Raw genomic sequence first — 72,089 nt, forward strand, 5'->3', positions numbered from 1 at the left:
TTGATTTCTTTTTTTCAGGGTTTAGGTAAATTAGATCTTTAAAGGGCTTCTGAAATTTTTTTCGTTCCGAACCTCTAAAAGTCTTAGCAAAGCCCTAAAATAAAGGAATGAAAATGGTCATTGCATGGTGTAGATACTTAAAGGACAGACCCAGGTCAGGTTTGCGTTTCTCAGACCTAGCAGAAATGTGCTAAAATTAATATTGTCAAGGTCTGTCTTATTTGGTTTAAAAATATCTTCAATTCACCTAATCTTAGCTTGCATCATCCCTGTTTCAAATAATTTATTTTTCTTGTACCCAGACCTACTAGAAGGAGGCTATAGTAAGTTAACCGGAACAGGGCATTCAAGTATCTTATTACTAGTTTAGCTAAAAAAAAAAGCAACCAAAAAGTCAGAGAATGCTTAGAGAGCTCAATCATAATGTAGTAGAACGGGATAAAATTTCTAGAGAAGAACTCGAATTAGTGAAATAAGAATCAAAATCATGCTTCTTTATCAAGTGTTTTCTAAAGTGTTAGGATTACTGAAAAAAAAATTTAGTCCCTATTTTTAAAGTATAATGCGCCGAATTTGATTATAATAACTACAATCATGTCAAGTTATGATTTGATATAATGAACGTGTAAAATATGTGATTGAAAAAAAATAGAATAGCCTTTGTCATCGATAACCAGCACAGATTTAGAGTGTATAGGTCTATCGCGGATTGAGTATTTGTTATAAAGACGTTGATTAAAAAGCTTCGGAATAAACGAAAAGGACTACATGATAGTCGATTTGGAGAAGGCGTAAGATACAGTGTAGGAAGTTCAAGGTGCTTGTTTGAGAAGAATGGTGATATGAACGAGCATTTGAAATTGTAAATGATGTGTATAATAGCAATTAATAAAAGTTAGGAGCAAATAGAGGTCATGAGAAGGTGTAGAGGTAAAAATAGGTTTAAATCAGGGGTTGGGGATGACTCCTTTTTGTTTTTGTAATTTACATAGATATAGCTTAGATGTTGGGGTAAGATATGCCATGGTAAATGATTATTTAGTTGATATAAGTTAAAGTCCGAAATATTGTTTAGTAATATCAATAGTGCATATGTATTTAAAGAGATCTGATAATTGTGGATATGAAATATGGAATTTCTTTAGAAATTGCAGGATTGTGCCTAGAAATAAATATTAAATTTCAGAAATAACTGCAGAATTAAAACAAGATGAAAGAAGCCGTTTAAAGAAAAAGTCACCTTTAGAAATGGCAGGATTTGATGCGCCTATATCTAAAAATAGAATTTTAGTAAGATAACAGAATTAAAATAAGATGATAGAAGCCGTTTATGGCGATCTTTAATTGAATAGTAGCGGAACAAAAATTATCACCAATCTGATCTTAAAGGAACGTTTTATCCCAGGTATAGCCTCTTTAAGTTATACATTCAAGCTTAGCTGAAATGCGTCCCACATAAAATATAGAACTAGACGGACGTTTAATATTCTTTAATAACTAATATATACTTGATTAGTGATTCATCTCGACTATTGGTTAAAATAATTGTATTTCAAGTTTACCCAAAAAACATAATTGAGTTAATATGGATTTTGCTTAATGCCTTATAATGGGCTAGTTGTTTTAAAAAGTTATAATATATAGTGATTGATCTTTGGATAAAATAATAATAATTTATGAATAATATAATCCATAGATTACATTTCATGCCACCTTGAGACCAAATCCATCCCTGTCTGCATTTAATTTTCTTTAAATCCCAACCATCAATTCTTATTATTATATAAAATATCCTGTTTAATTTTTAATTTGTTAATAGCCACTTTATTTAATTAATAATTCAGTTCGTTTACTTTAAAAAAACTGCTAAAATTTCAATTCAACTTTTTTTTAAATACATTTGTAAGTCACTAATAGATATATTTATTAATTAGTTATATCAATATGTTTGTTATCTGACCAAATTTCATTTCATTTCTTTTATATTATATTATATATATTTTTTTAAATAAAAAACTTTTAACTTTTAAATTATTCCTCGTAAATTAAAGGCACAAATTAATGATTTTTTGAAGTTTTATTTTTTTTTCTAAATGTGGATCTTTTTTGAAAATTTTATTAAAAGGAACTTTATTTAGAAAAAGAAAAAAAGATATTTTTTTTAGTTTTTTTTTTAAATTTTAAAAAGATTATACTTTTATATTAAAATAAATAACAATTTTTTTTAATAAAAGTAATTGAAGCGATTTTAACTAAATAATTGAAAACAAAAAATTTATCATTTAGTTACGGAGTTTTAATTTTGAGAAAATATTTAACATAAAAGCTGAGGAGATTTAAGTGTTTTATAATAAAGTTATTAGATCAATTACAAGAGATAGCACGGAACTATATTCCATAATTCAAGTCCTTATTTAATAATTAGTAACTATAATTAATTCCACTTTTTAAAAAGAGAATTAGTAATTATATATTATACTTTTCAAGCCTATAATTAGAAATTAATAGTTATAATTACAATTTCATATATAATTCCTTTTCTTAAATTTAATTAGTTTTTTATGGAAGAGGTTAAATTATTTTCAAAAAAATTTAAACTATTAATAAATGCAATCCATTTATATTTTTGTCGGAAATATAACGAATGATCCTGAATCTTGATATTTAACTGTGAATTCTACCGTTAACTCTGATAATTACTCTTCTAATACAAGTTGAAGATAGATCTAATTGCCAATATTTATTCCAAATTTTTCAAAACAGATAAAATAAGATAATTTCTGAATAGTCAGTCAAATAATCAATAATTAACTTTACCAGGTTTTTTTAAATCAAAGGCATCTAAAAATCGTCAACATGTGACAATGAGTTATTATAAATTTTATTAGTGTTGTTGAAGATGAGGCGTTCATAATGTTTTTAAAGTTATATACATATTTTATTCTTTCAAACCTAAACTTTTAAATTTAACTATATAAATAGGTATAATTTATGATTCTATTATATAAGTTAAAGAAATACTTGTAGGATGAGAGGCTTATATCTATTCACTTTCCGATAAAAATTATTATAATGTATTCTTATTTTGTATAATTACTAAATATGATCACTACAATTCACCATAACTTCTACTTTTATAAATTGATTGATGGAAATATTTATAAAACAAATTTACGACTAGGCCTAATCTCAATTATTAAAATTTAGCTATTCAAAAAAAATCAATATATTTCATGACGCCCCATTTTGATTTTATTTGAATAAAGAAAATTAAAAGTTAGATGATTATATAAATATTCAGGGATCTTCTGTTGGCCCAATTTTTGTATCCCTTTGCCTATTTAAAATTGCTATATCCTACTTATAGCTATTTTTATGGAGATGGTTGGATCATGCTAAAGCAAAGACGACAAAAACTTAATTTTATAGCAAGATTTTTTTTTACCTAAAATAGTAAATTGAATAGAAATATGCATTTATGTGGGGGTTATTTTTTGCGTGATCTGAACTCCCGCATCCTTTACGATGTTCTTGTCACACATTGAATTTAATTGTGGCTTAACTGATAATTATAGAAGTATATCAACAATTTATGAGACAAAAATAGCTCATAGACCAAAATGAGACTAAACAGTGAAAGATATTTTAGGATCTGTATCTATTACTTGTGTTACAATGTGTAATTCTATGTATGCCTTAACAGATACTATTAAGCATAAGTAAGTCCATTAAGCTTATATATTTGAAAAGTATTCTCAAAAAATATTAATCTTAAAATATAGGAAATTGAATTTTTATAATACTGTAAAATTTTATCCCCCATAAGTGCTTTAGATAAATTATAGGGAGAGAAAATTGTTATTATGGGGAGCTGGTTCCTATATTATGTAGATTATATTAGAGCTGCCAAATAATTCCCTACGTTTAATATACCTCTTTTAACCGCCATATACCGGATTTAATTTTTCTGTTTTTTATATTTGATTGCAAACAAAATCAGCTATTCTCGCATCCATGTTCTATGCTTAGATGGGTTGAATCATCATTTTAACAAAATCATTTTAAATCATTAATAATATCTAAAGCTGTTTCAATTAATACTTCTAAATGTAAGAGTCCCGAGATGTCAATAACAATGATAATTTTAACAAATTTGAGAAATTTAATTCTACCCCAAATTCAATCAATGATATTGAACTTGAGGTGTTTTCTTATCTAAAGATGTTAGAGATAGAATTAATATGGTAGGTAGTTTTTCAACAATTTAATTTTGAAATATAACACATTGTTGTTTTAATCAGTATCTGTAGTAAGATTATTTAGCTTTACAACTTTGATACATGAATAGAAAGAACACGTTTAAATAATGACCTGTCTGAAAATACTTTTAATAAATTAAGGTTTTTTTTAATATCAGTTAAAAATAAATTTATTAATATCATTTGTTTGATTTTGATTAGGGTAGGAAAATAACTTCAAATGTTAATCCCTAAAATATAATATTTTAGATACATGATATTCCATTTTTTAACCCAGAATTTGATTGCATTTGACAACATCAAATGTATAAATACAAATGTTTAAAACAGGGATGCGAACCCGGCAAAATTTTTCATCGGGTTCGGTTCAAGTTCAGTTTAAGGTAAAAAAATAAGTGGGTTTGGTTCCTTTTGAACCCGGGTTTGGTTCCGGGTTTAGCTCGGGTTTAAGAATTTTTGAAATGATAAAAAAAAATTATATATTTAAAAAACTAAACATAAATTTGGTATAATAAATTTTTTTATTTATAGGCAAAATATAGTTAAAAATGCAAAGCAGTAAGGTATCAATTTTTAAAATTTTATTTAGACGTATTTCTTTAAATTTACAATATCCAATATAATAATTTTTACTACTTGTTCACTTTTATTTTCCTCTAATTAATAATCTTAGAGAATTAGTTAATTTATTAGCATTCCAATAGGAATCCTTGAGAATAAATTATAAAATTTTAAAAATGGCGTAAATGTAATAAGTTGCTTAAAATTTATTAACACTTCATTAATTGGAAATTTGAAAATATTATAAAATCTCAATTAAATTATTAATATTTGTATTTACAATTATTATTTACAATTATACAAATATCTTAATATATGATTTTAAACAATACACTGAACCCGATTGAACCCGGGTTTAAAGAAAATTCCCGGATTCGGTTCGGGGTTTTGAAAATTTTATAAACGGGGTTTTCAGGTTCTGTTCAGGTTTAGATTTTTTTCTAAAAACCCGGGTTTTCTTGTCCGAATTCAGGTTCAATTTGAAACCCTGGTTTAAAATAATAAATTATGTTAATGTCTTCCGTGTAAATTTTATATTTTTAAACAGAAAAACAAATTGTAATGAAGAATTTTTATGATTTTTAATCATATCATATCCTATACTTTAATTTTTTATTTTACTAATTAAGATAATAAAGAAATTGTAAATATGTAATAATTATTAGTCTATAAAATCACGATTAAATGGATAAACCTATAATATCAAAATAAAAATTATATTTGTTTGCAAATATATTTTTTTTCTTTTCGGAGAAAAATAAAATTAATTTATTCAATAAAAATTATTTTTTTAAATAAATATGTTTTTTTTTAGTTTAGGATGGTCTTAAATATATTTTAAAAAATCTCAAAACTTTCATAAAATATAACATTATAAAACACGTCCAAAATCTTCTATCGTAATAATTTCACAAATTTATAAGCTTTTAGCCAAAATTTATTAAATTTTTATAATTTCTCGAACTTTAAAATATTAATAAACTTTCGTAAATTCTAAAAAAATTATTGGCTACTATCTTATTTTTCCATTAAAAATAGCTTATTTTCTCTTTTTCTCTAGTTTTGATAGTTTACGAATGTATGGAAGGAAACAGCCTTAAGAAAATGAAACAAAACTAAACAAAAAAGGAAAAGCAGGGCGTCACTAGCCTTTGCAATCTTAGGGGGGCTCAAAAAAAATTAAATTATTTTTGAAATTACCTTTCCTTTTGGTATAAAAAATAAATTTCAAAATTTTGATGAGGCTCTTCAAATTTTTCAGGGGACTCGAGCTTCTGCACCTCCTCCTCCCAGTGATGCTACTGAAGAATTTACATATCCGATTAATAAGCTAAATTAGGGCATTCCAGTTGAAGCGTACAAATGATCAAATCAAAATTGAACAGCGCCCATTAGGATGTAAAACTTTAGCAACTATTTAATTTCATAACAAAATAATATTTTAGGCAAAAATATTATTATAATATAAATATAAGAAATCGACGTCAAACTCAAACCCCTCCCCCTTTTTTTCCTGAAAATTTTCATAAATTTTTAAGAATTTTACGTAATATAAAAAAACGTGTGTTTTGTTTTACCTGGAAATAACTTTTCTTTTTTAAATACAGGTATTATAAATGGGTATATTTTTGCCTTGGTAGATTATTTATAAAATTATATAAAATTTTGAGAAAAACTAAGATTATTATACTATTATATTTAAAAAAAATTTTAATAAGTAGTAAATATCTCAACTCTTGCAAATGGGAAAATAATTTTGAAGCTTTCAAATTTTGTGTTTCACTTGTAACTCATCCTCTAAGACGCATACATTACATTTCTTTTGAGAACATTATAAATAAACCTCTTAATATAAACGTTATTGCTTACCAAATGGAAAGTTAAAAAAATCAGATTTGGAAATAGGGTAAAAAAATTAAAAGAAAATGATTTACTTATTAATTTTAAATACATATAATGTTTGTTTTTTAATAAGATTTCAAGTGTCAATTTTGATAAAAATATAAATTTGTATATAAAAAAAGCTAAATATAAAATAAAAAGACAATATAATAAAAAAAATTAATGCAAATAAGTTTAAAATACTTTGACAAAACAAATATATGAATTAATAAGAATCCTTCGGTAGGAGACTTCCATTTATTAAAGCAGATGTAATTAACTTTTAATATTGCTATGGCAAGCCTTTATCGGAGGAAAAAACCTTCACGAGATTCATCTGTGAGTTTACTTATTCGGAAACCTAGAGTTTTGAAGAATGCCGAGTTTAAATGATAAGTGGATCGATGATAGGTATAAAAATATGATCATTAGAAATTTCTGAATGTTTCGCGATTTTATATTCTCTATTTTCTAAGGTAATTGGAGCTTGGTTGGAGGAGGCCTGAGGGTTAATACAAGTTAGCCGCTCCTTCATCGAGTTTGAATAATCTCATCAGGGCCCTTACCGTCTGATCTGAAGACAAGAAGGTTCTGATTTGGAAAGTTTGAGCTAATTTCAGGGCTCGTTGGTTGATTAAGTTACATTGAGTATGCCTGATAAATTGGCCATTGCCTGGATGACAATGTATGCTATGTTCTTTCATGTCTAGGGATGAATTACAACCTGAACGATTATGGGGATAGGTGGTGATGGAAGAAGCTATATAAAAGAATTTTAACGCAGAGTGCTACTTATGGCATATTACAATCCTTCTGTGTATGGGTTCTGGGAAGATGAGAATAAGCGCTGATCCGAGTTTTCAACAAATTTATCGCCTCAATAAAGGATAAATATAAAATAAAATTTTTTAAATTTAATTAAAAATTACAATTTTATTTTAAAATACGATTATGAGGTTTGAATTCTAAAAAAAAATATTTTAAAAAATAAAAAATATATAAATATCAACTCAAATGCTGTAAATTAGCGTGGTTATAACGCCGTTTTTTTGGGGGGGGGGGGAAATAATGATATTTAATAGTCTTAGGAAAGTAACAAATAAAATAAGAAAGTACTTCTTTCTTTAAAAATTTGTAGAAGATCTTCCAAGAATTTTTCACAAAATTTGGGTTAAAATTTTTTTTTCAAACTCTTGTTTAGATTAAATCGGCAGTGAGTAAAATTATAAGAATATGAAAAAATAAAGATAATGCTTATTTTTGGTTTGCTTGTTTCCAACCAAGAGCTTCGGATAAGAATAGGCCTTGTAGGTCGTTACATCCTCATCTTGCAAACTCTACCAGCTCCTTGTCGAATGTCTAGGCCATCATCCTCTTCATTGCCGCTTCTCAAAAGGCTGCCATCCGCGCCAAAAAGTAGTAAATTTAATTATTGCTAGAACTCCCCGACAGTCAATATTCCATCAACTTTAGGAATCCGTAGGACTTAATTTCGGGGACAATATTAGGACTGACAGAATAGCACTCATACCATGTAGCAACGGAATCTGATCGGTTTGTACCGTCCTTTCTCCACTTGGTTAGAGCGGTATTTAGAAAAATTAATAAATATAATAACATTCCTAATATCACTTTCTGACAAAATCGGTGCCTTTGGATCCAGAGTCTGGGATTTCTTGACTAGGCCAAAAAATGCGCTTAATTTCGGGTGATTCATAGAACGTATTATCTACATCAACGAATTATAGTATAAAAATCCACTGTGGCATTACCTAGGCTTCTTCTCTTTTTTAAAACATATTTTTTCTTTAAAATTTTTTTTAAAATATATTCTTTTTATTTTTTTATATATTTTTAAATTTTTTACTTATATGGTATCATATATTATAAATTGTAATCGTTTTATATTTAGAAAGTCATAAATAAATAAAAATATTTACAGAATAATGTTGATACTAGAAAGTCGAAAAAAGAAGGTCTTTTTTTAAACAATAAAGAGGAAACTCGTCAACATTCAATGTTAAGAAAAACTTTAAAAAAATGTTCTTTTTGAAGATCTTGAGAATGATCAAGAAAATAAAAATAATTCTTTAAGTATTTTTATTGACTTATAAATTAAATTCTCGATTTATTCAATATAACACCACCCATCATCATCTGCACCAGTTGAATGTATGAATAGCATAGAAAATGGTGTATTATGTCCTAACCGTTCCTGTTAATTTGATCAAATATATTATTGCATTTTTGGTAGACATTTTAAATAAAATATCTGAAAAATATAAGTAGCGATATCTGCTATAGCATTTTATTTTGAAAGCATCGAATAATTTTACTTTTTTGAAAAATTAACACTCTCTTTTAAGGTAAAGTAACATGTAAGATTTATAAATATGTAATTATAATTTTATTCAGTGGTGTCACTAGGGGTGGGGCGTATTTTACTTTTCATCGAAGATTATATGCACAAGGTATCACCATACCCGGTCTCCCCTATATATGTAGTTTTAAATATTTTAATTAGATACCTTTTTAAACAATAGGTGTATATTGAATTAATTTTAAAAACAAATTAATATAAACTATAAACTTCAATGAGGCCTTTTCGGATGTGACCTCGTTCAGTCTCATCATTGCATGAACTGCAATCTCCTATTAAATGCCAAGGGATGGCCTTAATTTCAATAAAGATCAAGGTCGACATCAACCACACTCTTCTTTCACCTTTAATTTTTTTAAAAATTTAGTTCACAAATTTAAATTTTAAACACTTGAACCTAGGGAATTCTTATTCCTTAGGTAATAAAATAAATATTTTAAAATTTTTTAAAATGGTTCAAAATATTTTCTATTTTTTTTATATATTAGCTTCATGTAATTCTTTTTAGTTTTATAAAAAACGTCAACATATGTATTTAAAAATAATATATCATAATTCTTAAGCTGAACCTGTAGCCATGCCATTTCTATGATTTTAAAAACCCAAGCTTGGCCGGATTCAAATAACCTATCTAAAAAAAAATTACTGAGCGCCCATTTAAAAAAAATTTTAAATTGTATAGCCAATTGAATAATAACGCTTTCTATTAACCTTTGAAATGATTAAATAGCCAAAATAATTTCAAATAGCCATTTAAAAATCAGATCCAAATTTTTTTTACATTTTTTTAAAACTCAGAGGCCAATAATTTTTTTAGATATTTCCAAACGAGAGAATCTTATTTTTTAATTAGTTATTGATAAAATTTAAAATTCTATTTAAAAAAAAACTCGTCCCAACTCGATTTTGCATTTATTTTTTATATTTTAAGTTTAGCGTAAAATGATAGCATGTTATTTTGCGGACCTATCAGCCAAATCGAATTCCAGAGCGACAGGTCTCTGACATACACTCATAGCAAAAGCAGTTGACGTTTATTTTATTATTAATTTTATTGCACATACAAATAAATAGAATTTAAAAAATACAAATAAACAGTATTCATATATATATAATTATTTTTTTAATTATTATTGGGCTGAACCCCGTAGTCTTGGGCCATGGAGGAGCGGGTTACCCCAAAAATAATCTTTGGCCCTTAAACCTGACCTCATAATTTTTTTTGGCTTTATAAATATTTCCGGCCTTAAATTCTTAAAAAAAATATTAGTAACAGAATTTTCATTTGCTCATTAACCATTAAATGAAAAAACAAAAAATAATATCGGTATTTTTTTTATTACTAGTCAAAAAGACACGTAGGCGAATTCGTCAGTTCCCGTGATAATTCTTTTCAACCTCCTCTATAATATGGTAAGTTGATGATTTTGATTGATGATTAATAATTCTAATTCTAAAATTGTCTTTATTTACTAACATATTTTATTATTCGATATGTATTCTGTGGAAAAATTCAAGAGAATTTAATAGGCATAATTGATTTTAAAAGTTTTCTGCTGAAAGCATTGCAAGTTATATTTTAAAACGACCTAATGATTTAAAAATTCATACAATATGATACGTCAGTTATATGATGGTACAAATGTCATATCTGGTCAAAATGGAGGAGTACCTTGCTCCAAAATAAATAAATAAATTGAAACAATATATATCTTGTTATTAATAATTGGAATAAAAATATTCATTGTAATTTTATATTTTCAATTTAGCAAACGCATATTTTTTAGCCGTTTTAACACATCCATACATATATTCTTTTTTGCCCATTCATTTATTTTTAAATGTATAAGATCAAAAGAATCAAACACAGGTTCATCGACCTTTTTAAAGATTCAGGTTTGAAGAACTAGGATTCACTAATAAATACAAATAACGTTTAAAGATTTAGTTCAGGTTCAGCTAGGATCTCTGGGCATACACGTAAAAGTATATTTTATAAATTAGAAAAACAATACTGTTCAAGTTAAAATGTTGGTATTATAATTAAATCATTTTATTTAAAAAAATATAAAATATTTTTTGAAAAGTAAAAAAGTTTATACTTTATTATTTTGAATATTCGAACTTTCTTACAAGATAAATAAAAACTATTTCCCTAAAAAAGTTAAATAGCAAACTTAAAAATTATTAAATTTTGATAAAAAAAAATCTCTTCTCCTTGTGGTTTTATAAAACTGATGTCATAATATTATCTCATTTTTTTCAATATCGTCTTTTTCCCAGAAATATAAAATTATTAATTTTTTGTAAATTATCAAAAACCAAATTATGAAATCAAAAACTAGAACAAAATTTTTTACTTTAAAAGAACAAATTTATATTTAAAAAAGTTTATATTTAAAAGAACAAATTTATAATTAAAAAGTTTAAAAAAAAAAAATTTATAATCATTTTTACCTTTTCAATTTGGATACATTTTTTCTTTTTCTTTCAGGTCATTATCATCATAATTATGAATTTGGAAAGATTATTTCTGAAGAGTTTTTTTAAATTAAATTATTAGACAAAATTTAAAATTTTTTAAATAAAAACTAATTCGATATGAAAGCAAATATACAAGAAAAGTTTTTAAATAAAAGTAATTTTAATATTTATATAGCAAGTAAAATATTTTTTTATTAAAAAAAGAAGAAAATAATAAATGATATAAATATTAAAAGATAAAAATAAGCATTTTTTTTGATAATATGTAAATAGGGGGCAACGGGCACACCAGGAAATTTCACACTTTTGTTTTAATTTTTGGTTTAGAAAGTTTGTTTTGCTTTTTAATATTATTTTTTGCATTTGGGTAATCAATAGATATCATATGTACAAGAGTGTAGTTGGGGGGGGGGGGGCACGCATGCCCCGCCAATCAGAAATTTTTCAAAAAAAGTAGGGGGATTTTTTCCATAATAGTATTTTAGCATATTAGGAATAGTTTTTACCATGATCATATAATATTTTATAAAAAAATGGTTTATTAATGTAATTGTACATTTTTATTTCAAAAACTTACCCTTCTATTTTAATTGGTTCTTAGAATAGAATATTCAGCACTATATCCAACAATCATACCCTGTCAATATTTATCTCAGGGTTTAAAATTAGCGGTGTCCAATACAATAAAAAGTGTTACCGTTAATCACTTTAAAGCCTTTATTGGCACAATATATAGTTTATATAGCCATTCTAAAGAAAATCGAAAGGTGTATATCATATAGCTTTTGAACTGGGCATTCAGTTGCTGAAGATTGAAAGGTACCACATGTAAAATGGGCGTCTAGCAGTCTTCGTGTTAAGTCAGTTTGGAATAACTATGAAGCCCTTTATATGAATTTAATAAATTCAACAAATTCTATCAACAGTGAAAAATTTAACGGGCTGTTTATCCAATTAGGAAGTGGTTAATTCTTATCAGATCTCGCCTTGATGTATAATGTTCTATTTAAATTATCCAATCTGCCTTTAAGGCTTCAGGCAAAAAAATCAGCGAACGATTCGTATTCTAAAATCGTTAAAGGATATGCCTGGTATATTATAAATCTTTTATATTTCTAAATGAATCTTTATTTAATATTTCTAAATGAGAATATATGAAAATAGCTCAAGAATGTAGGGAAGTATATAATTTTAAATTAGTAATATTGAAGGAAAACAGGACACTCTGGGATCAACTGAAATTAATCGTTACTGCTTTAATAGACAATATGCAAAATAGGTAATGGTAATTCTGATAATTCTACTAATTAAAAATACTATATTAAATTATACAGTTTTATCTTCTTTGCTAACTTACTCATATTCATTATGGGAAAGAGAGCAAATTAAACGACTTTGTTTCCGACTGAAGCTCGGTGTGGATCTGGCAGTAAATGAGATGAGGGAACATATTGATAATAATATAATAAAAGTAATGAATGCCCCCGTTATTTGAAAAAATTGTATTAACAATTCCGTGCTGAATGTGTTGGTAAAACATGTTTATTGATGATAAACCTTAACGGTCCTCTTCTCAAGAAGTATAATTCTTCTCCATAATCTATTAACTAAATCTCGAGGCTTAGACAATATTTTCCCAAACGATAACCAATCAAGGAATCGTGCGGTTAATATCATTTAAAAAATGAAATAGATTACCTAAGGAATATTGTATTTTTTTCCACTTTTTTTTTGATCCATTCTGATTTATCCATTATATTATAATAATATAATTATTTTATTCCTATTTTTTATTTAATATATTTCGAACTTTTATATTACTTTTTAAATAGCTTATATGATAACATAATGTATTTTATATAAAATGCTTTGATATAAACTATTTAAACAAAAATTAGCCTCAAATTTTTGGAAAAACAAAATTTCACTCCGAATTTTAGACTACCGCACTGCATATATAGGTTATTATTCGATATCTGCTTTGTTATTCGATTCGAAATTTACAATATAAAATTTAAATTCGTTAATTTTGGAAAATCTTTAAATTATTCGTTAATTTTAGAATTATTATGCTAATATTCATAATTTAAATTTTTTAATTTAAATCACTGCAATCAAATATCTTATTTTTTCTGCTATTTTAGTGTAATAATTTTTTTGAGTATGAATGTGATAGTGATTTTTTGTTTAAAATATCCTTTAAAAACAAAATCAAATAAGTATTTATAAATGGTAAGAATATACGATTAGAAGGAGAGAAAATAACAGGGCCCGTCTACCTCTTGTGTGTATGAGTGTCTATTTTAGACACATATTATTACCAAAAACGGAATACTAAATTTCAAAATTAAAATTTTTTCGTTCATTCTTTTTTAAATTTCTTCTTTAAAAAATTGATTATATTTTTAAGCCAATAATTAAGGTTTTTATGGGGGGGGGGGGTGTTTTTGTGGCACAAGAGGCAATTATAGAATATGGAATTAAAAAGAAATAAGTTAGTTGATCTAATCCCACCACTTTCACAGCAGAATTTTTTAGCATTACTTTTCATAAGCAATAATGTGAAAAAGATACTTGCATATTAATGATTATTATAATCAAAAGTAATAGAAAATAGTATTCTTAGTCGGGAGGATTCTTTTTCTTGACATTGTCATTCTTGAAGAATAATGGCTGAGCACGTTATATTATTGTGATATAGGATCCATGAGCACTCTAAATCACTCGATTTTAAATTATTTATCGAAAACGATTTTAACTTTGAAACATCTGATTTAATAGGGAAATTATTCCAGAATTTGTTTAGTATGTACCATATAAATTTCAGATAATTCCAACATTGATTTTTTGAATTTTAAATTTATATGAATCCATAAAAATTATTATATATTAAGAGTAGTTTTAATAGGGTAAAACTTTCTAAAAACTTTGTAAGTACTCTATCCATGTTGGAAATTTCAGTTTAAATCGGATTTTTCTATTTAATAATCGTCCTCAGTAAATGATGAATCAAAACATTTCCTCAGATTCTTTATACTAATATGATATTATATATAGTCAATATTTAAAATATTATATATCTTTTTATATTATCTAATTTTTGTAATATCTTCCTTTTTTTTTAATAAATAGTAAAAAATATTTTTACTTTATAAATTCTTAAATGTCTGCTTGCATACATCATCAACATTAAAACTTTATAAATGTTTTCCCCCCTCGTATTTTATATATTTTTTTTATTGTGCAAGTTGTTAACTTTTTAAAAAATTAAATGGTGTATTATTAACTTGCTTAATTTGGTCACACAAAAAGGGACCCGAAAATTAGGGTTAAACAAGTTTGTTTTTCACTTTATTATAAAAAACGTTACTTAATATTAGAATAATAATTGGCTTGATAGAACTGGGCAATCAATTCCAAAATTGGTAAAGACCTTAAATGTTCAAGGGTTCGGATCGAAAGACTGGGCTGGGCCGCTTCGATTTTTCTTCTCTGCTTAATAATAATTTTGAAAAATTCTGCATTTTGCAGCGTGATTATAATTTTTTTTATTATAACCTTAGTTAGGCAATGGATAAATGTCGGCTAATTCAGCTCAATCTTCATGCGATACCGGAGAAAATCCGTTAACATAAAGGCGTTTTAATTTATATTAATTTCTTCCAAATTTGAGCAGATATCTTTTTAAAATAAATCCTGAAGCCAAAGTGATATTTTTCGACTAAAAACTTGGTAAATTCGATTTTTTACCCGGCTATAATTGTCTATAATGGCTAAAAATATAGTAATTACCCCAAATTAATTTATATTAATCTCTTGGTTATTTTATTATTATGACAAAATGTAATAATATAATAAATATTGTCGTATAATTTAGCTTCACCGGCTGGTAAATCTTTTTAGTCTTGGTCCAAGACCGAGTTAGCCAGATCATTGACCCTCGTAGCTATTTTAGGTGAGCGGATAGAGTTGTAAAATTAAACAGTTGTTATTAAACAGGTTTGTTTGTTTATTTTTAAATGAAAAGGGGGGGGGGGGAATAATTCTATAACAAATAAAAACATATAAAAAGTTTTTTTTAAAATAATCATTTTACCTTGCAGGGGATAAAAAAAATAGATAAGAAATCAGAACTTTTATTTTTTCGTTGTTTAAAAAAAGGGAAGACTTTTTAAATATAAATTATAATGAAAAGTCAAATAAAAATCAAAATATTTTGTTTTATTTATTGGGTATATTATACGACGACTAAACAAAGCAAAAAAAGGTATATTTTTTATACCAAGTTTTGATTTATATAATCACATTTTGAAAAATTATTTTTATTGTTAGAGCTCTCAACCCCCCTTAAACCTAGACACCCTCGCCAACCTTGATAAATATAAGAGGATTTATCTATAAATGGATGCTGATTATGTATGATTACCCTGAAGTTACCTCCCTGAGTTACGTTTCTGAAAATAAATAACGCAATTGTGCCGTACCACCTACTCCCTGTTAGAGTGCCCAGAAACATGATACAACATTTGAGAAGATTTGATGATGGAAAATGATATACTAAAATTATTGATGTGAAGGAGATAATTTGTGATATGATTATGTGGAGCATAATATTGTTTTAAAGTGCTTATTTGGTGGGTATAATAAATAATGAAGTTAGAGGGAATTCAAAAATAAAATCTCATATCATATAAAAATTTTGATTATGCATTATAATTAGAAGAGAATATTATTCGTTTCTTTTTCGTTTTTATCTAATACATTAACTTTACTTTCACTCTTAATTATTTTTCTTGATTAAAATTTTATATTTGTTTTGTCATTCAAAACGCCTCCAGGTGATCCAAGCGCTTAAAGAAATTTTAAACCCAAATTTATAATTCTTTCTTCCTAGGACGAAAAAACTGGTCAGTTACTTTTATAACTTTGGAAAGCAATAATGTATTAAGATGCAACTGGACAGCTACATCTTAATAAAGTATTGCTTAAGGAAAAAAAAGTAATAAAGATTTGCTTTTGATGTCGGGTTATAAATTAAATAGCTCTCAAAATTGACAATATGGATAAATACAATTTAAAAACGTACATATTATAGCCTTTCCTCCGTCTTTTAGAATTATTAATTACGATTATGTGTCCCGAAAATCTTATAATTTATATTATAATACATTTATCCCTCGAGAAGTGTCATTTTAATATGCATTTTTTTTGGTCAAAAATCACCTTTTAATTATTAGCAATATATTCGTTTCACAAATAAAATTTGTATAAGTTATTATTAAATTTTAGCATATATATTTTGTAATCATTTTTTTTAATAAAATACATTTAAAACTTAATTGTAAATTGTAAAAAAACAAAGGCTCATCCCTTATTTAGAGAAAGATAAACAAGTTATAAAAAAAACAAATCAAGGTTAATAAACAGGGATTTGACGGAATCCGAACTCGAACCCGGAGTTACGAGCGCGGTTTAAGTTGCCATGATATTTTAGAAAAGCTTATATTACATAGCATAAGTATGAATATTCTTACATTTTTTTTTGAAAATTAAATATAACAATTAGGTGTTAAAGGTAAAAAGTGATATCTATTTATTCAAAAAAAAAATCAAAAAAAATTTATCTCTTTCCCCAAAAAATTTTAAAATTTAAAAAAAAAAAAGAAATTTAAATTTTTTAATGACATTTCTGAAATAAAAAAAAACAATGGCGAATGACGAAAATTGAAGATAAAATTAAAGTTACTCACCTATAAAATAAAATGAAATCAAAATTTATATAAAATTAATACAAAAAATAAACTATAATATAGATAATAAAACAAGGACTTATAAATATGATCTCTTTTACATAGTTATTACTTCTTTATTTTGACCCCTTTAGGTTTCTTTATGTCAGAATGCTATTATAAATGCTTTTCATTTTATATATATTGGGGCATTGAAAACCAAATCCAGATTTTGGCTAGTATATTCGGCCCTATTTAAAAAAAATTCAGGCCCAGCTTGGGTATATTCAAAAAATTAAAATACGGTCCGGCCCGTATATCTAGGCCGGGCTTGCAGATTTCTGTTAATAATTTTCGGTTTATGAGCAAAGATTGCAATTAGAAAATTGAGCATCTTTAATTAATTAATAAATGTATATATTTACATATAAATTTAATGATATATATATATACCGTATATACTATTTATTTTTAAAAAAATTTTTATAATTAAAATATATTGGTTAAATTTTTAAATATATTAATATATATTCAGATCACCGTCAAATTTGTAGTATATAATATTTAGTTTTTTAAAAAAAAATTTGATTAAAAAAATTTTTTATAAAATTTTAAGAATATAGAAATTTATATATATAATCTACGTTAAATTTGCAATCTAATAATGTACATTTTAATATATAATATTTAGTTTTAAAAAAAATTAAAATATATATTTGTTTAATAAAATTTGCAGTTTGATAATTAATATATATCTATGTTTTTTTATTTAGGTTTTCACATAATTATTTCAAAAATAAATTTTCTTTATAAATATTTCAGTTATTTATAAATAGAGGAAATAACTCACTCTAAGCTTAGATAAAATGTTACGTATTAAAACGAAGGAAATTTAAGATCGGTGTTCGTTAAATTAAGTAATCTAATGTTTAAAAACCGACTATAACATCAATGGATTTTCTTTAAAATTTGTACACAAAATTAATAGAATATTATATTATTAAAATCTATTATTACATAATATTCTTATTTATATTTAAAGATAATTAAGGCGTCTATCTTTGCTAAATATACTGAGTGAGATATAATTTTTTATATTTTAAACAACGTCTATAAAAATTAAATATTATATCGTTCATCATATTCTTATATGGTGATGATTAATTAACAATATAGGAATATTTAACTGATTTATTGTAATAAAAACACAATTGTAAATCATATAGGGTAAATATCATGTTTATTTATTAATGTCCAAATTTTATTGACATATATATTATATATAATACACCAACGAATTTCGATAAAAAGATAAAAAATATAATATTACAACTGAAATCAAAACAATAAGTCATTTGTAGTTACATATAGTAAGTGTATGAATATACAGTTATATGCTATGGATTAATGAATATACATTTAAATAGTATAGATTATTAAGCGAATTATGATTATGATGTATAAATATTATATAAAATAATTCTGGAATGTGCGATTCGGTTAATTAATATGTAATGAATTCGTTTATAATTTCTATTTTGAAAATATATTTTGGAAAAGTTATCGCCATCGCCGTAGTTCATGTTTTAACCTACCGACTCCATCGCCGATCTCTTTATCCACCTGTCATTTAGCCTGTATATTTTCGTTAACATAGACCTATTTCCATGATAAATATATCCTGGATAGTTAATTTTGATATATAGAAAAAAATATAACAACTCATTCAATAATTTCACCATACGTTAATTCCCAATCCTTAAAAAAACAAATATATAACTTAAACAATGTATCTTTGTCAGGTCCAAAAATCTTATTAATTATTTGGGGAAGTGAGAATATCCGAAACAATATTTGTGCTATAATATATAGTTTATTTCGGTATCTTTGAAATTTCTAAACTTATAAAAAAGAAAAGAAGATGCTGTAATTTTATATTTCATATTTATTTTTATTTTATTTTATTAATCCAAAAAATATTAATAATAAAATAGCTTATTGTTTTAACGGATTTCAGTTGTAATAAAATATTTTTTATCCTTTTGTCGAAATTCGTTGGTGTATTCGATATATGTCAATATAATATGGACATTAATAAATAAACATGAACACTATATGATTTACACTTGCGTTTGTATTACAGTAATCCTGTTTAATCAGTTTAATATTCTTGTATTGTTATTTAATCATCACCATTCACCATATAAGAATATGATAGGGCGATATAATATTTATTTTTAAAGAATCCGTTGTCTAAAATAAATAAATATATCTCAGTATTAGCAAAGATAGACGCCTTAATTATCTTTAAATATAATAAGAATACTATGTAATATAGATTTTAGTAATATATTTTATTAATTTTGTATATGATTCTTAAAGAAAAATCCATAGATATTATAATAGGTTTTTAAACATTAAATTACTTAATTTAACGAAATAGCTCTCAGCGGGATGAATTTAAATAAAAATAACGTATGAATTTACATTTTTTTAGTAATTATATTTGTGATTTTGATATGCATATTTATTAAAACTCTTTTAGCTAACGTATCAAAAAATTCTTTCATTCATTCTATCGGGGCCATTCAGTACACCAAAAAATTGTAATTATAATGTTATAATTATCAACTGCAAAATGAAAATATATTAAAAATACCGATCTTAAATTTCCCCCTTTATAATTAGCATAACATTTTATCTAAAAAGGGAGTTATTTCCTCTAGTGCCAAAATATCTGAAATATTTATAAAGAAAATTTTTTTAAATACTTATGTGAAAACCCAAATAAAAATATAGATATATATTAATTATCAAACTGCAACATTGTAATTTTTAAATTAATTTTTTTTTTAAACTAAATATAAATATCGATATGTATATCATTAGATTGCAAATTTTACGAAGATTCTAAATATATATAAATTTCTTAATTTTTTTTTTTAAAATGTAACTCTCATAAAACTGCAAATTTGATGGTGATTCTGAATATATATAAATTTGATATATTTTTGAAAAAAAAATTATAAAAATATTTTTTTTAAACTAAATATTATATATCGGTATAATATATAATTAAATTGCAAATATAATGAAGATTCTAAGTAAATATATATTTAATAACTAATTAAAGATGCCTAAATATCTAATTACAATCTTTCCTTAGAAACTGGAAGTTTTTATCAACCTTTTTTTTCATTTTCGTTTTTGGCTCTTTTCCTGAGTTGTTAAACGCTATTTTTAAAAGTAGCGCACTACCGCTATCGCTATTTGTCAAAAAAAGTAGCTCGCTATTAGCTAATATTTTTTAAAAGTAGCTTTAGCTACTTTTTAAGATACTTTTTATATAAAAAATTTACAAACAAATTTTTTATTTTTGCTTATAATATTATTGTATAGTTAATATATAAAAATCAACATTTATAAATATTAAAATATAGTTAGTTTTTATTGTAAAAAAATTTATGTAATAAAAATAAATATTTATGGTTTGTACCATTTTAATAATGAAATCTTTTCAATATTATCATCCCCAAGTCTAGATCGACGATTAGAAAGTATAAGTTTTGCCTTACTAAATAATCTCTCGACACTAGTACTTGAGGGTAAGGACGTATTTAATCTTATATTAATATTTTTAATATAAGATAGATTATCAATAATTTTATTTGCAAGTACATCGTATGTCTGGCATCCTATTATCATTTAGATGTCTAATACCACAGATCTTCTTTTTAAAGTCTTAGAGTCTAGCCAATGGCCTGTGATTCCCAAATAAGCTCAAAAATATTTAATCAGCTCAATTTATAAATATAAATATGTTCTTACCTTCTGTTATGTGTCTACTATCTGCCGTGGTACATATATATGATATATCTGATAACTCTACTATTAGAGCATCTTTTTTAAAGTTATCTGCTATTTTATTCATTAGTGTCTGGCGTCATAAAATTGTTGTACTAGGAAATAGAGTTTTAATCATCATGGTAAATGATGGATTATCAACCAAGGACATTGGCTGAACTGTATAAATTATAAATCAACAATAACTTTATCAACCAATTTCTGAGAAATATTGTCATTTGCATTATTAATTAATTTGGTTTGAATTGAATTAGTCTTTTTGGATGTAGAGTCGCCTATACCAAAATTATTTAGATGTTTCTCCATTTCTTTAAAACTCATGATCAGTCTTATAAAATAAATATTATAAGAATGTAAAAATGACAATTTACCTTTAGGTGTTTCTTGAAGTTATAGCTACAGGATTGATTTGAGGAAATATTTTTTTTACATTTTAAACAAATAAATTTGAACCCAGTTTTGGATTATATATTTATTTTAAAAAATTTCAAATCTAGGGAATGGGAAATTTGTATTATAGCTATTAAGAACATTTTCTTCATTGGTATCTTCCATCTCATTAATATCATTGTCTGAATCACTTTCAACGATTTGGATATCCATAGGCGATAATATTTTAAAATTATTAACACGTGATTTAGGTTTATAATACAAATGAAAATATAAAAATTACAAATTGAAAATACATTTCTTTCAAAATTAAATAATAAATCATAAAAATTATAATTAATTATGATATTATATTTAAATTTTCATGTTTATACTTACCTTCTTTCAAAAAAAGTAGCGCGCTTAAAAATTAAATAATTACAAAAAAAGTAGCCGCTATTAGCTGTAGCTACCAAAAGAGTTAGCGCGCTAAGTAGCGCGCTACTATAACAACTCTGCTCTTTTCCATATTTTTTTCCCCATTTTCATGAGTTTGACCAAATATATAAAACGTTTTCTATATTTCTTGATTTTGAAGTATAACCCCTGGCGTATATATATAAAGATAATTAATATTTTTACATAATAATAGTCAAGTAAATGTCGATTTTTTTTCTTATTTCCCTTCTTTCCACCTCGAAGACTTAAATAAAAATAAAACGTATCGTACTTACAAAGTGTAGCTATTTCTTTTTTTCAGGATTCAAGTCATTTCAAATGTTGTCGTCCATATTGATAAACGTTTTATTTTACTTTAAAAAACACGCAAAATTACTTTATTATTATAATTACCGCATAAATTTAAACGATGAAGCGTTTTATAGAAAAACTCAACGTTAAAAACTTCTGATCAATTTGCCAGGGCTATTATCACTTAAAGAATAGTGATAAAAAAGCATACTCCCATAAACCCCTTGGTATAGGATTAATCGTTAAATTTCTTTAAAAACTCTTTGTGTGTAATGGTTCTGTTTTATTACTAAAAGCATTCGAAATCTTCAAAAGTTTCAAAAAAGTGTTTAAAATCAAAAGGTATTTTAACTAAAATTTTAATATAAAATTTTTATAGCTTTTCTTTCCTTTTATATTTTTGATAATTTTAATTTATCGATAAACAAACTTTAAAATTTATTATCATTTTTTAAAAAAAACTATAACTATCTAAATTAATAAAACATTCGGCAAAGACTTATTACAAAAGAAACAAAAAATTATATTTTAAAATAATGTTATTTTTCAAAAAAGAAGAAATTAAGAAATCTTTTATACCTAACATTTTAATAAATATTTTTTTCCACCTTTATAAATATAATAATGGAAAACTTGAAAAATGATAACATTTACACTTTATATTCGATGCAATATCCTGGATAGTTCAAAATTTTACTGTTAAACATATAAAAATATTAAAATTTAAGGATTAGATTGATTAAATTTTTTAGGGTTTGGGGTAGAATCCTTCCATCACAGTCAGGTCATTTTTACTTGTGATGGACCGTTTTTGGAACTGATTTCATGAGGGAGGGGATGTAGGACCGGTTGCGTCCAAGCGTAATTTTGTTTTCTTCAAATAATATAGGGAAGAGAGGGGATCATGCGAGCTCTAAAAACAACTGTCATAAAATCAAAAGGCTTTATAATCTATATTAATTGATATCCAATTTGGTTCCTCTTACTTACTTTTACATCATATAAAAATTTATTATACTTTTACCCCAATATTATTTTTTCTAAAAAATTCGGGGGAAAGGCTGAGCCATACTCAGAATAGGTTGTTATTCTTGGGACCTTTAAAATTTATAATACTCGCAATATATTATTTATATAATAGTTTATGTAAAAATAATATTCAAAATATTCAATCAAAATTACTAGTCATATTATATATAATAAAAGCAGAATTATGGAACAGAACGTTCCGGGCAAGTTCTGGAAAGGGATATTGGTAAAAATAATAGAATGAAGATGGAAGGAGAAAGATGATTACGATAATATTCTCGGAACAGTTCTTGGATGTTCCGAAAAAATTATTTAATTTATTACATATTGTAAATATAATATTTTTAATATCTCATTCATACATATTTGTTTTTTCTTTAATAGTTTTCGTGTAAATATATTCGAATAAAGGACCCCAAAACATTTTTTTTCCCGCTCTAAACAAAAAAATATATATTTCGTTCTAACGCGATCTCTTCCACGTTTCAGAACGTTCCAGAACGCTTATTCCATTTATACAATTTTGCATATAACAGTCATTAAATCTAAGTATTAATTAAGACATTTTTTAAAAGATTATTATTCATAATTGGTCAGTTGTATTAATATAAATTTGAATGGCATAAATAATTAAATTAAAATTTTATATCATTTTCGAACGTTCCGGGTTCTTGAAATCTCGTTCCGGTTTGGACAGCTTTCCATAATTTTAAATTCCCTTTCTATAGAATTCTGTTCCATATCTTTGATTTTAAATCGGCGCCCGGTATGAGTTTTAAAAATCTAATCGGCGGCCAGCGGCGCGCCGATTTTTAGTCGCCGTCAACCTAGGCAGCGTAAATGGGTGCACCTTTTATAAATTATTTAACATTTTTTTTAAATTGCTAATTAATTTTTTTAAGAAAAATTAAATTAAAAATATCTCGGCATATTTTAAATTTTTTTTATTTTTTTAATTTTTTGTATTTCTTTAATTATTATGTATAAAAATAATTTTATTTAAATCCGAACATAATGATGATCTGCCTGAATTTAACATCAACCTAGCAATTGAGAAAACTCTTTCACTAAGTGTTCTAGTTGTCCGAACACAAAGAAATTTTTTTTGCTAGTGTGAAAAAAATTAAGAAGTTCTCCTTTTCCCTCCAAAAATTGAAAACATCCATAACTTGTGAATGACATTTTCCGAGAAGAATATTAAATTCTAATTCTAAATCACTTGGAATCATAATTTTTACTTGTTGAATGTTTAGTTGCAAATTTTGTCAAATAATTGAATTTAATATCAGCTTTATATTCTCAATCACTATATTTACTACCCAAATATCATCCAAATCCCTCTGCTTAGTAATTGTGTTTTATTATATACTTTGGCACAATTTTTAATTTTTAAAATCTTAGATTTAAAAGTGAAGCCATGATATAGATTATTTTTGAAATAAAAAATTAATTAAATAAACTTGTATATCATAAACCGAAAATCGTAACGCAATTTTTCTACCATATTTTTCTTTAGAGAAATGTTTTCTAAACTATCGATTTACTATTAAATTTGTTTCAATTTTACTTTTAAAAAGTGATGTCAAATATAAGATGGGTCTTTTTGTGTAGAAATTCAACTGTTTCTTTAAATTTGAAAGAAAAGCTCTTAGTTCTTCGATTAGATCTGATTTATAGTTAGAGATAGTGGTTCCCAATTCTTTTCAAAACGTTATTAATTAAATTTTTATTTGCTCCAGATATTCATGCCTAATTATTATGTTGGGCTTAACATTTTTACATGTGTGGCCTTATCAGTGACTTTAACCTATTATTAGAATATGTATAGAATATTGAATAATTTTTAAAATAATTTTGCGCCGGCTATGCACTCCGATATGAAAATGGCGTTATTTTTATAAACAACGGTGTTTTCGGGCGTGGCCAGAAATATCGGCTGCTGGCCAACGGCTTTCGACACAAGTTATATTATTATATATAACCCATTTAGTATTCAAGATAATTTTAATCAAATTTAAAATAATTTAATATAAAATTAATACAATGCGATAAAGATTATAAATTTAAATTATAATCTTGTTTTAAATTTATTAACACCACCGCTTATTTACAAGTAATTATTTTCATGAATATTGTTAATATAAATGAATATAGTTTGTAGGTAAAAATGAAATTAGATATTTTTTCAGGAACGCGTTCCGAAATGTTAAAAACGTGGAAACGGAAGCTATTCTTTTCTTCCAAAACGGAAACAGGAGCGCAAAAATTTTGGTTACCTGAAAATTTTTGGATAAGTTATGCCTTTGAAGACCAGTTCCAGACTTATCTCTAGAAATTATTTTAAGGTATAAATATATTTCTTTGTTTAAAAAAAACATACCTTTACATAGAATGGGGTTTAAGCTTTTATATAAGATAGTTATTAGATGATTAAAATCTTTGTCATTTTATATTTTTGAAAGATTGCAGCATTTAAAAAAAGCTCTATTGTTTATGACATAAAAGAACAATTCACAATGAAGAAAAACTAGAGTGAAATAAAAAAAATAAAAGTTGTTAATTCATAAATTGGATAAGGAGTTATATATTTTTTTAATCCTCAACTTTTAAAATATATTTAAAAACTGATAACATCAAGTATTTTTAGTTTCTTTGATGATATTTCAGATTATGTTTCATAATCACAATATAGCTATATTTTTAGATCCGCAATATCAGACCTCTATTTAAAGAGATTCCCTCTTTAAAACGTCTTTATATACAATATAATACCTTTATCCCATTCAGTTCTCCTGTTGAAAGACTATTTAGTTTAGCGAAGAGTGTTTTTAGTGAAAAGTGATATTCGTTATAGATGAAAAATTTTAGAGACATCTTTTCTTAAAAGCTAATAAAAAATTGATTGATTAAAATGATATATATATTTAATTTTATTATGGAAATCCTTTATTTTATAAAGAATAGATATTTATATTTCAAATTTTAATAAATCTTTCATTTATTTTAAAAAAATATATATAATTGGATTGCAATATTTTATTTATTAATTCTTAAGAAAGAAATCATAAACATAATTTTTTAATTAGTTGATGGAGTAGCTTTGCTATATTTAAGAAATAGTAGCTATAACGAGCTATTTTTTTGATAAGGTTTCAAGTAGCTAAATATATTGCTAGCTACTTTTTAAAATTAGTATTAATAGCAATGGTAATGAATAAATATGATATTAAATTCTTTGCATAATATTCAAACATCATTCGTTCAGATTAATATTAATATAAATATCCAATAATATATTATATTAGTATGTGAATATTTTATTCAAATAAATATAATGTTTAATAAAATTGGAGCACTCGAGAATCTTCCTTGCACCTTCTCAAAAATATAATAAAGAAATTTTATAAGATTTAAACTTATTGTATTATAGTTGTCAACTGAAAAAATTAAAATGATATTCAGATATTGTAGCATGGACTTTATATAATTCTTTATTGTAATCAAAGCCATTTGTACAAATTATATTAATCATCTATATCCGATAACAACATTATAATAATACCTAAACATCCTCATCCCATTCCATAATCCTCAGCACAGCAATCATTTTGGAACTTTCCTCCATCTCGAAAACCATATGATGTAAATTGATTATTCTTGCTGTGTTAATTCCAATGTTTGGTAACTAATCACTACATATATATTTAAGAATTTTTTAAAGTATGGCAAGAGGAAAGGAATGGCTAATTCTCTCCATTTCCCACTATCATTCAATTTGGAAAACATCTAGTCTGGAAATATTTTAATAGCTTCTATAATATTATAAATAAAAATTATCTACACAAATTTACATCTTTTAATTTATATTAGAATTAGTAGAGAATGAAAACTTATTTATAAATAAGTTAACAATGTCTCAATTATATGCAGGGATTACGAATATCAGTTCTGGCTTAGGTTCTAATAAAAATAATCGTTTATGGTTCAGTTTGATTTATATAATAATAATCGTGGTTTGATGTATACCTTTACCGGCTCAAACGCTTTGGATCGAGAAGAATGTTTTAATTATTTTTTATCACTAAGATCAAAATTATGTATAATTTATATATAACCAGTATTTATCATAAATTTAAAACATTTATGATTACCAAAGTATTTAGCAGTTGATTCAACATTGCTTTGATTCCCTGCTTTTTTTTCTATTATGAATTCATTTTATAAATATATGCATGTTACAGTAAAAAGCTTGTGCAGTAACTCTGTAAGTGCCGGTAATAAATACGTTTTCATGAAGTATGACCAAAACTTTATTTTATAATAGAGCAATTTTTAGTAACGAGTTTGTTTATTTTTTGTAGTCTATTCTACATATGGTTTAACTTTTATTCATACATACATTGATAATGAAGGAATTCGCTTTGCATTTTTGGGTATAGTTTTCTTTTAAATAATAATAAAATGATTACAACAATATTATTTATGCTATTTTATTTTATATTTATCTAACTTACTAAATATAGGGTGAAAAAAATGACGGGTTTGATGTTCTTTATCAAAATTACAAAACTAATATTCAGACCTCAAAAGAATTATCTCATCTATTTGAAGAAAGGCTTGTAGAATTTTTAATATTAAAAAAACTAATTTTTTTTAATAGGTGTGTTTTAGAAGAATATTGCTATAAATCTTTTTTAAAACTTGCAAAAACAACCTCAGGGCATTATCTTAATAATTCTTACAGGTAGATCAAATATCTATTAATTTATCCTACTTCCTATTAAGTTAATGAATTTTTATAATTTTACATTATTCTCCATTAAATCAACAATTATGTCTAAATGAAAATATTTTTTTAGTTTGAAATATCAAAAAAAAAGGCATCTTGGCCATATGCTCAATTTAATTATAATATATCTGCAATTCATTTTGTTTACAATATTAAAATTTAGTATAAGAAGATAAAATTGGCAATTTCTTTAAGTAGCAACTGTTTTAAATAAACTTAATTTAAATTTATAATTTTAGGCCCAAAAAATAATTTTCAAAAACCCAACCCAGACCCACTTGAAAATTTGATATTAGGCCATGCCTGGGCCATGGGCTGGTCTGACCCATAAAAGGTCTCTAATTTAGATATAATATAATTTTGTTTTAAATTTTACCAATTAAACTTAAAATTAACTTTGCTTATTTGATTAATATTTTATTATTAACAATTGATTTAAGGAGAGTATTGAACCTTTTTGATGTATAGGTTTGGTTCAGGTTCCAGAATTTTTTTATAAAAGTTTAAATTTGGTTCAGGCTAAAGAATTTATAAAGATTTAGGTTCGGTTTAGGTTCTAAAACCTTTATATAAAGGTTCATAGAGGTTAATTAATTATTTATGCTAGATACCAATATATTAAATTTTATGAATAATTTAATCTCATTTTGTGATAAATATATAGGAATAAGAAAAATAAAACATTCTTTAGGCTAACCTAAAATTTTATTTACAATTTTTATTTGGATATAAAATTATCATCTAATATATATATTTGTCCAATCTTGTTTGATGATAGAATATATTTTAATCATAAAAATGTTCATTCAATCTAAACCTATATAGCTGCAACAGACATGTCATGTTAAGAGATGGACTTTGAGTTTTTAAATTTTCTTCCATATCATTATGCAAAAAATCAATGTTTTTATTCTATTTGATGCAGTTAAAAAAATTTTTATATTGTTTGGCATATTTTGATTTTTGTTATTTTCCTTTTTAATAAAAATTTAAAATCATCTTCATGGTCAGGATAATTATCTTGACTTGACCTAGTGGTAGGGAGTGAATTATATATCATACCATCACTGTGTCTTAATTACATATCAAGTTTGTATAAAATGTTTTCTAGCCCTGTTATTTTGTCATCTTACGATAATATATAATATCAAGGATCAAGATATAGATTAGATACACACAAATGCATCTTTATTTTAGTTTTTTTCTCTAATGTTTTTATGGAAGAAATTATAAAATCGACAAAGGCATTATTCAGTTTCTTTATTCCATTTGTGCATTTTACGATAGATAAATAGAAACCACCTTATATGCATCTTTTTTTAAAAAATGATTGCAATACTTTTTATTTTATAATGCTAAATTATCAACAATATAATGTATAGTAAATAATATTTAAAAAATTTACCCCATACATAATTAATATATAATAATTTAATAAAATATATTTTTATAAAATAATGCCTAGAGGTTAATATGCTTAAGACTAAGAGATAGGATGATAGAAAAGAATTATATAATTTTTTAAATTACATTAATTAATAATTATAAAATAACTTTATATTAACTTATTTACACTGGTTTATATAGTTCATAAAGGTTTTTAAAGGTTCAGTTCAGGTTCATTAAAAATATCAAATTATATAGGTTCAGTTTGACTCTGGATTTAATCCTTAGAAAAAAAAGGTTAATTGAAAGATATTTTTCATAATATATTTTAACCATAAAAAATTAACTTATTATAAATTTTCTAGTTCTTTTAGTCCCATTTGGCATATTCTTCAAGAATCTATGGAAAAAATTTCCAATATGAATTTGGTTTTTTTACATTCATTACAAGAAGCTGTAAAAGATATTCATAAATACACAGATGAGCAAAACAAACAATACAAATATGTATGTCCCAATATATTTTTTTAGAAGTTTAAAAAATATATATTAGGTCAAAGATGAAGAATCGTCAACCTCTAAATCAATTGAAGCATTTGTCACTGTTAAAAACAATGTCATTAAGGTATTTATTTATCAAACATTGTTCTTATTATTATGTAAATATATATATGGACTTATCTAATAAAAAAATCTATTTATTTATCGTCACAAATCATGTTCTGAGGCATTTCTTGAAAATTAGTGATTCAAATTGTACCGAATATTATGGGTTTAATTTTTTTTGCATGCAAACTTCAGATAGCCAAATACATTAGTTAAAATGTTATCTTTAAAAATTATATATGAAGCATATAACATTTATTTTATTATTTAAGTTATATTTAAAGCCAGATATATATATAGTATATTATAACAAATATGAGTATTTATTAAATAATTAACTTTAATATAAATAATAATAAATTATTTTTCCAAAAGAAATACTATTAACTAGGATTAGGTAATAAAAATCAATTAGATTAAAAATTTAAATCACCCCAATTCTTACAGTGGTTTAAATCAATGTTTTTAATATAATTTTATTTGTTAAATTTGATCAAAATACTTTATAGAATGAAAGACAAAGATTTAGATTATTCCAAAATTAAATTTTTTTAAATCTAAAATACCAAATTGTTTTGATTTTCATTATTACAATTTTTGACATAATGTTAGTGCGTTTTTTTAAATCTAAGTTTAAATTAGAAGACCTGAACTAGTATTAAACTTCACATTTCATTTTTTTTATTTTAATGTAATTCTCTGTTTTCTTTAATTGAAAAAATAATCATTTAAATAAAATTAAAAAATAACAATCATAGGCATTATCCATGACCTCGGTATTGATATTTCATTTAATTTTTTAAAAGAAAACTAATTTTCCCAGTTTCCTAAGTTTGGAATGCACTTCAAATGATAAAAATTCTCTTTCTACCTCTTGATGTAAATAAATGTTTTATCATAATTTTATCCTAAATTATATGATCTTGATAAGCACTATTCAATTTTTTTAAATTTTATTTTATTGTAGAACATGATTTTATTGAACAGGTCAGATGGGGCTTAGGATTTTACCATGATAGCTAAGAAATTGGTATTGAAATGTAAAATTAACTATATCCATTGTTTAGTCTTGTTGGCTTTTGAGTAGAAAAATATTTCTTTAGAAGATTGGATAAGAAAATTTGATATTCATATATAACGAAAAATGAGTTACGAATTATAAAACTAACAAAAAGCTCTATAAAAACTGACAAAATTAAGAAGAAACTACCCAAAAATTAAGAAGACTACAATTAATATTATTGATAAGATTTACGATTAAATTTCAAAATAAACAATATAAAGATGAACTTAGATAAAAAAAAACTAATTCTTAATAATGAGGGATTTTCAATAATATTTAAAAAAAAATTATTATAAATTCACAAAAATAAAATAATTATTCAAAATTTTATCAAAATTTTCCCAAAATCGAATAATGATTTTTTATAAAAAAAACGAGAAAAAATTTTTATCAAAAATTGATTGATATTCTATAAATCTATATATTTATCGATATAAAAATAAGACAACGATGACAATATACTTTAAGGATGATGGGTTAACAAATACGATTATAAACTAATCTATATATAATATAATCCTTTTTATCAATTTTGTCAAATAACCATATAAATATAAAATTTATTAAGTTGCTTATTTGATTTGTGTAATAACAAAGTATATTTAGTTCATATTTGTAGTATTTTCTACAGATATTTTTGTATTACCGTTAACATATATTAGTAGTAGCCAAATAATATATTTCTTTAATTGTATTTTATCATACAATCCCATTATTTTTGTGTATACAAATTCACAAGATAATGCCAAAATAATAAAATAAACAATTTAATACATAACAATTACTTTAGCAATTTTAAATTGGGCTGATGCATCACCCAGTTTAGAAATAACATTAGTTAAAATTAAAAAATAAAAATACCACCATTTTTATTGGTAAAAAAAAATTGCTTTTTAAATTTGGTTTAATAGTTTTATATTTTCACATTATAAAGTATAGAATCATTTTCGTTCCCACTAACTATTATCGACGTTAGATTTATTTTGAAAACAAATAGAGATCATAGAATTTTTGTCTTATTTGACAAAATATCAAATTAGCTATAGCTTATCAATATATATTTAATATTTTTCAATCAATCATTTCTTTTCTAATTTAAATACTTAAATTAAAATTATTGCTAACCCTCTATTGACGCCATACAATTGAAATATTTTTAAGATTGTCTTGTATCAAATATATCTTTAAGGGAAAGTTAAAATTGAGAACACTTCTGTATGCTTATTTGACCACCGTCAAATAGCTAAATATAAATCTAAAATGGTGACTGATGTTTATAGTGAAAATATCAAAAGCTTCAAGCCGGTTTATATATCTGTTTAAAGGTTCGTTTGGTAAAATATTTGTTTGTTTAGGTTTGGTTTGGTTTAATTTTAGAAAATAGTAACTGTTCTGGTTCGGTTTGGATCCCTGTGAAATACACATCTTCTGGTTATTTTTTTTATTAGCTAGATATAATTTATTCCACGTAACAGAGATCAATAGAAAAAATATCTAGGGATGATAGCCAATCTAAATCACTTGATTAAATTTGTTGAAACATTTTGAGATATAAATAGGGTGCCATTCATTGTAGAATCAAGGAAAGAAAATCATTTGGGCGTGAACTCACTTCAGGTAGGACAATATTATTTTCTAAAGGGTATGTATCTCGGCAGAATACAAAATAGTATTTTGTAAAACACTCAATTTAGTGTTTTGGTTCGAAATGCAGAGAAATCTCGAGGTGATATAATACAATTTATTATAGGATATTCATACCAAGAGGTGGCCACCTTTGAGTGTTTATTATAAATGAGGGTCATCTTGCTATCTTAAAATAAAATCTTGTTTAGGTTTAATTGGAATGGATCTTTTATATATATTTTTTTTAAAAATATATCTTTTACCACGGAAATCCGATTATTTTTGTTTTGAACTATAAAATAAAGTGCTGCTAAGACATAGCCTACTAAATTCAAATCGTAAAAATATTTTTTATTTTCAAGATTCAAGACTTGTATCATCAAAAATTTCTGGAAGCCCAAAAATCGCATCCCGAAAGCGACAACATATCCACTAAAGAAAGGGAAAAGGTCATTTTTAATTCTGTTAAATCATTTTCCCACTCTTTTATTAATTTGATAAATATTATTTAATTCATTTTTTATATATTTAATTTTAGATAGAAGCGAAAATGGATAAGCTAAGTAAATAAAAATCATTTGATTTTGTTGCACTTTATTCCCCCCCCCCTCCTTTTTTAGTGAGGGTCACCTGGTACCAAATCAGGGTTAAAACGTATCTGGTCTTTGCAATCTTGGGCTGATATTTTTATACCATTCTGGTATATGACCTTCACTATCTCCTCTCTTCCATCCTATACCGCTCTACGTTTACTTTTTTTCCCATATTATAACTAAATTTTTTTATTATTATTTTGCAGAAGAAGAATACAAAAATAGTATCAATAAATACAATGGGTCATGTGACGCCTACATTAAAAATATGCTAATATCTTGCCAAGTAATTAGAGAACTTTATGTGACATTGTTTGCAAGAAAGGAAAAAAAAATATAAGTTTTTTTTAATATTTTTAATATTATTTTATATTTAAATAGTTCTATCATAATTTCAAAAAAAAATTCTTTTCTTTCTTCAGAAATTTCAGGATTACGAAGTTTATCATCTGACGAAAATGAAATCCTTCGTTACGAATTACGCCGATATTCTCTTCAACACGTCCGCCTCTATGTCGCAAGTTAGTTACTATTTTTTCATGAATAAATGCAAATTTAAACCGTCACCCCAAACCTGACTATCTTTATTCGCTCGGAAACTTATCTACCATCAAAAGATATTCGCAAAAACCTTTTTTTAGTGTGAACAAATCAGTACCCAACGTTTTTCGCCTTTTGATTTTAGGCCTTCAGAAATCTTATAATTTATGTGTTTCACCTTTATTTAGCTTTTCTTTTTTATTATAAATACCTCGGGAAAAGTCTGATCTATCTGACAATTTAATTAATATCCAGCTTGACCGACTGAGTCTCATACAAGACTCATCTTGTCATTACATAGAGAACTTAAATTCGTTATTTATTGCTCTTTAATCAAAAAAAATGAGATGGTGAACGATTTGAAAACGGCGCTCGACCAAACTGCAATCGAAAATATGATCGAATTATTCGTGACTAAAAAACAAACAGGCACGCAGTTACCTAGTAAAAAAAATTAATATTCTGCTTTTGATAATATTGTGCCTGCCAAACTAAAACTATTTCTCTCTCTGGCGGGTAAAGCATTTCGTAATTGAAGATTATTATTCTGAAATTTTCATTAATTTACCTCAGAACCTGCAGAGGTTAAAATTTTAATCAGATTTCAAATATTTACAAACCCAGCTTAGATTTTTTTAAAAAAATTTTAATTTACAAACCGGATCTGGCCCAGATTTGTTAAAATTATTTTTGGCTCATCCAGGATTTTAAGAATTCATTTTGTAGATAGAAAAGGAAATTGAAATAGCAGTAGATCCATTATATTATTTTCCAATTTATTAATTACGTTATTTTTAAATAAACCCACCCCGTTTTATTAAAAAAAAATACCTGCCTGGACCTTGTTTATAATTTTTAAGCTCAGATAAGTTTTTTAAATGATACCATTTTATGGGCCGGGTTCTGGGCCACTTCTGAAGGTCTCAGATATATTTTATAGAGAACCATATCAAGGTAACTATATTTTATCGAATACATTAACTGATCAGTACTTACCATATTTGTAAATTTTTCTTTTAAATCTTAATATTCAATATATACTAAGAACATTACGAACCTAGTTTGGATATAGCTAACTCAGTTATATTCAATAACAACAATGATAAAATAATATCTCCCAGCAGTAACAGCAATGCTTCTAACAATAGCAAAAATCTTCCAGCCTCCATGTCTTCCCAAACTTCCACTTCGTTCCTCAGGGAAGGTATATTTATTTTATTTTTATTCAAAAAATAGAAATATTGCTTAAGTTTTTAGGGAAACTAAATATCTTAATTTTATTGTTAATTAAATTAATTTACAGTTAAACCTCCATAAGGAGTGACCACATGAGTGATATCCGTTGATCAACACAGAGGTGGTTAATATATATCAGAGACCTGCAGGCCCGGCCCTAAACCCGGGCCGGGCCGTATTTTAAATTTTTTAAATATATCCAGGCTGGTCCGGGCCTAAGATTGTTAAACCCGGGCCGGGCCTTAATATTTTTTATAAAAATTTTTACATTATGAGTTAATGGTTATAAGATTATATTATACTATAGTTATGATTAATATAATATTGGGTGATGGTTAACACTACCTAACACCCACAGATCGATCTTATTATTAATTTCCTGCAAATTTATTCAAAGTATTAATATATTTTTTTATAATTCATATCTAAATTTTTAGAATATTTTTTACCAAAACAATCAAATAAAGGAATATCACTTCTTGAAATTTGTAATACCTTTCAAAGCGAAAAAGGAGAAATAAAATTGATTTTACTTAATATAAAGCATTTTTTAATTGAAAAATTTGTTTTACACAAGTATCATTTTATTTCTCTTTTTCTCTGTCCCAAATTTAAGCAATTACGTATGTAGTCAGGGACAGATGGCAAGATGGAAAACTATATAAAAGATTATATTAAATTACAAGAGGCTCAAGAAGTAAATGAAATACCATCGACCAGTCAAATTACGACTGTTGTTAAACAAACTGAATCGTTTTATGACAAATGGGGCGATGGTAATTCTGGTAATATGTCAATACCCGATGATGAATATTATAATTACATAAATAAAAAAATAGATGAAACATTTAAGGTGGATAATTTGTTAGAATGGTGGGCGGCTCATCAAAGCGAATTTCCAATTTTAGCAAAATTGGCAATTCCTGCTTCAAGTGCAAGCTGTGAGCGGAATTTTTCCACTACTGGGAGAATTCTTGAAGAAAGAAGAAGTAATCTTCAACCTGAAAAGGTAGATATGCTTCTCTTTCTTCGTGATAATTTGTGAATTTTTAATATCTTTCTTGAGTATAGGGTTTCGTCAATCATGCTGGTTTTTTACTTTGCAAACTGTAAAATTCTTATTGCATTTATTATATTTACCTTGAGTCATGAAAGTTTTTAATCCAACATTTTTCATTATTTTTTTTTACAATATTCTATAATACAATTATCTTCTTTTGTTAAAAATTTATATTATAAAATAAATTATATTAATATTGTGCAATTAGATTATATTTTCAAAATACTTATTATTATACATGCATTTTTTTAAATAGCGATTTATTTTTATTTTATAAATTAAATAGTAAATTAAATACAATATATTATATTCTCAAAATATTTTCAATTTTTATAAATTAAATATTAGTTTTATTTTTTTAAATGCAATATAAAATATAGTATATGCTCAAAATATTATTATCATTTTTATGAATATTAGTTTTATTTTTATAAATGCAATATAAAATATAGTATATGCTCAAAATATCCATTTTTATAAATAACAGTTTTATAATTTTTATAAATTCAATATAATATTCTCAAAATATTAGCTTTTTACATGTATTTTTTAAATAATAAGCGATAATACTCGCTGAAAAATATGGTAAAATACCTCATAGATGAATTTTTGTATATACCAGGTCGAATATAATTTTAAAAAATTCCGAGCCCTGAAATTTTTAAATCCAGGCCGGGTCGGGCCGTAAAAAATTTTTTAAAAAATATCCGGGCCGGGCCGTAAAAAATTTTTTTTTAAATATCCGGGCCGGGCCTAAAAAATTTAAAGCCGGGCCGGGCCGTGCAAATGGTACCTCTGCAGGTCTCTGATATATATAATATTTTATAAACCTTTTTTAACATTAATAAGTTGTCAGGGACGCTACCTAATTAAAGAACTCGGGATAAGCTAATAGTAATTGTCGGGAGTTTTACTAAACAAACTAATTACTTTTAAAATTCTAATCTGAATTTATACAAATTCTTGATTAATTTCAAAATGGCAGCGTCTAATTGTAATTACAGTAAGACGATGTTAATCAGCCACATATATTCGAAGACTCATTTCAATTAGACTTCATATTGTTATGTTCATTTATTTTCTATGAATCATTTCTTATCATACTTATTAAGCCAAAATTTCACCTTTTGTGTCTTTTAATATTATTGGACAATTTTTAACAAATTTTTTAAAGTCTAATTTTAATCTTTTAAAAAATCACTTTTTTTATTACGTATTAACGAATATAGGAAGAAATTGATTATCCTTTCTATCTTCACAATAATTTATTTATCTTTAATTCCTCACATTCAGGATTTTTCAGAGCCATCAAAAAAAACCACAAGAAGAAAAGGCTCGATCTAGCTAATTCCACTTTGTCTCAGTCTAATATTTCGCCCTTGAATACGTACATATCACAGATAATATATTATTTATATCAGAGCTGTACCAATTAGAGTTTTAAGTGAATTTTACTATTCTGAACCCGAACCGGAATCGTAAAAATTAACATCTTATGAGCCAGCTCAATGGGACGGCTCAAATATTTATTGTTTTCTTTCTAAAGTAAAAAATGATAGATCCTACTTATACTCTATTCAGAGAAAAAATTCATAGAACTCTATTCGGATTAAAAACTTTAAATTCATCCTGAGTTGAAAATTTTTATACCTCTATATTGACCTAGTATTGGTCTCGTCTCTGATTTATATAGTATTAGAACATACGGAAAGTCACTAAAAAGTTGCTTATAAAATATAAATCTTGCGCATGATTCTTGTATTCACTTTTTTTCTACCCATTTTATTTTAACCTTTTTTTTTCTGCCTTCTGAAAATGGTTTCATTATAAAATATTTTAATGTAAATGATAAGAATTTAATATTCCATGATTCCTACTCTAATATTTATTTTAATTTTATATCACTTTTAATATGACGATTTTTAATTAAATTCATTATCAGTAACGAGTTTCCCACGGATGGTGTCTATGGATATTCCGAATATGTAAGTTAAATTTGATTTTAAGATTATATTTTTACCAAAATTATTTTCTTTTTCCGCTATTTTATTACTCGATTATACCATAAATAGATATATAATCGTCGCTTGATAAATGCCTTGACATTTTTCTTTATTTTTTGCAAATTATTATTATATTACAATGTTCTATATAAACTATCAGAATATAAATATTAAGTTATGTGATTTATTAAAAACGGCTTTTTAAATATTTCTAAATTATCAGATATGGAACATTCAACTAAATAATTTTATAGCCTATTTACCATTAAATCTCCACTTTTCATAGGGTAAAGTTTTTAGAAATACCATATGTAATTTAATATCTAAAATCCATAATCTAAATAATTTTTAAAAAGAATTCTATTTTTTTTTATGGAATATAAATATGAAATACTATAATCCTCGGCTTACCATTTACTATATATAGAATATTACACATCCTATTATTTAACTCAATATCTCATCTTAGAAGGAATGGATATAACATTTTTTATAAAAAAATTAATTATAAAAGTAGGGTATATTGGTATTTTTTTTAAAAATTGAATCTACTCCCTATTCTTAGCCTAGTACTGGTTAATTTTACCTTATACCCTGAATTCAAAAATTAATTATAAGACACTGGTCTATCTTCTCAGGCCGGAATTAAAATAATCTACTCGGGTGTGAGTGGGTCTGCAGGTTTCTGGTATATATAATGATAATACTGAAGCGATTAAAATAATATTTTATTTTTTTGCACCCTTTATAAAAGCCGAACTCTAACACGACTCTCGTCGATAAGGAGGGTTATTCAATCAAACCGACAGAAACGACAAGTTATAAATTATATTTTAAAAAATTTTAATTGCTGCTTGTCATTTTTTTAGTCTGTGGTCGTTAAAATTTTCAAAATTTTGCATCAATCTTTAATTATATTGCCCTTTTTTTAGATAATATTTTTCTACAAATCTAAAATGATGATACAAAGACGATATTTGCATTTTATCATCTGCTTTTTACACCTGACTGTTACAAAATAATTATAAATGGGAATAAATTGTTTTTGGTTTATTTTATTACTTATTCTTTATCAGATTTTTTTCTATCATTTATTATTAGCCTCTTTACTGGGGTTTAAAAATTTAATAGTTGACATCATGGAATGGGCAATGAAGCCCCAGACTTTCTAAATTTGTAATATATATAAGATATTAAATATCTGGTTTCTTTTTTTAATTGAATTACATCACATGATCTATTTTTAAGTTCAAAAATTTAATGCAATTAATATCATTTCTTAAAAAGAATATGTTAACGTTTAATATATTTTGGAAAATTGTTTTTTTTACAACTTTACATCATGAGAAGATTTTTAAATCTGTCACAGTAAATGTGTAGAATATATCTACTTTATTATTTTTAAAAGATTAGGCATGAGCTTTTGAATTACTTTTAATTTATATTTTTTCCACAAATTTTTTATATTAATTATCAGAGTTGTTAAAGGATCTAGATACAAGTATCTAGGTCCTGTATCTAGATATAAAAATGTGGTATCTGTATCTAGATAGATTTTTGATTAAAATATCTGTATCTATATATTATTTTAGACGATGTATCTGTAACTAGATCCATTTAAAAAGTATCTTTTAACAACTCTGTTAATTATAAATGACTCGAATGTTAACAAGATTGTTTACTATTATACAAATATCATATTTTTGAAAAATAAACGCGCTCATTAGATGATTTAAACTATTAAAAAATAACCCTCATCTATTTTTAAATCAAACCTAGTTTCAAATTATTATATACCTTCTTTCAAACTATTATTATATTAATATTAAACTAATCGTGTTTCAACTATTAATTCATATTTATTTTCAGTACAAGTGCTTTAAAAGCAATTTATAATTTTCTTATTTGATAAATTTTTTAGTTCATCTAACTTGTATTAGAGCCCTCCAAGTCAGCCCGCTCTTAAAAAAATTTTTTTTAAATCGGTCTTTATATTTAAAAAAATTTTTAAAAACTAAAGAAAATGATCTTTTCTCTTGTTATATGATGATAATTGGAATTTATCTGTGATAAGGACAAAACCATTAGAGATTTTTGCTTCATTTAACTTCATAAAAATGCTTTTAATTTATATTTTTATTAATATTTTTGAACTGGCTTAACAGAATCAAATTTGCATCCTAACTGGCATCGATGAAATAACAATGTAATTTATATATTGTATATTAATAGCTTTGATGTCAATATTTTTTGATTGTAAAATAAATCATCTCGTATTTATTTTATTGATTAATAATTTATATATAAAGGGGATTTTTTTTTTAAAATAAAGATTCTAAAGCTACAATATCTTCTTCTAGCGACTCGGAAACAGACAATGGTATAGATTTATATTCAGATTTTTTTATTTAAAAATAATATAAATTTTTCATATGAAATACGGATGAGCCTCATTTCTTGGGAGTCTTTTTTGTAAGATCCGTTAATAAATTGTAATATGTAATAATTCTTGTTTTTAAAATTGAATTTTTAAATAACTTTCTCTTTCCTACTTAATTTTGAGATAATATGATTATGTAAAAAATTTAAATTACAAAATAAAAATATTTCTTTTATCGATAGCCAAAGAGAAAGAATGAATGAAAAAAAATAAATAAAGTGGGGCAAATCTTCCTAGGTATGCAATTTACGGAGATGTTAGAGTATTATTGTTATTTTAAATTGTTTTAAAAACATGATTTAAGACGAAGAAGAATCAACTAATAAAATGAGGATAGAGATAAAGCCCGTACAATACATGATGTCCAGTCAGTTATCTCTAGAGGAGCTCAAGAAATCGGTGGATAAATTGGTCATATCACCTCAATTGACGGTTGATTTATATTTTATATGTAGAGCTAGAGAGAGAGAGTAGGCCTATTCAAAAACATGCAAATCATTGTTAAATAATTTATTATTCATATTCCTACGAATAATGAAACATATTATTTATATTCTATTGGTATAATTACGAATAGGAAATGATATAATTCGTGTTCACAAATACGACAAATTTATTGAGTTCGGTTTTGAAAAGGCCTTAGAGATTGTAAAAGAAAGGATTTTTTTTTGAATATCGCGTGTTAAAAGGTATTTCCAAAAAAGTATATTCTGCTCAAATATAATATATTTTAAGACGCGCTTTAATTAGGATGCTGATAGAGACCAACTTATTTAAAGTCTTTTATACTTTTTCAAAAAAAATTTTTTTTAATATTGCAGGGCCAGACATACCGCTCCCGACAATCCAGAATGAAAAACAAGTTTATGAAATTATTTTGTGTTTTTATATTTATAAATCTGCTAAGTATTTACCACGCCTCCCCCATCAAAAAATTAACATAAATATACGGTGTCTGGGCCGAGATCATATTCTCTAATCTATTTCAGAGACCTTCATGGACCTTAATTTTTTGACCAAGCTCGGCCCAGGCCCGCAGTAAAAATTTTTTGGCATATGCCCGGCCCATATCTAATGTTAAAAAAATTCCCAAGTCCGGCCCAAGCCCATGATTAGTTTCAAAAAAAATTCTCAAACCCTACCCAAGCCCATATCCAAAAATTAAAATTTTTTTATTTAATAAAAATAAACAATATTTAGATATATTTAGGCAATCATTTTGTTTACAATACGAAAATTTATTATTATTAGAAGGAAGGACAATATTTTTTTAAATTAGCAACTGTTTTAAATAATCTAAATTTAATAATTTTAGGCCCAAAAGCCCATTAAAAAAATTTTTTAAATCCAGACCCGCTAGAAAATATAATATTAGGCCCATACCCGCATGCGGGCCACGGGTCGGCCCTGCATATGAAGGTCTCTGATCTATTTAGCCATAACTCGGGAAGGATCTTAGTATCTTTACCCGTTCTAACCTAAATAATAATTAAGGTCTATAAAAACTTTCTTATAATGAAAAGGAGTGAATTATTTATATACCAGCTTTGTTTTTAAATTTTAACCATACTTTAAAGATTTCCGTTAGGCAAAAACAATTACTTTAAAATTGCAGTTTGTATTAATAATAATCAGAAATTTTCACTGATGGTTAACTCTTGCAGATTATTTTATTTTATAATTTAAAATAAATTAAACATAGATGAATTAATTTTTTTTAAACTAATATAATGAAAAGGTATTTGACGAGGTGTAAAAGCGAAGATTTGGATATACAAGACCCATCTAGTTTTGTCTCCCCTTCTAAATTTGATGAAAAGTTTATATGCATACATTTATACAAAATTATATTAATTTAATATAAAAAATAAAATATGCAGACATAATATGTTATTTTTATAGCTTAATAAATGAATATATTTACAACACGTTATCTTTAAAACAGAGGATTCGGAACCATAACATAGCTTTTTTATACATATGGTTCTAGTTTTTGGTTTAATTTCCATTTGTTTCACGCAAAAATTTACCAAATCAGATATGGGAGATACGACCAACGTCCCGCGAATTCCACCATGATTCAGCGATATTTTGACGAACAAACGTTGCACGAAAATCCATCCAGTATATTTTATATTTTATTTGTTCGGTTATAATTATCTTGTCGGTCATTTTTATTATTTTATAAGTTAGACTAGTTTGATGAGAGATTACTTTTGTTATTATGGCATATGATATATTTGAATATACTTTCCATGTTTCAACTCACATGATGAAATGATTGACGCAGGCTTTTCTACCACGAGGGTGGGTTTATGACACAAGATTGTTTAGAAATGGCGGGGTTATGAAGATTCTATTGTCATTAGAACAATAGAGGATACTTAGTAACTCTGAGTTTTTATAAAGAAGGGTAGTTTAAGAAATATTAGATTTTCTGCATATAATATATTATTATATTTAAAAGGTTTAGAAATAGCTTCAAAAATGTTTTTTTTTAAATAAAGGCCTTATTTATATTATTATTATAGTTTGTTTTGTTTATCTTTTCTTTGAAAAGAATGGATTGGAGTAAATAGTGCGGCTCATGATGTTTATCTCAAATTTATTACAAAAATAATGGTATATCTATTATACGAAAATGACCATGCGATTTCTAAATTTTAAGATTAATTAAAGAGAATCCAACTTTAAGATCTGATAAACTGAACCATTACCAATTATTTCAAACTTGAGCCACAATTACTCTATAAATTGGGTACTATTGTTTAAAAATAAATTCAATTCCACGTGATGCAATTATGGAATATAATTCTCGCACGTGTGTATTATATTATTCTTTTTGTTTAATGGCCACTGATCCAGGTTTGCTTTTCCCTATTTGCCTCACCACTTAATACTTTTATTTTATGCTGTAAATTAATGTCGCATAAAGTAGGGGAAATGTGCCATGAATGGCCATGTTTTTGCTTTTTTAAAAGGCATTAATTTATGTTTAACCAAACAACTTTTATAATGTGTAGCCCTAAATATTAATCTTTAAAATAAAATTTGCAAAGCTCTATCTATAACACTTTATGAGCATGTGAAAGTTGTTTTTCTGGCCAATCAATACATAGTATGTATTGAATGGCCATGTACGATGTGTTAACTGGCCATAATATATTATTTAAGAATTTTATTATAAATATAAAATAATACAATAAGAAATACTTGTAAAAGATTTATGTTAATATTACTACATTTTTTAGTTATATAAAAAATTAATTATCCACTAATTTAATTAGTATTTAAATCTCTATTTATCACCATCTATTTAATGATAATATTATAGATTATCTTAATTATCTTTTTGCTAAAAATTCTTAAGCTTGTTCATCATTTGAAATTTCACCAAATGTTGTTTTGGACGAGCTTTTCATTTTAATATGAATATGTGAATGTGCGAATTGTGACCAATCAATACATGGCCAGACAATACTCACCTCTATTATTATTAAGTGCCTTTATATATCTATTAAATAAATAAAGCTTTTAAAGTCTAATTTTTTGTGTGAATAATGCTAAAATGCCTAAGGATAATATTTATATAAAATATTAGTAATCTAAATTAGTAAAATTTTTTACCTAACAAAAAAATGTGTGAAGTGATTTTTCCTAAATAGGTACTAAAAACAGTTTAAATAAAATATTTTTTATTGAATTGATCTATTCAATAAATGAATTTAGGTAAGGTACATATCATAAATATACACATTTTGACCCATTTTGAGTGAAATTAATCCTATAGATAAAAAGCTAGAGGGTGGTGGCCAGTCTTTACACATGGCCATTTATGGCTCATTTATCCTAACTATTAGCGATAACGCATTTACTCTTTTAAAATAAAGTTTACACCTTCTACTATTACACGTCAATCTTTCTTATATATTTTTTAATTTTTAGACGAGGACGACAATAGATCATTCAATTCTTTGGCTTCTCAACGATTGAACTTGCCACTCGGTCATATAGTAATAAATTTTTTTACTAAAATGAATACCAACTTCGATTAAGTTTATATGGATGGGGTAGGATAATAATTAATAAAATTATAAAAAATATTTTTAAATTGAAATTTTTTTTACTCCGCTATTTTTTTAAAAAAAAATCGTAAATTATCATTGGCGTTAACCAGGGAGGGGGAAATATTCCCCATTAGCATATTTACTAATTTTCATAAATATCATAATAATTTTAAACATAGAGAAAGCCACTATTGTAGTATTCTCCGAAAATATTTTTATACTTTTTAAGAACTGAATATAGAGCAATATGCTAAATTTAACTACCAAATTTAAATTAAATTGTTCATCAAAAATAATATTAACCTGGAACAAGCGTTGTTAAAAGATGCTTTTTGAGGCATCCTCTTTAAATGCTTTTTAAAATCCTTCAATTTGTGCGCGGGAAGGTAGGGTAGTGGTATGCCTATGAATAACACCTTAATTTTATGATTATCTTTAGATATAGTAAAATCACTACAAGAATACAAAAATTTTATATACTTCTCTGGAAAAATATAATTCTTTCGTTCCTTTTTTTGCGATTAGTAACTAAAAGTTTATACTGATCGCAATCGCTCTGTCAATCCCATTTTTTTCAAAAAAATTCTGGTATTTAAGCCAGTCCAATCAAAACTCCTTCATCAGTATCACTAATATTAATTATCTTAAAAGATCATTATTAATACCTTATTTTTGTCATCCATTGTGTAAAGTAAAACTTGTCTTGAATTGAAAAGAAATAAACTCCGAAATAGGATTAAATTTAAAAATCTTAATATAATAAAAATAATTTAAATGTAACTATAAATAGATATAATTACAGTGAAAAATGAATCTAGATACATATATTTTTTATACAAATATATCTATATAAGATACAATATTTTTGTATCTAAGCACTTTAAGAACTCTCAGCATGAAACATTACAATAATATAATATTTATGACAAACGATTTAAAAGGCCGCTTTAATAAATCCGATGACTTAATCTTTCTGATAAGCTTAAAAGAATATTGAACAGTATAATCGTATTATTAACAAAATTTGTTTGTGTATTTTCTGTTATATTATCGGTTTCATCCATTTCTGTTTCCTACTTTTTAAGATCAGTATTTAAGATTGGATTTTATGTTTAAATTTCAACGAATAGAAGAAATGAATATGAAATCATTAAATTAATGTATTTATTAAAATTTATTATGAAATTATAAAATTAATGTATTTATAGTAAACATTCGCTACTAGCTATTCTTGCAAAATAAAGTAAATTTATTTTTCTTCGAGAAAAATCATCAAGCTAAATAATTATAAAAAAGGCTCATTTTAATAACTAAGCTACAGAGCTCTAATTGATTTAGTCGTTAATTTCATAAGACCCATTTTTTTCTCTTTAAATTTTTTAAAATTCGTAAAATTCCCATTTTAGCATGAAAACACAGCAACCGAATCTGACTCTTCTTGTTTTGGCTCCCGATCTCATAGCCCGCTCTCTTTCGCTTCATCCTCTGCTTGGGAAGATACGAACAGCGAAATTTACGCCTCCCATAGATCAAGCGGTAAAATGAGGGTCGGATTTTGGTGTAGGGAAAAGATTTCGCGCATTAACGGGTTACAAATATCTTTTCTCTTTTAAAATATTTAATATATTATTTGCAATGAAATCTTGATCTCAACTTTACCTTTAAACCATTTTATAAAAAAAAATCCCCGTCATTAGAAAAGCCATAATTAATGGCGACATAAAACTAATCTTTCCGTCCAAACTCAAATTTGCCTTATCGGAAACGCCCATGCCGCCTCTGTGCCTAAACGTCAAATTTGTCGAAGGCTTTGATATTACTAAACAAAACGATTCTATTATCAAGTTTGTATTTTATATTAAGAAACTTTGTTAAGGCGTATTAAACAGGAAAGTCGCACAATTATATGAATTCTAAGCTTGAGATAATTAATTGCCTTTGGGATATGGAATCAATAAGGATTCAAGAACCTCTCAATTTTAAATTATTTTCTGAGGACTCTATTTTTAAATTTGAATAATTTGATTTGATCGGAAATCTATTTTAGCATGAATACCTATATAAATTTCAAACAATTTTGCCATGAAACCTTGAACTACTTTTAATTTATACTAATTTTCATATAGTATATTTTTAAATTCGAAAAATACACAAAGGTTTAGGCGAAAATTGTATAAAATTCATATTGTGGTTAGAGCCCTACAGTGTAAATTTTTTGCAGTCTGACCCGAGCCTGAATTTTAAAAATTTGGAAATTTTTACCCTGCATTTTAGATATAAATAGGAATTTCTCCATACTTCCGATTCCTTGTTCTCAAATTCTTAAGTTCTAATCTTTCAGAAATTATCTTTAAATTTGGTTCAATTTTATAAATATAAAAATGAGAAGGCTATTTAATTAGATAGATCTTAGATAAAACAAAAATTAACAAATGAAAATATTTTATAACAGATTTCTATTTTATGTTGGCCAAATATAGAAATTTTATTTTATGTGGTAGAATTTTAACCCCACCCGAACCCGAGAATAAAGTTTCTAATGTCTCGGGCTTCTGGTAGGTGTAGAACTCAGAAATTAAGGGTACTTTAAGTTCTCGAATTCATTAAAATAGTGAGATTTTAAACCCCATGGATTCCATATCCCAATACAAGATATCACTCACCTATTAAGTTTACGATTAAAGACTTATTTTTATTTTGTCTTTTTATATATCGTCGCTCATATGGAGTGATTTACAGATTACACGGCTCAAAAAACGTCGCATTTTGAAATCTTTATAACTCTAAAATGCGTTGTTAGTTTTTTTTAAGATGAAAATGTATTAAAACTTTATGTCCTCAAAATATTCTAGAAGTTCGAGGGGTTTTTATAAAAAAAAATCGGAATGCACCAAGTTTGGTTCGTGAATTTCCTAGGAAAAGATGAAATATTCGTCGAAATATTTGATTCATATTTCGAAGACCCTTCTAAATCCACTAGATTATCAAGTGTTGAATTTAAAAACTATTGTAAAAATAGGCCACTACTTTTTGGATCTTTAGGCCATAAAAGAAAATTGATGATGTGTGGCCTTTATTTGTAAGAAAGAGTCAAATTGTTGGTGGGAGGAGAGATTGTTAGGTGTTGTTAAATCTGTTCGCTAATGAAAAATTTACGCGGCTACTTTTTACCTTAAAACTTCGGTTATTATCTTAGAAAAAAAATCTTTTTGATTTTTTTTAAAATGTAATTTTTGGGGGAAACTTTTGACCAAATATATTAGAAATTTAACAATTTTATTACATTATGATTAAACGCTACATTTTTTGGAACCACCCGGTAAATTTTTTTATTGCTAAAAATTGACTTTAAAGTTTCAAAAATGTGTGAACTCATCCAGATAAAAGCAAAATTATAAATATGTCAACACCTTAAATTTTTTTATCCAAATTTGATATAAATACATATCATAGATAATGATAATATATCGATAAAGTATTACATCATACCTGTAAAATACTATTTTAAACTTTATCAGCATTATTTTAAATATGTAAAGATAAGTATAAAATGATACTATTTTTTAGGCTTCTTTAAGTTTGAAATACTACTTTAATGAGGTAAAATGCTCAAAAAAATTATGTAGAATTTATAAATCACGATCTTTTTTTTACTACAAGAATCAATATATACCACTATTACTCACTATAAGATAGGTATATATATCTTTGGTCTGGTTTAATCCACTTATGGGCCACCTTGAGGCTTGGGTGGCAGAGCCTATATCTCGCTAAAACTTTATAAACCTAGCCCGCCTCACTTAAATATTATTATTTGCTAAAAAGTTCTTCATCAAACCCCGAGGCCAACAATCTTTTGCTGAATTTCGATACTTGTGCTTTGGAGGATAGCATCAAAAGTTTTAAACCTCAGCTCATCAAACATGCATCTTGGGATAATAGGAATGGGTTGACTAGTGGTAAATTTAATGTCCTGGACGTAATTAATTATCAGGTTTTTTTTCTTTCATGTTTTAGATAATTCGACCATCTAATCTATTGCATAGAGTGAATTAAATCAATATAATTTTAAGAACTATATAAATTTGTTCGATAAAATATTTTTTTAAGCCATTTTTTGCCATATACATTACAATGCACACACAATATAAATATTAATCCGGTTCATGAAGGTTTTTCGACGGCCATTAATATTTTTAGCCAATTGAAGCGAAAATTATAATTTTCTATTATTTAGGATTTAAAGCCGTTATTTGGCAAAAGTTACGGCCAGAAATTTGCTGGACTCACATCTTAATTATATTAATATTTAAGGGAATAATATTTATGGATAACACAATATTAATAAATGCACGTTTTTAAATCTTGTTTTTTTCTTGTAATATGAATGCTATACTTTTCAAGAATAAATAATCTTAAAAATAGACATTATATAATAATTTCATATATGTGTTTTGTTTAAAAATTCACCAACCAAATATAATAATCGAGTTGGTTAAGATTTAAAAAAAAATAAAAGTTGATCAATAAGTATAAAAATGTATGAATTACTCACTATCTTTTATGCGCCATAGAGGTTAGAAATATTTATAATGTTTTTCATGACTATTTTAAAAGCTTATATTTTTGAAAATTAATTTATGTTACTATTTTGCTCACCAAATGATATGAAAGCCTTATTTTACCAAATTAAAAATGGACATTAAATATATTATTCAAAAAGGAGGGTATTTATTTTCGTTTTACAAATAAATGAAAGTTGTTATGTTAGGTTCATTTTGGATCTTTTTTAATATTTATGATCTTTTTATCGAATGGTTTCTTAAACCTTAAAGAATATAATATGACATGAGAACAGAGTTGTGCAGTACCGCGAATACTTATATCTAAGATACAAGATTCTTTTGTATCTTTTACTCTATATTTTTTTGACATTTTTAATAAGATACTTATATCTATATCTAAGAGACTTATATCTATATCTAAGATACTTTATTTTCCAAACCATCTTTCATTTTTTTAAATGTTTTTCAAGATTAGTATTGTGTGAGCCATTTATTATTATTTGTCAGGTTTTGCACTCAAAATCCCCTTTAGTTACATATAATAATAAAATATCTTTTATTTTCATACTAAAAAATTAATAAGCAAAATTTATAATTAGCCAATAAGTTTGTTTAACAAATTTTTTATAAAAACTTACATTTGCAATATAAAATAACTATTTTGATTTGATGATTATAAAATATTTGATAACTTATAATAAAAAGATATATTTGCAAATCACTACCAATCCCCAAAAAATCGTAGCCTTGATAATGTCTTTATAAAATTGTTATAAAGCAATAAATAAAGTATTTCTATTATATAGCATGCACTACAAAATAATTCACTTATTATATATCATATTAATAAATTTACATAATAAAATATTATTACCTACACTAGAAAATAATTTATGATATTTCACTCTCCAAATAAAATTGAAGTCCAGCAAGATAAAGGAAAGAAAAATGCGAAAATAAAAGAAATAATTTCATGAAAAAAGTTAATTAAATTTTTAATATTATTTTAAAATAATTTTTTTGAAACCTACCCGTGGACCCTCCACTTTTAAATAGGGTTCGGATACAGCCTAAATACGAGGGTCTGGGTTCACATCCCTGAATAAATACCTTCCAAATATATTATTAAGGAAGCTCTAAATTTAATCCTAGTACACGATCAAACTATAATTAATACCAATGACGATTTTTTTTTAATGTTTCTGAATTTAATAATACAAATAATATTGTGATAGAGGGGTTGAATTATTTGAAATTACGTTAGAAACACTTAATAATTATCCTTCTCTTAAGAATTTTTTTGAATATAATACTGCAACCACCTTGATTAAATCCAGTTGAAAGGTTATTTAGTTTTGGCAGAATTGTTAAATGCTCCAAAACGCCAAAGGCTCTGATATTTGAAAATTGATTATTTAAAAAAATGATAATTTGATTTAATAAAATATTTATATATAAAAATTTTGAATTATAATCTTTTATCTAATTATTCACTTATAATATGTTCTTCACAAATAAATTATATGAAATGTTATTATAACTATTACAATTTAATGTGTAATAAAAATTATATTGTATTTAGCATATTTTAAATTTTTAAGATAACCCGGGCCGGGCCTGAAAATTTTTTTTTAAAATTTATACAACATGAATTATTATATTCGTCAATATAATGAATATATATAGTTATGATCAATATAATGTTTGGTGAAAGTTAACACTAGCTAACACTCATAGTATCCTATTATATAATATAATTATAGTTTTCCTGCCATGGAATAAATACGCAAATAATTAAATACATTATTATATAATATATATTATATTTTTTATTAATTAAAATATCAGTTTTATTTTTTTTATAAATACAATTAATATAGTATAATCTCAAAATATTATTTACACAAATTTTTTATAGTATCAATTTGTAATATACTAAATATCTGTTTAGAATAAAAATAAATAAAATAGTGTTGTTAAACGGCTCGTTTTGAGCCGATTTTTAAAAACGGCTATCTCAGTTTTTTATCCAGAAAAATATTATGCAAGCCTGAAAATTTTGCTCATAGAAGGGGCGAAGGTCTAGACATATAGCATCGAAATTTCGAGGCTTAGTCAATATTTTTCTGGCGAAAATATTGAGTTACCCGTTTTTAAAAATCGGCTCAAAACGAGCCGTTTAACAACATTAGCTAATATGCTTGCTCATTAAATGATAATACTCGCCAAAAAATATGATAAAATACCAAATAGATGAATTTTTCGTATGTACCAGGTCAATAAAAAATTCCGAGCGAGGCCTAAAAAAATTGGGCCTAAAATTTTTAAACCCAGGCCGGGCCTTAAAAAAATTTTGAAAAAAAATCCGGGCCAGGCCGGGCGGAAATTTTTTTAATCCGTGCCGTGCCAATGGTACATCTGCAGTTCTCTGATTTAAGATGTTCATTTAGCAAAAGATTATTATATTTTTTAATCATTTACTCTACTGTTATTTGCATCAAGAATCCATATCTTAAAATTTTTGTGGACCTGCCCAATCTGCTTGAAAAAATATTTTATTTGCAACATGAAAAATTTATCAAAAAAAAATTCAAAGTTACATATTAAAAAAGAAATGAAAACTATCATATCAAATATTTTATTCTTTAATAAGAAGCATTTTTAAAAAACATATTAAATTTTAAGTCCTTCTATAAAATCAAACAACATAATAAGTGTAACACAAATTAATAATTTTTAATCAAGATCTTCTTTCTTTTTTATATTCTTATTTTTACTTTTCTAAAAAAAAATAGAAATGTCAAATCTATGATTTACCCTCATGCAACTTAGCTCCCTTAACTCTTTCTTGCACCTGGAGACACAATTTAGCTTCCAGAACTATCGAACTAAGGGTGCTTTACAGTTTAAACAAGGATTTCTTTTGTGCCGTGGACCACAATTCTGCTTCAAATAATACTAATAATTCTGATAAGTTTTACGGCAATGGCAATAACTCTAATGGGCAAATAGTTTTGAGGGATGTGGAGATTGGGGCTTATTTGTCAGTCAGCGGGGATGCCTTCAGGATTCAATCCAAACCTCATAGCCTTTGGTAAAGAAGCAAATTTCTTAAGTCTGTTTTATTTTTTACTGGGTTTCTGTCAACATTTTTTAGTTTGATTCATGTTTTAAATCCTGATATGGTTTAACAGGCCGAACTGAAACATAGGTTCTAAGATCCTACCAGAACTTATATTTTTCTGATTTAAATTGAATCCAAGTGTTTACCAAACATCTTACCCTTCATAATTTACTTAACATTAAAGGATAAGACCAGATCTGGTACAAATTATATTTTCGAATAATTTAATTAACAACCATATAAAAACTTGATTTAAAACTTTCAAATTTTCCGATTATCTCACAAGGGATCCGAAATCCAAAAAACTTTACTGGAAGCTCAAAGACTTGGCTCTCAACCTGGCGAATAACGGGACCGAAGAAAATGTTGGCTCCTTACGTGCTAAATATGAATATCATTTGTCGGACCAAAATGAGAGAGGAAAAAATGAATCGGTTAATATCGATATTAGGGACCTGAAGAAACAGATAGTCTACGCTAAATTTCATTGCAAAGGCTACCTTTTAAGTGGAGTAGAATTGGCGCCTGTTGGGATAAATGATTCGCTTTTCAAATTCTCTGTAAAACGCAGTTTTTCGTCCGGTAAAAAAAACACAAAAATAATAAGGGCCATTTATAATATAAAGTTTCCAATATAAAGCCGTTGTTTTGGACCAGTTACTCAATTCCATAGAGCTCTCAGATTATAGACTTTAAATTCGACAGATTTGTTTTGTTAAAAATAAGATAAATGATTTTTACAAAAAAATGGATAATCGATTGTTTAATATAGTTTGATTATTTATTATAATTTAAATTTTTACCAATTTTAATTCTATTATTAAAATTATGGCCTAAAAATGGGTGGGGAATAACACCTGATTTATCTGAATGTCTAATAAAATATTTTTATCTATCAACATGTTATCATTTACATCTACATTTTTTAATCTAAAAAATATATATTAGGAAAATATTTAGCAAATTGCAAATAAAGCATGTACCTTCTCAAACACTTTACCCAACTATCCCAGCTTTTGACGTTTTGAGATTATAGATATTGTCCTGCAACAATAGAAAATACACTACTTATAAAAATTTTATAAATTTGTGATATTTTGTTACAGGTTACAAAAATGTTTATTCTATATTTTTAAAAAAAAATACTAACATTTTATTTATATTGGTTACTTTTTATTATTTTCAGCATTAAATCAACAAACATTGCAAATATATAATATATTATCACTGCCAAACACATAAATTTTGCATATCTAATCCTCATATAAGTTTTACAAGATTTTGTCAGTTAGCAATGTTTCAATTAAAGATCTGCAAGGTTCGTAAAAAGAAAATTTGTGGCCCGATACAGTTCACTAATTTTAATCATATCTATCTTTAAAAGAATAACATCAGATATTTGCATTAATCAATGAGATATAATTTACAGGGGAACTGAATTATTTTAAAAAATTTAATTTTTTTTTGCCATAATTTTATTTCATTTATAACTGGCTTTTATTTATCGGCGGAAAAAAAACTGATCGATGAACTAGTAATTATTAATCAATCATGCATTACATATTGTTCATTGCTTCTATAATCTTCCTTCTAGCTTGATGCCAATGGTCATTTTTTTTATTTTGCCAAAAATATTTTTCTTTATTAAGCTATCTACCAAACATGTTGAAGCAGTAAAGTATGAAATGCACATTAATTATTGTTATAAATTTCCTAGATAATGCTTCTAGATATTTGGCTAACTTTATGTTTAAGACATGAATTATAGTTAGTTTTTGGTCCATAATTCGGGTACGGCTGGGGAAATTGATTTAATAAGGCACTAAATATTAAAGCAAACCAGATAGTTCGAACTTTTATATTATACGTTCTGGCATGATGCTAAACTATTTTTTATTTTTTTATCAGTAATTTTTTTCCTCTTTAAACCAACTACCAAACAGAATAAAATATACTAATAAAGTCCTATGGGTTAGGATAAGTTTCAGTATTAAGTATGTCATGCTTTCATTTTGTTTATGACTCACTTTCTATTTGTAGTTCTCATATTTGAATAAGGAATTGAAAGAAGTAATCTGCAAGGCCTGGCCCGATCCACCTTGAGGGTCTGAATTTACTTTGGTCTTAAGTGAGCCTAAGCTTTATGAAGGGGAAATGGCATGTAAAATACTCATTCTTGATTAAGTAGATTTATACTTAGTGCGTGTGTATGATTCTCATATTTATTGTACTTTACAAAATGATTTGATTTCTAGTAGAGGCGTACCGATATTACTTTTTGGAGGCCGATCCGATATTCCCAACATTAAATTTCTATCGGCCGGTTACCGATCCGATATCATATCTAATTTTGTATTCTATAAAACTACTGGTTTTAATTTTTAATATACTTTTTATTAGTATAACATCTATAATTTAACTATACCATAACTTATGTCATTTAAATATATTGTAATGATCTGTTATAGTTTATATTCAACTCAATTGCAATTCTAAAGTATATAAAATATTTTTATTGTTAAATCACTTTTATTAAGTAATAACATTAATCTCTATACATAATAAGTAATAAACAAATATATTATGAAATTTGAAATAAATATTTAAAATAATATTTAACATTAATATATCGAAGATTTCTTCTTAAAAATACCAAAATTTCCATTTTATCAGAGGTTAGCCTGCTGCAATGGTAACTGCCAATATCACCAGCTTCACTAAAAACTTTCTGAAGAGATTATCGCACATTTTTATATATAGAATGCGTAAAAAAAATAATAATATGGCAGAATGTGTATTAATTAATTATTATTAAAAAAATAAACATAAAATTGATTTCGATTTTATTTATAAAAATAAATGATTTTATTTAAAAAAATTTATAACATTTTATTTTTATTAAAAACGCCATTTTATATAGGATCGGATCGGAAAATTTTATAATATTGGCCGATAACCGATATTTTAAAATGGGTGAAATATCGGCCTGATCCGATAAAAAATATTGATCCCTAATTTCTAGCAAAAAAAATTTTTAATACTCGTCCCACTTCTACACTTATCCAGCTTATAAGGCCCTATTATTTATTTATTGTCTTTAATTTGATTTTTTTTATAGAATTTCTATTTTATTTTTAATCTGGTTACTGATAAAAATAATAATGACTGAATTTTAATAAAATATCAATGCAAAAATTTAGAAACAAGACTATGAGTAGTATATTTATCTCAGTTAAACATTAATAAAAAATCTTCCAACCATAAATTCTAATTTTTCAGGTCATATAGCTATAGTCCTATAATTTGTATATTGTATGGTTAAACATATATCTTGTGTAAGTAGTGTTGTTAAACGGCTCAATTTGAGCCGATTTTTAAAAACGGCTAAAGCCTGAAGATTTTGTATGTAGAAGGAACAGAGGTTTGGGCATCTAGTAGCCAAATCTCGAAGCTTAGGCAATATTTTTTCTGGCTAAAATATTGAGTTAGTCGTTTTTAAAAATCGGCTCAAAACGAGTTATTTAACAATACTATGTGTAAGCCTAAACAATCATAAAATTAAATGCCATAATTATTCATTTTGTTGATACTAGTTATAAGAAAACTTGAATTCTTTTTTTAAAAAATGTTGTATATGAAATATGATACATTTATTACAAGAATCAATAAATTACAATAATTATTTATGGGGAAATAATATATTTACAATATATTCGTTTTGATTTTTACTAAATATAATAGAATCTTTTGATAAAAGAAGCTAAAATAGACGCTGCAATGGTAACATTTAAACTATCAGTTTCTCTTTCCATAGGAATATAGGTAGAAATAATTTTGGCCCAAGGGGATTTAAAAAATATAGAAGATGTATTAATATATTCAAAACCCCATGATTCATTACCTAGTAATAAGGCGATTTCTGTTGAAGGATGAATGTGATTTTTGTTTAATTTATTATAATCAATATTTGGAGTGATTATTTTTAAATTATTAGCAATTTTGGAGTTAGGATCCTTAAAGAATTATGTCCTGCCATAAAAAAAATGAATATATTTAAACTTACAATATTTTGAGCAATTATCAACGTAGTTGTTTGTGGATTAATATAATTTTTACCAATACATGCATTGAGACTATTAATTTCTAATACAGGTATTCTGAAATGGCCTCCTGCAGCTGACCTAATAACTTTTGGTGACCATGGATTGACACAACCTGATATGGTGAATGAATGAAAAAATATTACCTTAAAATTTTAAATTGAATAATGCACCTGGACACCCAGTTGGCAAATAACATTAGCTAAAATTAAAAAAACCACCATTTTATTTTATTAGTCAAAAAAAAGAATTCAAGTTTGGTTTAATAGTTTTATCTGAATCAGGGGATTTCATAATAGTATTTCTTTTAACAATTATTTAGTTATTATCTTTTTGATAAACTATATTGACTAGTTTGTTTTAAAAAGCAATATGCTGATATCTTCAAATTTTTATTTAAGCTTGATAATTTTATGATTTTTCTTTATTTAATTCTATTTAGGCTGTGTTCAAAACCATTTTAAAAAATTTGATAAACTTTTACAAATTCTAAAATTTTAATGAATTGGTATGTTAAATTTTTGAAATTTTCTAGAATTATGTTTTAGACATGTTTATATTTAAAATATCTTATTTATTTTCATATAAATTTAGAAAGTCTGCATTTTTTGATATTAGACACAGCCTTATTAAATATGATATTCAAATGAATAGTAAATTTTTCTTTTCTTTTAAATTCATTTTATAATTGTGATATATCCAAAAAGGGAAGGAAATATCCCAGCTATAGATCAGGGGAAAGTTATCCTTGAATATGCAAATACTTAATTATACATTGTTAATTATAATAAATTAAAATATAAATAAACAAAAGGATAAAGTTTAAAATTAATCAAAGAATACCACTAATTATTATCATTTGCTTGGCCCCAATTGCAGCCATTGTTCTAATTAAGGTTCCCATATTGCCAGGATCCCTTACATTATTACAGATTATATTGATTGGAAATGAATTGGTATATTTACCAATTATTTTATCATACTCTGGCTTATAGAATATGCCTAATTAAACTATATATATTCAAATACATATATTTAATAAATGTTCACCACCAATTCCTGGAGGTGTTAGAACTTGTGTTAATTTTTTCATTGTGATTGATTTTATTTCAAAACAATCAATTTCGTTACTAGACTCTACATTGTTTAAAATGTTTTTGATATCGTATAAAGGAGTGTGAAATATAAATTTGGGCAAAAACCCGATTTTTATAATATCATTTATAAGTGTTTCGCCTTCAACAAAAATATAATTGGTAAATTGTGATGGATCTAACATTTTTTTAAAAAAATTCCTTTAAGAAACTTGATTAAGCCTTTAAATTAAAGTGATAATAACTTGACATACAAATCGTATCCTCTTTTCTGTATTAATTTAGGCATTAACCACCTGTCCTCACTAGCAATACTTTTTTCAAAAATAAGACATAGGCTATCAGAAGTCTCGACTTTTACTGATTGATTGGTCACGTGACATAAACTGATATTAATCATTTATTGTATTTCCTATTTAAATTTATTATTTGATAGAAGATTTTAATTTTTGAAATTTCAAACATTAATAATCTTATTGATCTTAAAAAAATCCTTGAGTGAAATTCTTAGTCATATCAACCAAGATATGTTATTAGATTTTTGTAGTGTAATTTTACCTAGCAAGAAAGGTTAAATTCTATTGGCGGCTTTTCTAATAAGTTGTTTCTATTTTATTTTATTATTCCCTAAGTTAATATCTTGGCGTGACCAAAATTGGATATTTGTTTCCTATTCTATCTAACTTTATTTTCAAGGTATGTTGTCATTATTATTTCACCATAAATTAACTTTTATTATTACTTTCTATCGTTCAAATAATTTACATTAACTATTTTTGCTTCATAGCTATTTAACTAACGTGTTTATTTATATATGTAGGCCTATTCAAAAATAATTCGAATCTAATCGAATAATTACGAATACGAATAATAAATTATTTGTTTTATCTGAATACGAATAATCATTTATTCGATTCGAATAAAACGAATTATTCTTAATATTTAATAAATTGTTTAATAAATATAACATTTGTCATTTCTATTTGTTGACCTGCCAATCTGACAGTTGATGTGTTTGTGTTTATAAAAATTCTGGCACAAATTTAAAAATTTCTGAAGTGAAAATTTAAATTTTTATTTGCCACATTTTTGGAATCTCACGAAAAGTTTATTTTTTGAATCTCATAATAATATATTAAAAATTACACAAACCAGAGGTATATATAAATATATTACATTTCTACAATAATTATTGTTAGCTAGCCTAATTATGTTAGAGGAGAATGCTTCTGATAAAATTATACTTGATGAATTTCCTAACAAAAGAGAGCAATCATATGGGATCAATATCAAATCCTTAAAGACGGTGAAAAGGTGCTTGATTATTGCAAGAATATTATAAAATGTAAAGGCAAAACAACATCTCCTCTAAACATTATAATAGGTTCCATTCACACCTTAGTAAAAAAAATAATAAAATTGATATTTTTTTAAAGTCTACACCAAATTCTTCAAAAAAAAAAATTATTTATAAATAATAATATACTTTTTAAAATTATTAATTCAAGTATTTAAAAAATTTTATAAGTGATCTTGATTGTTCTGTAAAATCAATATGCTCCAATACTCTTAAATTGCACATGTATAATGCATTTGCAGAAAAAGAACTGTTGGTAAAGGAAGTAATATCTAAAAATAAAAGTCAGATTAATTTTTCATCTGTAATTAGGACTAGCGCAACACAGGTTGCTTTTTTAGGGCTAACAGCCCATTTTTGATGATAATTTTAAAATAAATAACATAATTTTGGATGTCAGTCCAATAAAGGAAACACATTCAGGTGAAAATATATTTAAAGCCTTTGTTAAAATAATTAAAAATTATAATTTAGAGAATAAAAATTTTTATATAACTTTAATTAAACATTTATTGATACATTTTCTTTAAAATATCCATTAATAAAAATAGGGCACATCTGATGCTTTGCCCAAGTAATTAATTTAATATCCAAAGAAATTTTAAAAATTTTAGATCCTTCAATTCTAAAACTAAGAAACATTATTAGAATGATTCGTAATTCCCCTAAAAAATTAAATTTATTAAAAAATATATGTAGTTCCCTACACCCTCCCCTAAATTTTTTAAAACCAAAATTGGATTGTGAAATAAGGTGGAATAGCACCTACCAAATGATTGAAAGGGGCTTATTGTTAAAGCCTGCTATAATAAAATTAGTTAATGAAGTAATAACTAATATTAAAATTCTTTAAGAAAAACAAATATTAGAGGTAAGCTAAAATTTATAATTAGGTAATAATATAATACTTTGAAAACATATAGGAAGAATGGGAGGATCTTATAAAAATTAAAGCTATCCTATTGCCTTTATATGAAACTACAAATATGGTATGTGGGGAGAATTATCCTACTTACAATTTGGTTATACCTTATTATATTTTAATTCTTGAACATCTAAAAAATGAAAAACCTGGTTTCCATAAATCCTTTAACAATAATTTTAAAGTAGCATGTGATAAATGGGCTATTATAATTTAACTGCCGATAATACAATAATAACCAAAATATTAGATCCCAGGCTTAATAGAATATTTTAAATCAATATCTCTTGATTATGATATTGATATATCCAAGTTAATGGACAAATTTAAAGAGATTTACAATAGATATACAGGTATTTAATTTACCCCCATTTAAATATGATTTGATTTTATAAGCTCATTCATAATTATAACTGTCAAACAAATAAGGATAAAATTCAACAAAACATGCTAGACATTGTTTTTAAACAAAATAATATTAAACTGTGTGAGATAGATTTTTATCAGTGAACCAAGAATAAAGAGTGATACTGACCCGTTAATGTGGTGCATAGGCGTAGCCAGGGGGGACAAGGGGAAATCCCCCCCTTCAGAAATTTATCACTTTTTGTAAATATCATTTTTAGCTAATAAAAAATATCCCCCTTAGTCCTCCCTCCACTCCCTGACCCACAAATATGTATGCATATATCTTAAATAATAATTTGAAAGAAAGAATGTAAAAGTTGATATTTTTTTATAAAACTATTCATCATAATTTATAGATTTTTGGGAAAATAAATATATAAAATGAACCAAAAATGTTTTTTAATAAATAGAATATAAGCCAAAGATAAGTCTTAAGACAGAAGTGAAATGTATTATAATTATTGATATTAGATCCATAAAATTACTAAATAATATAATATATCAAATATAATTTTTTATAAGGCTGCATCCAAATTCATTTGAAAAAATACTTAAAATTTTCACAAATTAATAACAAAACACTTTGGACACATTTAAGTTTTAAAAAAAATTAAAATATTCAAAATGCTTGATATGAATCAATTATTAGTTATTTATTATATAATATTTGAAGAAACGACTCAACATAGAAATAGGCATAGATATTTGGAATTAAGGTATATATTATAATTAGGGATGTAAATTTCCCGGGAAACTATATTTCGGGGAAATTTCCCGGGAAATTTGGGGAAAAAAACGGGAAACTATCTTTTTTATAATACTTTACAGGTCAATATTGATTTTTTTTTATGTTTTATTGAAAATATATAGATTATAAACATTATAATTAAACAAATATAAATTATTTTCAACTAATTTGCAATTACTTTACATGTTTTATTTGAAATATTATATATAGACTAAATAATATTTAAACAATTAATTTTGAATAGTTAATTATCTTCGTTTGAAGATGAAAATGATTCCAGATCAGAGTTTGAAATTCTGGAATCCAGCAATTTGTCATTTTCAGAAATTTCCTTTCCCATAAAATGTAGATTGGCTCTTATATAAACTAATTTTTTTATTCTATTTCTACATTTAGAATGAATATTTCCAAAGGAGGACCATATTCTTTCGGATGCTGTACTTGTTGGTGGTACAGATAAAATTCGTATGGCTAGGGTCGATATGTATTGATTGCAACATAGACCTATTCCATTTTATTTGAATCTAATATTTCTATTTTTCTAAATAATATATAGTGTTATTTATTATTTTACCTTTTAGAATCTCTGTTCTTTCAGATTCTATAACTTTTAATTTTTTCCTTTTAAATATAGGAGTTGGAATATTTTTAATGATAATTGGGTTTTCATTCTCTTTGTTTGTGGTATCTTGATCTAACTATTATTCAATAATAAATATAAAATAATAGTAAAATAATGTACAGCATCCAATTCAAATACTGGATTAGCAATTTGATTCAGATATGATTCTGCCTAAAAATAAATTACTTTTTAATACAAATATAAAATAATACTGTTCCCAGATGGCTATTTTCATATTCCTATTTAAAATCAATTTTATATTTTTGTCTTTTAATATTTTACATTTGTCTGTGTCAATATCAAGATTGACTCAGAAAATTTGGTAATATTTTCAACATTTTCCTTCAACCATGAATAATTTTCAATATATATGACATCTTTCCCTTTAAGAACTCCAGATCCAGAACCTAAAATATAATATAATTTAAAAATAAAATTTTTATTTTTACCTGATTTTTGCTGGGTGAGAAAATATAACTTATTAAATTTAGCCTTTACTGCTAAAAAATTTTTCTTCACTTGATCATAATTCAAGCTATAGGTTTTTCCTATTTCCTCCCATATTCGCTTGTTTTCTACAGAATCTCTAAATTTTAGGTCACTTTTACACCAGAGGCTTCTATGCTCTCTGATGTTCTCCATAAAATTATACTCAGACACTAAAAAATATATTAATATATAAAGAATTTGCCTAATTTCTATAGAATCTCTATTTAATCACATAAGGTGATGTCAAAATATTAGCTCAATAAAACTTAGTAAATATTTTCTATATAAATAGTCAATATCTTAATAAATCATACCCTATTATTCTTTTTACATTAATTTCTAAAGTTAATATTGGCTAAATTATGGTAAAAATAAATTGCAAAGGGTTTTTTCAATTGATCATAATTGAAGTTATATGTTTGATTTTATTTCAAAATTTTTTCATAGTCCTGGCCTTTCCTCCCAAATTTGCCTAATTTCTATAGAATCTCTATTTAATCACATAAGGTGATGTCAAAATATTAAATTATTGTTTCAAAATTTATAATAACACTTACTAATCTTAAATGTACACTTCTCCCAACCATGTTATCCCTGATATTTTTATTTATTAGATTTTCATAATCGTTTTGGTTAAATTTATAAAAATTAATATCATTAAAAATTTTACTTACTAATTTTCTTCTAAAAATTTCAAAATTTTGAATATATTTTTATTCAACTTTATTTTTTTTTATTATTTTTTTAAAAAAATAAATTTTTACAAATACCGAAAAATGAAATAGGACACTATTTTATTTTTACATTAAAAATAGCTTATGTTATTTTTTTCCTCAAAATTTATTTATTTATTTTATTTTTTTTAATGACTTTGGGCGCAGAGCCTAAAGTGAGTAATTTTAATTTATTTATCTTAATAAAAGTAAAATATAATTATAAAACTATTGATAAAATTAAATCATAAATTAAAAAAATATTAAAGCACAATACAAACAGTGGAATATTATATGTCGTAGATTTACAGTATATCTAATTATCAAATGACAATCAAGTAATTTTTACCAATATAGCGAATTATACATTTTACAGAAAACTATAAAATATTGATAAGGACATCAGAAAATATCTTAAGACATTGTGGGATGAATAATATAAAGATAAAATTTTAATATCATTTTTACTTAAAATAAATAGATGGCGTTAAATAATTGAATGCAAATTGTTGCTATATTTAATATCAAGAGCATTGATTAGTAAAATTTGTTAAATTATTAACTGTAATATATTCTCTAACTGCCAAATATGTCTGTAAAAGTGGAATTTTACCTTGTATTTTATAACTAATTCTATATAATAGAGTAAAATCAACTATATGTCTACTTACTTTTTATAAATAAATTTCTTATAATTGTTTGGAATAAATTATTACAATGCTCTTATATTAAGGTATATACAATACAAGTAATTTATTATCTCCCCCCCCCTTATGAAAATCCTGGCTACGCCTATGATGTGGTGGAAGGCAAATGCATATCGCATCCCCATACTCTCGAAAATGGCAAGGGATTATCTATCTATACAAGACATCAACTACTTGTGAAAGGCATTTCTCAGTTGAAAGTAATTTATTGTCAAAAAACCGCATGTCATATAAGGAAGAAAATATAAAAAAACTTTTTGCCTTAAAAATTGGCTTAAATTATAAATTAAATTAATAATATACATTTTAATTTTGTTTATAACTTGATTATATATTATTTATATTGATTACATATTATTATAATTTTTTCTGTTTAAAATCAAATTTGTCAATATATTTGAGTATAATTTATTTAATTAAAAAAATTAATTCGAATCGAATACAAATAGTATATTTTATTATTCGTACGAATTCAAATAAACGAATCGAATATGAATAATGCACTATTCGATTTGAATAGGCCTAATATTATAATCTAAAATGTTAATATGATAATTTTTTATATATAGGACAAATTTAGATATCAAAATTATTATTAAAAAATATGATTTATAATATATTTCATAATATTGAAATTAATAAATATTAATATATGTTTTAGAACTTATTAAAATGTATTGAAATAAAACTTTAATTTACCTTTTTAACCAACTAAACCCCGATACGAACACGTTCTGAAAATATAATTTTGAAAGTATATCTTAAAATTAAATATATTGATACAATAAAGAATCAAAATAAAACCTTAGAAAAAGGAATGTGCAGAATAAACAATATTTTATAAAAGATTAACATAATAATATTGCAGAAATCATGTCAGGGGCGTCGCTAGCCTTAAAAATTTCAGGGAACTCGGCTAAAAAATTTATGGGGGTCTTCGCTCCCTATATCCATCAAATTTGCTGGCCTTCAGCCCGCTTTCTCCCGGCCTATAGCAGGGTTTTATATTAATATAAAATACATTTTTAAGATTTTCTAACTTGGAACAGATATTCTGAATTTCATATTTTGTCATTTATTATATTATGTTTACAACATAAACTAGCTTATAAATAATTAAAACAATAAAAGACATTACTAAATATAATATTTTTTAACAAAATCTATTTATTACAGTATAAAATATTTTCTGATATAAAAAAATTTTGCGTCTAAAAAATTACAAGTGATAAAAAAGGTTAATTAATTCATACATATGCCTCAATTGATAATGGTTTTTAAAACCATATAAGGCAATATAATTCTTTGCAACTTACATTGACAAAAGGTCATGAAACTAATATAACTTTCTGTTACCATTTTACAAAATGTTTTATAAAATGGACCAATAAGGAAAATTTTATAGGCCTAACCAAATTAACAATTCCTGAAGAAGAGAATATAAACCACCAATCCAAATCATCTATATGGTGTTTAGAGCTTCCTCTTAGATGACATGATGGATAGATAAATAATCAAGAAAATTATTGTGAGATATTATATTTCTCAAAGATTATCTTCCATTTTTAATATAAATAAACGACTACACACTTGAGTGATCATTATTGTATATTTTTCTCAGTGGCTGTAGTAATAATCATAAATTACATTGCCACACAAATAATAGATGCTGGTTAATTTGTCATGGTTATGACACCAACATGTTAGATAAATTGATCAAACAAAAACACTAAAAAAATTATGCAAATAGATTGATGCCTTAAATTATTTACATGCAAAGATGCAATATTAGAAATGATTTTGAAACTATAAAATAAACCAAAGTTATATGATGAAAGCAATTAAAATTTATATTATTGTCGCACCACCTCTAGTTGGTATATTATATCTTAAAATAATAGTAGTTTGTAATAATATCAAAATATATTGGTATTAAAAATTTAACTCAAAACTGTTTTTCAAAGAAGAAAAAAATAGCTTTCCTAAAAACACGTAAAAAAGAGAAGAAAGGATATCTAATTTATTAAATCCATTGTGAAATAAATAATAAGATATTTAATTTTAATAATTATTTAATAAATAGATGGCGTTAAAGAATTGAATGCTAATTGTTTATATTTATTATCAAAAGCATTTATTAATAAAATTTATTAAAATATTAACTGTAATATAATATATAACTGTCAAATACGTCTAAGTGGTATTTTACCTAATATTTTATAATCAATTATACGTAATAGAGGATTATAAACTATATGTCTACTTACTTTTTATAAACTGCATTCAAAGTGGAGACGGACCCGATTTCACGTCAAAACATCTGATTTGACGGTGTCCGACAAGGCTTTCTTAGTGATTTTTTTTTTACGTTTCAACTTAAAATTGATTGGACATTATTTTATTTTTTAAAATGAACCAATATTCTTTAGTTAAATTATATATTATATATGATCTCTTATTCAAGAAAGAAAAAAATATAATTAATTCGAAAAGAAGAAAGGAGGGAGCATATTTTACTTTGGCCAAAATTACTTAAAAATGACGTAAAGTTTTATAATAACATGCGTATGAAAAAAGTGAGTATATTTTTATATATAGTATTTTCATAATTTCACTTTAAAATATAGGAAACGTTTTATTACATATTAGATCTTATTAAAATTAAAAATTAAAAAAGAAACGAATTTTATCAAGAATCTAATTACACCAGATGAAAAGTTGATGATTACCCTGAGGTAAATATTTTTAGTTTTTTTTATAACTTTATCTTATAAATATATATAAATTTATTAAAATTAGCTTATCGTATATATTAAAATAATTTTATAATTAATATTGAGATCTAACCCTTATAACTTATTAATTATTATTTTTATCAGACACATTATATCTTACTATTAATTTTTATAATTTTAATCTTGATATCGTTTGATCTAGATACCTAGCAACTGTTAATTCATATGTCACCATGTCATATTCTCATAAACTAGGGATATCAACTATAAAGCTTATAATAGGAGAAACAACAAAAGCTTTATGGGATATTATGCAACCCATCAATATGAAGGTCCCAACATTGGAGATGTTTGAGGAAGTTGCTAAGGGCTTTGATGAAATGTGGAACTTCCCAAACTGTATGGTAGATAATTATTTTTTTATTTTATTATTTCTTACTTTATTATTATTTTAATATTTAATTAGGTGCCATTGATAGGAAACACTAAAACAAAAAAGCCTCCACATTCTGCAACCCAATTTTTTAAATACAAGCATGGATTCTCAATGATCCTTCAAGCATGTTGATCATATTGGGAAATTTATGGTTATAGATGTTGGTAGCTATGGGAGCCAAAGTGATGGTGGTGTATTTTCCAACTCACTTTTATCAAAAAGAATTGAAAGTGGCGAACTCCCAATTCCACCTCTAAAGCTATTACCTAATTTCAATATAATGATCCCCATTGTAATTTTAGATGGGGCTTATCCTCTTAAAAGATATTTGACCATATAGATATAATGATAATAATAGTAAAATATTTAACTATCGCCTATCCCTTGCAAGGTGAATAGTAGAATGTAGTTTTGGGGTTTTAACCTCTAAATGGAGAATTTTATTAAAAGAGGTAGAGGTTAGTCCAGTGTCGTAGCTAGGGGGCACGCAGGGGCTCGAGACCCCTGGAAAATTTGAATAGCCCCCTTAAGCAAAATTTTTTTTTAATAGAATCTTAAACCCTTGAACTAAAAATAAATTTTTTTGATTACCCCCTGAAAGATTTCTTTTATAATTCTATTAAGTATAATATAGATTTAATTTTATTATTTAAAAATTAATAAGATTATCTAAATATTTATTAAATGAATACTATTTTAAATATTAGATTAAATTAATACATATAAATTATATTTTCACTATGTCAGCTAGCAATCAAATTTTGTGTTAAAAATAGAATATCAATATCACTCACTTATATATTAAACAGTTGAAGCTTAATTGACTATTATTATTTAAATTATTTTATAACCCTAATTAAATAAACATAATCATTTATTAATTGAAAATTAAAAAATTTAATATTGTAATCAGAGTTCAAAATGACTAATCAATCAGCTGTATATTTATTTTTAAATTTTATTATCATAGCTATTCCAAAAAATATTTTCAAGGTCCAAATAAGTATAATAAAAAGTAAGTAAGTAGACATATAGCAATCCTCTATTATATACAGTTGTTTATAAAATATTAAAAATGCCACTTTTATAGACGTATTTGACAGTTATAATATATTACAACTAATATTATAATGAATTTTACAAATAAATGCTTTTGTTTATAAATATAGTAACAATTTGCTTTCATATATTTAACACCATCTATTTAGTTATAAATATTTTTAAAAATTAAACATTTTATTATTCATCCTATAATAGATGTAATAAATTTGATATCATTTCTTTTTTACGTTAGGAAAGCTATTTTTTTATTTTTCAAAAAACAGTTTTGAGTTAAATTTTTAATACAAGTATATTTTTGATATTTTTACAAACTACTATTATTTTAAAATATAATATACCAACTAGAGGTGGTGCTACAATATATAAAATCTTAATTGTTTCATCATATCATTCTGGTCCTTATTTTATAGTTCCAAAATGTTTCATTTCTAATATGGCATCCTTGCCGTGTAAATAACTCAAGGCTTGTGTTTTTATTTTATCAATTTATCCAACATAATAAATTCTGATACTAGTTTACATCGTGAGTGTCATGGCTATTACTGCATATTAACCAGCATCTATTATTTGTGTTGCTATGTAATTTAAGATTATTATTACAACGGCGCATATGTTTGCATATATTAGATAAACAATAATGGTCAACTGTGTAGTCGTTTATATATTATATATCATTTAAAATGGATGATAATCTTTTAGAAATTTAATATTTCACAATAATTTTATCGATTACTTATCTAGCTACCATCATGTCATCTACAAGGAAGCTCTAAACACTTAATAGTTTTATGATTTGGATTGGTCGTTTATTCTCTCTTCCTCAAGAATTATTGATTTGTTTAGGCCTATAAATTTTTCCTTAATAGTCCATTCTATAAATGTGTAAAATGGTGATAGAGAGTTATATTAGTTTGATAATATTTTGTCAATGTAAGTTGCTAAGAATTATAATATTGCATTATGTTGTTTTTAAAAACTATTATCAAATGAGGCATATGTATGAATTAATAAATCTTTTTTATCACTTGTAATTCTTTAGACGCAAATTTTTTTTATATCAGCAATCAATAATATTTTATGCTGTAATAAATAGATTTTGTATTAAAAAAATTTATTTTTGGAAATGTCATATATTGTTTTAATTATATATGCCAGTTTATTTTATATGAATATAATAAATGAATAAATTAAAATTTAAAATAATTGTTCAGAGTCAGAGTTAACAAATATAAAAAATATATCATATATTAATAATGAGATTGTAAAGGCTAGCGACGCCCCTGGGTTAGTCTTCCTGTATTTGAAGACATAATCAAGGGATATTGTATTTTACACAATATCATTATAGAAAAGAAAAATTAAATATAACAAATATTCAATTGGGGGATACAAATCTTACTTTATGGAACCAACAAAGTATTAAAAATACTTCCGATCAAAATAAAAATATTAGAAATTTATTTTGTAATTATTTTAATAATATTTATTTATTCAATATTTTGTATTATAAAATTTGTATGATTAAATTCCTCTATACTTTATTGATATATATTTTATTTTAATAAAAAATATCATTAGTCATCCAAGAACTTATTCATAAAATCAATATTTGGTACCAATTAACCATGTTTTTGATTAAAAAATTCTTAAAAAAAGTTTATACATATAAATAAATATTGTCTGCTATTGTATTCAAATTAAATATTTGGTGAATAGGTAATAATAAGATTTATTAGAAATTGATACTCTGATTTTTTAATATATCATTTTTTTTAAAGTAGCTTGTATAAGAAAGAAAACCATCCTGAGTGTAAATATCATACCTACTCTGCCTGTACAAATATATAATTTGCCACCCATAATTAAATTATTTAACTAATATACATAAAATTCTTAGAAAACTAATTTTTGAAAATTAATTATTTTTTTTTTTTTATCTTACAAGACATAAAAAATATAGTAAACCATAAACCTTATAGTATGCTAATTTATGTTTATCAGACCTTGCCTGAAATGGTACTTAAAATGATATAATTATAAATCAGGCTAAAGATCATAAAGCAAATATAAAATTTATTCATTTAGCATTATAAAATTTATTCATTAATATAAAATTTATAATATGTTTAGCAATTATAATAAATTTATTTAAAAATAAAAATATAAAAAATAAATATATTATTTTTTTAATTCACTTTTATATAAAAAAAAAGCATTTGTATAATATTCCTTTTGACCTTATCCTTGTGGTCTTCAAATATGATATTTCATCATCTATGAACTTTGCAAAAGAGGATATCTTTTTTATCTTCCTCAATATTTAGTATTTTTTCAAATAATTTTTCTTTATATTTTTTTCTTTTTTTATTCGATTTTGGTACATTTTCATCTATGCATATATTTTCATTTGTGATAATATCATATAGTGGAGTGGAGTGGCATTAGATATAGTTAATTTGATTGTTGAATACGTGGTGTTAATGTTTTGTTTAATAATGATAATGTTTCATAATAAGGTCATGTTGATATATATGGTGGCCCAGCTAAACCACTTGGACTATCTATTGTTTTTTTGTATTCTTTATTCTGATAGTCTCTTAAATTATTCCATTTTGCCTTTAAATCGTCACCTAAAAAATATATAATAGGCTAAAAATCTACATAATTATTTAAAGTGTCAGTTTAATTAAAAAATTAAGTTTGCTTTATAATTTATTATTCATCACTATAAAAACTAACAATATATGTTTAAAAAATTCTATGTGTTATATTTATAAAGTTTTAATACCTATTGACCAAATTGCAATCCTAGATTTTTCCAAAATTCTGATTTTTTATTTACATCTTTGTAATTTTCATCTGTTTTGTCATATATAAATTTGGCTTCTCTAATAGCATCAATTAAATCTAATATATTGATTTTCATTTTTAAAAAATTATAAGTAAAGTTATAACGCACTATAAAATTTGCCGGATCAAAAAGTCAAAATGTTTTGACTTCAAAATTTGCCGGATCCGTTTTTAAGTCTGTAGGTATCGGAACTGACGCCCTTTGAACATATATATCATTTTTAATGAGAACTTTTGACGGAATAGATGTAAAAAACCGATCAGTCTCCACTTTGAATGCAGCCTTATACTATTATACTTGTTTTTTAGGTACATTTCATTATTTAATTAAGCTCTTTTTAGAGCCTTCGATACTATTATTATATATTTTTATTTAGTAATTTTATATATTTTTATATAGTTGTTTTAATATTTTAGTGTTTTATCATTTTTTTTAATTATACCAATATCAATATTATCAAATCAAATCATTAAAAAAAATTTTGGACCTTGAAAATATTTTAGGAAGAAGCATGGTAATTAAATTTAAAAATGAATAATATAGTTGATTAGTGATTTTGAACTCGGCTAATTAGAATATTAAACTTGTTAATTTTTAATTAATATATGAAGATATTAATTTAATTAAAGTTATAAATCTAAATTAATATTTAGTAGCGATATTGATATTCTATTTTTTAACACAGAATTTGATCGCAAGCTGACATAGTGAAAATATAATTTATATATATCAATCTAATCTAATAATTAAAATAGTATTCATTTAATAAAAATTTAGTTTCTAATTTATTTTTAAATAATAAAATTAAATATATATATTACTTAATAGAATTATAAAAGAAATCGTTCAGAGGTAATCAAAAAATTTTATTTTTAGTGCAAGGGGATATAAGGAGCCATTAAAGGAAAATTTTTTTGCTACAGGGGACTAATAAAATTTTTCAGGGGGCTCGAGCCCCTGCGCGCTCCTCCCTAGTGATGCCTTATTAAATCATGTTAGCCAAAAAATAGATTGTTCCATATCTCTGAATTGATTATTGTGGTAATTAGGGTTGACAGATAAGAATAACGAATCCACATATTTGTTTTGGAGATGAAGGAAAGTTCGAGAATGATTGCTGGGGATTGTAGAATAGGGTGAGGATGTTTATGATTTCTAATGCTGTGGATATTTCATGAAATTAAATTTGGGATAGAGATAAAATTTGAATCAGAATTTAGATAATGAATAAATTATGGAATATTGTGATGAATTAACTATGATTGTGTAATAATAGTTCTGATATTGAATTGTTAAATGTGTCTATAACCTATTAATTATTATCCGAGGGAAATAAAATTTATTTTAATTGTAAAATAATTCGTGGTTATTAAGTTCAAAAATTGAAGATGACAAATTAATTTATTAAAATAAATAGTAATCAAAATATTTTAAAATAATA

General features: G+C 25.0%; 3 protein-coding genes across 4 annotated transcripts; 2 read left to right on the top strand and 1 right to left on the bottom strand.

Moving 5' to 3' along the window:
- Positions 1–27,688: 27,688 nt before the first annotated feature.
- On the top strand, positions 27,689–53,537 carry LOC135927825 (F-BAR domain only protein 2-like). Its single transcript, XM_065464023.1, has 26 exons — positions 27,689–27,739; positions 27,830–27,921; positions 27,967–28,050; positions 29,847–29,988; positions 30,035–30,106; positions 33,139–33,225; positions 33,315–33,339; positions 33,576–33,655; positions 33,792–33,890; positions 34,257–34,353; positions 34,955–35,113; positions 37,499–37,592; positions 38,148–38,190; positions 38,963–39,026; positions 40,541–40,588; positions 40,953–41,080; positions 41,470–41,510; positions 42,387–42,467; positions 42,687–42,772; positions 44,594–44,661; positions 46,122–46,303; positions 46,413–46,559; positions 48,541–48,709; positions 52,076–52,374; positions 52,691–52,986; positions 53,353–53,537. Exons 1-26 carry the CDS (start codon positions 27,713–27,715, stop codon positions 53,376–53,378), a joined length of 2,736 nt encoding a protein of 911 aa, XP_065320095.1. The 5' UTR covers positions 27,689–27,712; the 3' UTR covers positions 53,379–53,537.
- A 1,481-nt stretch (positions 53,538–55,018) lies between these two features.
- Positions 55,019–57,940, bottom strand: LOC135928182 (rRNA methyltransferase 3, mitochondrial-like). 2 transcript variants are annotated; one of them, XM_065464560.1, is made up of 5 exons: positions 57,844–57,940; positions 57,558–57,799; positions 57,348–57,506; positions 56,468–56,619; positions 55,019–56,417 (listed from the first exon to the last, which is right to left on the bottom strand). In XM_065464560.1, the coding sequence occupies exons 1-5, from the start codon at positions 57,885–57,887 to the stop codon at positions 56,133–56,135; spliced, it is 882 nt and encodes a 293-aa protein (XP_065320632.1). In that variant the 5' UTR covers positions 57,888–57,940; the 3' UTR covers positions 55,019–56,132. The 2 variants fall into 2 exon arrangements, with proteins under 2 accessions (XP_065320632.1, XP_065320631.1); XM_065464559.1 differs by having other exon boundaries at positions 57,555–57,799.
- An 8,185-nt stretch (positions 57,941–66,125) lies between these two features.
- On the top strand, positions 66,126–66,867 carry LOC135928603 (uncharacterized). Its single transcript, XM_065465059.1, has 4 exons — positions 66,126–66,140; positions 66,214–66,299; positions 66,502–66,703; positions 66,766–66,867. Exons 1-4 carry the CDS (start codon positions 66,126–66,128, stop codon positions 66,865–66,867), a joined length of 405 nt encoding a protein of 134 aa, XP_065321131.1.
- The last annotated feature ends 5,222 nt before the right edge of the window (positions 66,868–72,089 follow it).

The sequence above is a fragment of the Gordionus sp. m RMFG-2023 genome, chromosome 4, assembly GCF_954871325.1.
Source record: "Gordionus sp. m RMFG-2023 chromosome 4, tfGorSpeb1-WG-v2, whole genome shotgun sequence".
Classification (NCBI taxonomy): Eukaryota; Metazoa; Nematomorpha; class Gordioida; order Chordodea; family Parachordodidae; genus Gordionus; species Gordionus sp. m RMFG-2023.

Excerpts from the sequence above, each read along its gene's own strand:
- LOC135928182 (XM_065464559.1), bottom strand. The coding sequence starts at position 57,887 with ATGCCTAAATTAATACAGAAAAGAGGATACGATTTGTATGTCAA. Across the intron at positions 57,800-57,843 it reads GGATACGATTTGTATGTCAA|GAATTTTTTTAAAAAAATGT; the intron begins GTTATTATCACT and ends AGTTTCTTAAAG. Across the intron at positions 57,507-57,554 it reads AACACCTCCAGGAATTGGTG|GCATATTCTATAAGCCAGAG; the intron begins GTGAACATTTAT and ends TAGTTTAATTAG.
- LOC135928603 (XM_065465059.1), top strand. Across the intron at positions 66,300-66,501 it reads AAGTTGATGATTACCCTGAG|ATACCTAGCAACTGTTAATT; the intron begins GTAAATATTTTT and ends CGTTTGATCTAG. Across the intron at positions 66,704-66,765 it reads GGAACTTCCCAAACTGTATG|GTGCCATTGATAGGAAACAC; the intron begins GTAGATAATTAT and ends ATATTTAATTAG.
- LOC135927825 (XM_065464023.1), top strand. The coding sequence starts at position 27,713 with ATGAAGGAATTCGCTTTGCATTTTTGG. Across the intron at positions 33,226-33,314 it reads CCACTAAAGAAAGGGAAAAG|ATAGAAGCGAAAATGGATAA; the intron begins GTCATTTTTAAT and ends ATTTAATTTTAG. Across the intron at positions 48,710-52,075 it reads TGGACGTAATTAATTATCAG|AAATGTCAAATCTATGATTT; the intron begins GTTTTTTTTCTT and ends AAAAAAAAATAG.